General features: G+C 39.0%; 2 protein-coding genes across 2 annotated transcripts; both read left to right on the top strand.

The window, feature by feature from the left end:
• Positions 1-743: 743 nt before the first annotated feature.
• CUZD1 (CUB and zona pellucida like domains 1) lies at positions 744-5156 on the top strand (the record flags this gene model as incomplete). The annotated part of the gene is given in 13 exon segments (XM_082841579.1): positions 744-896; positions 4519-4585; positions 4588-4609; positions 4611-4682; positions 4684-4732; positions 4736-4771; positions 4775-4839; positions 4841-4891; positions 4893-4920; positions 4924-4965; positions 4969-5006; positions 5008-5104; positions 5106-5156. Coding segments are annotated over 13 exon segments (771 nt in total).
• A 32658-nt stretch (positions 5157-37814) lies between these two features.
• FRZB (frizzled related protein) lies at positions 37815-70208 on the top strand (the record flags this gene model as incomplete). Its single annotated transcript, XM_082840958.1, has 6 exons — positions 37815-38292; positions 45271-45318; positions 61920-61985; positions 66108-66312; positions 66660-66723; positions 70057-70208. The coding sequence occupies 6 exons, from the start codon at positions 37815-37817 to the stop codon at positions 70171-70173; spliced, it is 978 nt and encodes a 325-aa protein (XP_082697084.1). The 3' UTR covers positions 70174-70208.
• Between the last annotated feature and the right edge of the window lie 1881 nt (positions 70209-72089).

Genomic DNA, 72089 nt, shown 5'->3' with positions numbered 1-72089 from the left:
ACAGTATTAGAGTATTCTGAATGTAACTATATGCCAGATTTAACCAGTGTGGTATATATTTTCATATGTTTCATGATACTAATTATCATCCTTTCATTTCAGCTTGAAGAATTCCTTTCAGCATATCTTGTAAAGTAGGTATAGTGGTGAAGAACACCCTCAGCTTTTGTTTGTTAGGGAAACTGTCTCACCTTCACTTCTGAAGGGCAGTTTTTCTGGGTAAATTATTCTTGATTGGCAGTTTGTTTCTTTTAGTACTTTGGATATATCATTTCATTCTCTCCTGGTCTGTAAGGTCTGTGCTGAGAAATTTGCTCTTAGCATTATGGAGGTTTCTTTGTTATGTATTTCTCTATTGAATTCTTCACTTCACTCTGTATTCTTTAGCTCCAAAATTTGTTTGGTTCATTTTTATGTTTTCTATCTTTCTGTTGAACTTCTCATTTTGTTTTTCTGTTGTGTTCCTAATATTGTTAAATTATTTATCTGTGTTCTTTGTAGTTCTCTGAGCATCTTTAGAATAATTATTTTGAACACTTTGTTGGGCAATTCCTGCATCTCCATTTCTTTGGGGATCATTACTGATGGCTTACTGTATTCCTTCAGGAGAGTCGTGATTCCCTGATTCTTCATGATCCCTTGTAGCCTTGCATAGATGTCTCTACATTTAAATAACTAGTCACCTCTTCTGGGCTTCATGGACTGATCTCAGCAAGGAAAGACTTTCACCTGTGGTTTGGGACATGCTGGAATGTGCTGTGACCCTGGTTCTAGTGGAGGAAGGTACCAAGTGTGGGGACAATGTGGTGGCACTGGGTCCAGGGGCGCATGATGTCTCCTTGGCTCATGCTGCTGAGGTCCACGACATCAACAACTATGTAGTCCTTGGGAGCACTGTGGGGGTCTACAGTGGCTGTAAGGGCTGTTGGGGTCCTCAGTTATGCCCCTAGGTCCAGCAACTAGTGACCAGGCCAGACAATGATGGTGGCTAGAGCCAGTAGTGTACATACACTGGGCTATGGGGCCTGCTACAGGTGCCTGTGTGGTAGCTTGGATCAGCTGAAGACACATACACAGTGGTGGGGGCCAGGGTAGGCAGCAAGGGCTGGGCCAGTTGTGGGCTCACAGGCAGCTGTGGGGGGCCCTGGCTGTTGGTGTGCTCTCCTATGACTGCATCGTCTCCCTCTGTGTGTGCACTGCAGGGGAGGCCAGTAATGGGGGTCAGGCCAGGAGTATGCAGGTGCACAGCTGGAGGCCTTAATTGCAGGTATTGTGGTGCAGTGGTGCAAGACAGTGACAGAAGACAAGGCCTAATCCAAGCCCACAGGCAGTTATGGGGACTTTGGCTGTCAGCATGCTCTTAAGTGGCTGTATTGTCTTCCCCTGGGTGTGCACACTGCAATGGACACTGGTGACAGGTATCAGGCTAGTGGCGTGCAAATGCACACCTGGAGGGGCTATGTCAAGTACACACTAGGAAGTGGATGTCAGCTGTGGGGGTCTAGGCTGGCATCTAGCACTCATGTAGCCACAGAGGCCTGGGCTGGCCACCAGTACAGTTCCTGGGGTCTGGCATGGGTGAAGAAGGAGGTAGCAGGGAAGGATTCAGGTGGCTGGTGTCAGTAAATACAAATACCTGTGGGACAAAAGCTGGTGAAATCCCCAGGGGGTCTCTGGCAACTGTGCTGGTGTTAACATGTTTCTTCAGTGGCAAAATCTTCTGGATTTGTCTGCAGAGCAAGTCACAAGTCACTACAAACCATGATTGTTATTGGTAACTCCTGCTTTTCTTCCTTGTTTCTGTCTCTCTGTGTGTCAGCTTTGCCAGTCTCTGGGTGGGGTGAAACTGTAATGGGACCTTCATATGGTGCCCCAAAGGCTGGGGAAGCTGGTTGCTCACTCCATCCACTCTTCCTTTCCTGGCTAGGGGAGCTCTTTCTAGCTGGGAAGTTCTCTCTTGACCCTGAGCAGTGCTGGCTTGAGGAATGGGATAATGCAGGCAAAATGAAGCTTTCTTCCTTCTCTTCTCATGAGGTTATTCTCAGATTTTTGTTCCACTGTGTTGCTGAAGATTCTTAAGTGGACTCGAGAGCTCTCCAGAGTTGTTCTTATTCATGGAGAGCTGTCTAATTGCTGATCTCTACTGGGGGAGGGAGGGCAGGGTTTTCTCCATCACTGTTTTGGTAATATCACTCCTGCCTCCACTTCAGGGACTTTGTGACAAAGGCTCTGTACTTCCATATGTATATGCTTTTTCCTAGGGAAATAATTCATATTGTTCATCAGATTTTCAAAGAGGCTAGGGAAAAGGTTAAGAATAATTGCACCATATGACATATATAAAATATTTGTTACATGAATGCTTGCATTGGACTGTATTTCTTCTTGAAAGATTTCTTTTAATATGTACCATTTCTTCTTGAACAATATCTCCTTTAGAAACTCCTCAACTAACAAAGGTAAATGAGTAAACATTTTTTAAAAATTCTTTCCTTTCCCAGAGCTCCCTGCTACCCTTTTCTGGAATCTTTCATATTTGAGAGGCAAAGTACTCCTGAACGTCAGAGAAGCTACACAGACAAGTTGTGGCCCGAACACTTGGGAGCCATTTGTTCCTCCAAATATAAAGTTCTGTCTGTGGTGCAGCCAGAAACAACACAGCCATCCATGTCTTCAATTAGCACAGGGCCCGGCTCTCATGGGGACACTGCATCCCATTCTGCCTGGCTCTGTTCCTCAGGCTGCAACGCTGTTTCTTGGGCTGAGGAAGGCACTGGTGAGAGGTGGGGGAGGAGATGGCATAGCCTGAAAACTTGCAGTTGTGATCACCTAACTTTGAATTGATCTAGAATGAAGCCTTTTTTCCCTCCTAAGCTGCAAGTATTTGAAGTTCTCAGTGGCGTCTTTGGGGTGGGAAATTAGCATAACTTCCTTCTCTCACAGTCAGGTCTTCCACCCTCCCAGTGGGGTTTCTCTTTGAAATAAGAGTCATGTGTGTGGAAAGGATTCAGGAGCAAGGCTTGGAGGACCAAGAAGAAAAGCAACCGGCCTATTTCCCATCCAAAGAGTAACCAGATACAGCTGTAACTTTAGACTGAGGTGCTTGGGAAAATGATTTTTATTATTTATTATTTTTTAAGAAGCAAGTGTATATTGCTGAGGAAAGGGCCTAAAATGTGGCTGAGGAAATCTAGCCTTGATGATATAGTCCAATATACTATGTAAAATTTAACAAGCTAGTTGATTTTTTTTCTTAAGGAAAAAACTCTTAAAATTAATTGTTTTAAAAAGACAAAATGGGGCTTCCCTGGTGCAGGGTTGAGAGTCCGCCTAACGATGCAGGGGACACAGGTTCGTGCCCTGGTCCGGGAAGATCCCACGTGCCGCGGAGCGTCTGGGCCCGTGAGCCATGGCCGCTGAGCCTGCGCGTCCGGAGCCTGTGCTCTGCAACGGGAGAGGCCACAACAGTGAGAGGCCCGCGTACCGGCAAAAAAAAAAAAAGACAAAATGATTACATATCAATTTAGAAATACAAACCAGAGATTCTCAAACACCCAGAGGACACGATAGACTTACAGCCCATTCTTATTTCCTTCCATATTAGCTACATTCAAGTTTGAGCAGTTATTGAAGGAAGTTAAAATTCTCTTGTGTTTTGACTACCTGTGGGAGCTATAATAAGATCTCAGCTGAAGCAGGAAACATACAATAAATCCTCCTTTGATGGCTGAATTGAACATAGTTTATGGTATTTGCAATAGTCATGTAACTTTGTGGGGGAAACAAGTAAATTACATTGTAAGTTATGTATTGCTAAATAGCCTCTGCTGAATAATAACCTGTTTTGTATATTTGCCACCTCTTTGTAATAGTAGCTTGTGTCTGCACTGTAGCTAGCACGCAATCAGCTGTGATATTGAAATGAAAAGAGGCATTTGACACTGGGTTCGTGAAAGGTTATATGTAATGGCATTTCCCATGGGCAAATTAGACCAAGGACCTCCCTGGTAGCACAATGGTTAAGAATCTGCCTGCCAGTGCAGGGGACACAGGTTCGAGCCCTGGTCCGGGAAGATCCCACATGCCACAGAGCACCTAAGCCTGCGAGCCACAACTACTGAAGCCCCAGTGCCTAGAGCGCGTGCTCCGCAATAAGAGAAGCCACTGCAATGAGAAGCCCGCACACTGCAACGAAGAGTAGCCCCCGCTTGCCACAGCTAGAGAAAGCCCGCACGCAGCAACGAAGACCCGACCCAACGCGGCCAAAAATTAATTAATTAATTTTAAAAATTAGACCAAAAAAGATACACTACATTTTATTAGTTTGGAAAGAAAAAAGGTGACTTAAAAACTAGGAATTATGTCAAGCACATGGTTTATTGGCTCAATATATTTTTTCAAGGAGGCATTATTTATGAACCTGAATGATACCCACGCCCTTTCTTTTAGCCCATTGAAGAGAAGTTCAACATAGTTATTCTTTAATTACTGTCACCAGAAAACTAACCTTTAAAAAAGAAAGAAAAGGAGAAACAATTGTATTTTTTTGAGTCCAGTTCATTTGGAAAGCCTATGTTGGAGTCACCATATATGTGGGTTTGAACCAAACTTTTTGTTCAGGTAAGTCTGTGCACCTCAGATCCAAATTTGGTGGTGTTCCAGGATACCTGCAGCACCACTCCCATCTGACTTTGCATCTCCAACCTATAACCTCAGCAAGAATGGATGTAATTGAGATGAGACTTGTAAGGTGTATCCCTTACCTCGACACTGAGCAAGATTCCAGTTTAACTCCTTTGAATTCTTGAGGTGTCTGGGCTCCGTGTATGTCGAGTGTAAGGTTCCATAGTGGTAGTAGTAATCAGTCTCGCTGCAACCAGACTGTTTTTCTGAAGGAAAAGAGACATTTCTTCATACAAATAGAAGACTAATTCTGTCATAGGATGCATTCATCTGAAAAGGAATTGACGAGCAAGTGGAAATTCAGAATTTCAGTATCAAACGCATTGAAACCCAGATTCAACCTTTTAACAATCTGCATCTGTTTTCATTCATGGTTCTTGTTCTGAATATTGTGATTGTGGCTACAATTCTAGCAAGGCATGTTTGTGAGTCAGAGAACAGACTACAAAGTCCAGAAACTGCAGGACTATTAACTAAAGGGTTCAGATTTAAGTGAAATGCATTTCTCCTGAGTGTCGAAGAAGTGCTACCTCGTGGCTAGATACATTAGGAATAAATTAAGGAGGGCCCCATAAAAGAGGGGGGAAAACCTACAAACCACATTCAAGAAAATTAAAAAATAAAAAAGAATCTCCTTCCATGAGACCTTTACACTGAACCTTTTAGGATATATTCATTTCTACTCTATGTGCTATTTTCTGGAGTATACCATAGCTTAAATAATAATGCAAAAATGGATTCACTAATGATTCCTATATTTTACGTGTGCAACACCTAGGCCTCTGTCATCATCAGATTGAATCCCAATCTTCTATAGCTGAAAAATAACATTTCCATATTTATTTCTTTAATGCCTTCCTCTTAAGAGCTGGCGTTCTACAGAGAGGATATTATACTAGGACTGCTCGACTCTAAGGTGGTATTTCCTTGTGGAGGTAACCACATTTCCTCCTTTGTTATTAAACTGGGGAGGCAGTCTTAGATGGATAAAACAAGAAGAAATTGGATGCTAAAACAAACAATTTTCCCTGTACTCCCCAGCCATCAGTACTTAGGTTGACAGGTTAGCTACCATTTTGCTTGCCGTGTAAAGGTACAGTGTGGAATTAGGTTCATCTTCACTTCAAAAATCTGAAGATGTTTCCCAGATGAATTTAGAGTACATTAAGCAACCATTAAATGCCCTTGTATCATGTTTCAGATTATGGGAGGCTCACTGCCCTCAAATTTGTGTGAAAAGTCAGTAGCCTCAGGAGGTCCTAGGAGTTCAAAAGCTGTAAGTGCAAGTGTTCTCAACCCAAGGCCTGGGATGGTGGCTGTGACTTGGTTCCCATGTCACCAGGCCCTACAGCACAGATCAGCTCTGCCTGCCACAAAGCCTAAAGGGCATGAGACTACATTGATAGATTTGGGCTCGGAAAGTGTAAACACATAAAAATATGCATTTTTTTTTTCCTTGAGTATGATATAGTCTTTTTTTTTAGATGTTGGGGGTAGGAGTTTATTAATTTATTTTTGCTGTGTTGGGTCTTCCTTTCTGTGCGAGGGCTTTCTCTAGTTGTGGCAAGCGGGGGCCACTCTTCATCGCGGTGCGCGGGCCCTCTCACTATCGCGGCCTCTCGTTGCGGAGCACAGACTCCAGACGCGCAGGCTCAGTAGTTGTGGCTCACGGGCCTAGTTGCTCCGCGGCATGTGGGGTCCTCCCAGACCAGGGCTCGAACCCGTGTCCCCTGCATTAGCAGGCAGATTCTCAACCACTGTGCCACCAGGGAAGCCCTGATATAGTCTTTTAATTGATTTTTTCTTCTAGTGTCATCCACTTAAATAATTTTTCCATGTTATAAAGTAATACTTGTTTATTGAAGGAAACATATATTTACTGAAGAAAATACATGTTTATTCAGGAAAAATACAGACAAGGAAAAAACACAAATGTTAAATCACCCCAAATCCCATCTTTGTTAACATTTTATCTAGATACAGGTATAAAGATATCTATAGAGATTGAGATTGACATACATACACTATTGATACTATGTATAAAAGAGAAAACTAATGAGTTATAAAGGTATATACTTTGAACCTCATGGTAATAAATACCAGTTCTTGTAAATCTTGAAAAAAGAAATCATTCTTTGAAAAACAATCAAAACAAAAAAAGATGTATATCTAGATATATCTATAAATATAGATATGTATACATACATACATATATATATATTCTAGAGCTATATGCATTTCTATATTTATATCTACATCTACCCCGTACATCTATCTATTGATCTATTGATCTACTTATCTATTTCAGCATCTATATCTATATACACTTACTTGAGATCATACAGTACCCACTGTTTGATAACTTTTTAAAACTTAACATATATCATATGTATTTTTCCATGTCATTTTCTTCTACTACAGTATAGTCTACTAAATCATTTTTAATGTTTTAATGCATCGTATTCCATGTACCATACTTTTACCAGTCCCCTATTGTTTATTAAGATACATTTGCAGAAGTAGAATTATGAGCCAAAATTGTAAGGCTTCTGCTATTCAACAACACTGTCTTCCAGATGGTCTGTTCCTGTTTCTACTTCCACCTGCAGGGTTTGAGAGGGCCTGCTTCCCTGCCTCATTACCAAACATTACTTTAAACTCTTATAGGGTATTCTTTATCTGAACAGCTCAAAGTTTCACGCAGACATCCACTTAACAATTTATTCTCTCCTAGGCAGGGGAGTGAAAAGGGTTGTTATACTTGGTTTAGTGAAAAACATTCAATATTTGGCTGAAGTAGGAAACTAAGATTAGGTCAAGCAAAGACCAAGAACAGACTCCTGGTCAGCAGAGTTCCCAGTTATATTTCTTTTTTTTAGCTATATTGCCAGAATTTCATTTAACTATATATTCAAAGAACTGTTATTTTAGTTGAGTGGCACGGTTCGTTTTTTAATAGTAATAAATTTTTTTCAGTTCAGAGTTTCAAAATGAATTCTAATATGTGAGAGTTTAATTCAGGGCAACTTCAGGACAAAATAGGTTTTAAAGAGATCTGTAAAAGGGAGATCAGCTCTGCTTTGTGACCACCTAGAGGGGTGGGATAGGGAGGGTGGGAGGGAGGAGCAGGAGGGAGGGATATGGGGACATACGTACACATATAGCTGATTCACTTTCTTATACAGCAGCAACTAACACAACATTGTAAAGCAATTATACTCCAATAAAAATGTAAAAATAAATAATAAAATGTGTTTAGAGTTCCTAAAGAACAAAAGAGACTTGTAAAAAGAAACTAAAATAAATTCCTGGATTTCAAAATATCCTTTAAATAGAATTGGTGAGTAAAATATAAATTTAAAAAATAGATTAAATTTTCTGACAACACTCATTGACTTAAGAAAATTATACTGGTTGGAAAATACATTTTGCTAAACACAAAATATTTGAAAAAGAAGTTTTTGCAAAGTCTACAATATGTCAGAATATATTCCATCCTAGTTTTTGTTGCATTTTCAAATATTAACCTATGGTATTTAAGAGCATCTTCACAAACTAAGAGGAACTAGCTCTAAGGGGCTGCTATATAAAACGTGTAATACCAATGCTGCATACTTAAGGATAGATGTACTCTAGGAGTTACTGTAAAATGGGATAATCTGCATCGGATTCATGTAGCATATCAACGAAAACACATGAAAATGCAATTTGGGAAGAAAGTACTTAATGATAGAAGTAGACACGGTCTGGGTAGAGGTAGGTGTCCCAAGACTCTACTGCCCCTGTGTAGCATGTGCCATTTTCACATATGCACCTACCTCTTCACTTTGTCTTCTTTCACACTCATCTCTGACTTCCTTCTTTTATTTCCCCTTTTCTATATATTTCAATCTTTTCTTGCTCTTTTATCTTCTCCTTTTATTTTAGGTTATCAAGGTTTCCATAGCCTTGTCCAGTGAAGGAAAAAGAGGGAAACTGCTTCTAATTGTGATTCTTTATATTGACTCCCTTTATCTCCAATGGAACATCCCTGCGTGTTTCTCTAATATAAAACAGGTAAACATATAATGGAATGGAACCTTAGTACCATTTAGCCTGCGGCATCATCCTTCAGCTGTAGGTGGTAAAAAGAGAATACTGTCCTGGAATTGGTGATATTAAATGGATTGGGTCAGGGGTCTGAAAGCCCTGGGTTCAAATCCAAATCTACTACTCACCAGCTCTTTGCTATTGGACTGACCTAAAAACTCACAGTGTCTTAGGATTAAATGAGATAATGTAGCTCCAGCATTTAGCACAAGCTTGGCCTACAGAAAAACATTTTTTAGGAGGTGAGATAAACAATCATTTGGGACTCTCATTAAGTATGTTGGCTCCACTAGGTGTTACTGGGGGTTACTTTGCCGTCTTAAGTGTTGAATACCATTCCACTAACTGCAGAAAATCCAGTGTTTTCCCAACAAATAACTATGAGTTCCTGAGGAGTTTATGGTCATGGTCACCTATGGCTCCCGTCTCCTGCTTCTGCCAAATTATTTGTTAAGGGACTGTCTCACCATGCCATGAATGTGTCCATGTTTTGTGCCACTTTGACCCCGACCTGTCACCCAGTGATTTTATTTTGCATACATACACAAAAAGTACTCACAAAAGATTTATTTGTATGTAGAAAACTTGACTGAAGTTTCAGGTAGAGGAATTTATTTTACAGACATGTTAACTTACAAATTAAATATTGGTTATTCTTGATTTTGAAAGTACCTTGGCCATTTTTTAAAAGTGGGCTCTAGTTTCTATAAAATAATGATAAATAGCAATACCTAAGTCATAGGATTGTTGTGAGGGTTGAATAGTGTAAACCATGAAAAACACTTAGAACAATGCCTGGCATGAGTGGTTAGCCATTCCTTCTACTCTTACTATCATTATCGCTCTTATTGTTATCTGCCCTGCCGCTATGTGGCCTGGCGCTCCTCTCCCTTCTTTATCTCTTCTATTTCTTCTGCCACCCACATTTCTGTTTGTTGTCTTGGAGGCTGCTGACCTTTAGCTCTGGCATTCATTTATGAAAACATTTCCTAAACTGAGATAGTTTCCTTTCTAAGGAGAATTCTGCTGCTAGCTGTTAAGATAAAACGTGTTGGCAGCTTTTTCCCCTACTGCTTATATATTTTAAGCATATAAATTTATTTAGGAAGGTAGGTTCCAGATGTATCTTATACTGAGATCAGATTAATCCCTGTTTCTTTAAACAATTTATACCTACTAACTACCCGGTTTATTTATTGACCCAATAGTGTTTCTCATCTTTGTACAAGGCTGTATAGTCTTTGATGGCAAGATTGTGTCTGACACATTTTGATTTGACCCAGAGACTTTCATGTAGTGGATGTAATAATAACTGATCGAGTCCTTTCTCCACCATCGTGGTATGTGCAGTTGACTCCTTGCCTTGTCATGTCTTCTACAAGACCTTCAGGATCAGGTGATTTCTGGCTAAGAAACAAAAGCAGAGTCATTTCATTCCCCAAAGACTTCAAATGAAAATTCACAATACAGTCAGGTACAGCTACAAGAGGAGACACTGGTGAGGAACCAGGCTGTGTCTATAAGGAATCGCACATCCGAGGCTCACATTTATACTGTATAAAGGTCACTAGCATTTTACCCTATCAAGCTGAAAAATTGCCACTACTGGTCCAGTTGGACATATTTTATTGGGAAAATTTTTTTTCTCTATGCTTCTGCATTAATAGGTTGGTTCAGCAATAAATATGTGAGACCTTTTTTTTAAAAAGCAATAGCTGATTGAATAGATGGAACAATATTGAGTATATTCAATTCCAAGGAAGAAAAGTTATTTATTTATTTATTTATTTTTTATTTTTGGCTGCACTGGGTCTCCGTTGTGGTGCGTGGGCTTCTCATTGCGGTGGCTTCTCTTGTTGTGGTGCGTGGGCTTCAGTAGTTGTGGCACACGAGCTCAGTAGTTGTGGTTCGCAGGCTCAGTGGTTTTGGCCCACGGGCCCAGTTGCTCCACGGCACGTGGGATCCTCCCAGACCGGGGCACGAACCCGTGTCCCCTGCATCGGCAGGCGGACTCTCAACCACTGTGCCACCAGGGAAGCCCTGGCAGGAGGATTCTTAACCGCGCCACCAGAGAAGCTCAAGAAAAGTATTTTTAAAAAGAGCCAGCGATTTTTTTTCTTTTTTTTTTTTTTTTTTGCTGCGTTGGGTCTTTGTTGCTGCACACGGGCTTTCTCTAGTTGTGGCGAGCGGGGGCTACTCTTCTTTGCAGTGTGCAGGTTTCTTATTGCTGTGGCTTCTCTTGCTGTGGGGCATGGACTGTAGGTGCTTGGGCTTCAGTAGTTGTGGCATGCAGGCTCAGTAGTTGTGGCTCGCGGGCTCTAGAGCGTAGGCTCTGTAGTTACACACGGGCTTCGTTGCTCCGCGGCACTTGCGATCTTCCCAGACCAGGGCTCGAACCCGTGTTCCGTGCGGATTCTTAACAACTGTGCCACCAGGGAAGCCCCCAGCAATTTTTTTTAAGGTAGCTTGGAGAGTTTTAATTGAATCCTTCTCTCACAGAAGGAGCGGAAGAGGTGAAGATGATTATGCAGAGAGACCACCAGTCTGCCCCAGCTGAGCCCACCCGCAGAGGGCATTCTGTGAATGCCTCACTGCGGCTCAGCTCCCAGCAGTATAGGTGCTAAAGAGACCTGTGTGGGAACAAGTGGTCTACAAGGTTTGCAGTGTGTGTGCACATGTCTGGTTGTGTGAGTCTGTATGGATGGGTGTATCTGTATGCAGGGGGCAGCAGCAGGCGGCCAGAGGGGTGTTGAGGAGGCGGGGTGGCGGTGCTGCTCTTTTCATCCTTGTGTCCAGCTGAGCCATTTTTGGACAGCTTTGGATGCCTTTGGCATTTTAAAAATCTTGTAAGTACCCTACCAACCTCGGACCTAACACAGCTTAGGACATTTTATATGAAAGAGGACATTTACATAATTCTTAGAACTCAAAGATTAATCTTTATCTTCTGCAAAACCCAGGGATTTGACACCTATTCTGCTTTTCCTGATGTTGCCCGAGATATTGCTGTATTTCACCTTCCTTGAAAGGAAGGAGGAAAATGAATGATATTTATTAACTTAATAAACTGTAATCTCTTATTGTTTATTGAAGACCAACATCTCTAGGATGCAAGGGCAGCCCCACCCGCTGCCACCTACACCCTACCTGGGCAGAGCTCATCAGCTCAGTTATTTACACTAGAGCTGAAAAAGTCTGTTCCAGTTAGAACTGGCTGGAAAAAAAGTAGAATGAGGGGCGAGTTATTAGTGTGGTGTTTAGTAAGGTAGAGTAAAAAACAGCACTGATGAGGAGGAAAGTCAAGGAGAAAACATGGAAAGAAGGGAAGAAGGGAGGAAAGGAGACAAGGAGGAAAACAAGGAAGAAGGAAGGGAAAGAGGTATGTTGTGGAGGGATTCTAGGGCCTGCTATGAATTTACTCAGTTTTCACTGTGGAGAGAGTAGGTCTGGGAATGGAAGGGGATCAGATATCTGCTTACTTTCTTTTTTTTTTTTTTGGTTGAGGTATAATTGACATATAACGTTATATTAGTTTCAGGTGTACAACATAATAATTTGATATTTGTATATATTACAAAATGGTCACCACAGTGTCTAGTTAACATCTGTCACCATAGTCAAGATTTTTTTTCTTGTGATGAGAACTTTGTTTTATCAGCTTTCAAATATGCAACACAGTATCATTAACTATAGTACCATGCGGTACACTACAGCCCCATGATTTACTCATTTTGTAACTGAAAGTTTGTGCCTTTTGCCAGACACTTTCTAATTATGGCATTGCTTCACTGGATTCTGAGGGCCACGGAGCCAGCTGTTATGTCTGATCTGTTCATCACTGTAAACTCAGGACCTAGAACAGTGCCTAGAATTGAGCAGATACTTCATAAATATTTGTCAAATGAACAAACTCATTATTTTCCTAAAGACAGATCACTTTCTCTTTGTTTCCCATATTTAAAATAAACAGTTATTTTCATCCAGCATGCTAACTTGTGACTAAAAGGTCCACAGCAAGGGCTGAGCTGACCTAAGTTTTCAGGAATCCCAAACCAGGGAGGGTAGCTGGGACCAGCCTGGGCTCCACCTAGAGGGGACACAGATCACAGACCCATTTACCCTTTCCAGTCCAGGAGAAAGAAACAGCAGAAAGTCTTAGAGTGAGAATTTCCAATTTAGTTGTTCCCTTTGTAGAAATCATGAAGGTGGCCTCCTTAGCCACAAAGGGTACCATTGGGTGAGCTGACTCATCCAAAGCCAGAAATCGCCTCATTGACAAGCATTGGAACTGTTATTACATGGAAAAAACCTGTTGTTAGTTCCCTAAGCTTCTATAGAGATAATAAGCTCTTACACAGATAAGGATGAGCAATTATTAATTACCTATTTCCTTTGATGAGAAAATACAAGTAATGAGTTCAGAATGGGGAAGGTGGGGGAAATGTCCAGGTTATATGTAGGAAGAGCAGGTACCGTTAAAAGAGAGATGCTTGGATAGGTAATGTGCCCACCTGACAAAGGGGTGGGGAATTTTTAGGATGGGGAGAGATGCTTTTACAGATAATACTAATACTAATACTACTAATAATAGTAACAACAGCTAACACTGATCAGGCCAGGCACTGTTCTAATTGTTTACACATATTATCTCATTTAATCCTCACAGCAACCTCATGAGGTCCAGTACTGTTATCATTCCACTTGACAGAGGTGGAACTGAGGCTGAGAAGGGTTGAGACACTTGCTCAAGATTACACAGAGAGTTGGTGGCCTCCTCTAATGATGGATGGGGGAAATAGCCAATTTGGTAATCTCCAACCCCAGAAAAATTAAAATGAAGGGCTAAAATCTTAGGGGCTTCTGCTTCTATTCCAGAAGTAAGTTGGCAAGCATAAACCTGGGAGCACGACTCTTGGCAGTTGCCAACTTTGTAACTTCTTATGTTGGCTGTCTTTGTCATTCCTCTCATTCCCTGTCAAAATTCATTTTACAATTTTAAGTGAAATGAACTGGAGTGCTTATACCTGGGAACAGTAAGGAAAATTGAGCATGGGACCAAGAGACAGGTCAGGGATGGTGGCTGGGTCCCTGGAGTCTGTTGGAAAAAGGAAACCACAGGCACAGGCACGTAAAGAGTCCTTGGAGATGAGCAGATAATTCCAGGATATGCAGACTATGTAAATCTTGGAAGCCGACTCAGACATCATTGAGAGAGGTTGTGGAATATTCTTTTCTGAAGGTGTTTAGATTTGGGGCTTGTTTTCGAGATCTGTTTTTATATTATCACTAAAAAGGAGACATGGTCTCCTGTGTCCTGGCCACAGCATCTGAAATGTTCTCTGTCCCCCACCCATGCCAACAAATCAGACCTAGGAGGCTGCTTCCCCTAGACTCACTTCTGAAGCATTGTTAAGAGTGCTTGCAGAACTGTGGAAACAAATCATTTTTTTATTAAAACTTTTATTTGAAAAATGATGGGAATACAACATAAACACCACTTATCCCGTCTTTTTTTATCATCATGGCATAAAGTAAGTGGCTAAATTCCTCCTCCCTCTGCTTACACACACATTTAATTCTGCTCTCCAGGGGAAAGTATACCTTGCTTATCCTTTCCAACTTGTTTCTTCAGAGACATGGATGTTTTTTGTAGACATTATCTTATTTTACCCTAAAATGCCTTTTGATGTCGAATGAGAAGGAACTATTATGCCCATTTTACAGATCAGGATACTGAGGGTCAGAGAAGTTCAGTGACTTACACAAGGTCAAAATATTAGTGTGAGATGGAACTAGGACTCAAACCAATTGTGCCTTGCTAGTCTTCATATTAGGTGAGGTTGTCATAATGAATAACTTCTCAGTGTTGCTGTTCCTTCCTATAACCATCAGTAAAGACTATTCTTCACAGTCACTCATTCATTAATTCATGCAACAATTTTTTTTTTTTTTTTTTTTTTTTTGCGGTACGCGGGCCTCTCACTGTTGTGGCCTCTCCCGTTGCGGAGCACAGGCTCCGGATGCATAGGCCCAGCGGCCATGGCTCACGGGCCCAGCCGCTCCGCGGCATGTGGGATCCTCCCGGACCGGGGCACGAACCTGTGTCCCCTGCATTGGCAGGCGGACTCTCAACCACTGTGCCACCAGGGAAGCCTCAAACTGTTCTTTTTGATGCAGTCATTCACAGGGCTGAGATTGCCCATATGCTCACCCTGAAAGTTAATGGCCTACAGAAAAACCTAGTGCTAACCTGATTTAGTTTTATAATTTTATTCCAATAACAAGGGATGTTTTCCACTGAGTGGGAAAGATGCATAAGGCATTTATTTGGTGGGATAGGTGGTTTCAAGACTTTTCTAGTCAGAGCAATTTTGTTCCATGATTAAAAACATCAGATTTTCTTCTGAAAGCCTTCTTTTGGAAAGACCACGTTGAACTTCAGAATGTATTTTAAGTGCTGTATTTGCTCTAATAAAAAAAGATAAACACTGTGACCATTTCATAAATTTCAATGTTCACTTTATGTCTTTGCCACCCAACAAAGACAAAAGGGAATAAATGAGCTCCAGAACTTTTGGCATAGTTCATCTAAAATGTTTTTTGTTTGCTTTCTTAAAACTCAGGGCCATAACTCCTATATTGTCCATTTAGGAGTGGGTAAATGGAGCGACCCTGACTTTGGCAAAAGCTCATTCTTTTCTTTTTTTTAAATTGAGATTTCTGGAACATTTTCAAAACGTTACACTAAGGAAACTTTAAATGGTAGCAATAAGGTTTTGTTTAAGCTTGGCCATTTGACAATTTCTGTTTGTCTGAAACAGACTGCCTAACATGCATCTACCATCAAATACACAAAGTAAGTTAAATTTGTAGTTCAATACACCGTCTTGAAACAAAATGGCAGTCTAGGAGAATTTTCAAGTCAATGTAACATTTTATGGGTTTCTAGAAAATGTTTAATGTAAATGAGTTATTATAGAGGCTTCAATTTTAGACTGGCATATTAATCAAACTGTAATGGAAAGTCTAACTAAAGTTTTTCTAATTAGTTCACTTTAAATCAAATAGATTTAAAATATGTTGCTGGTTTGAAGAGCTGTATAAATTACACATTGAAAATTCTATTATTTAAAATAGAATAGAATGCCTTTCCAAAGAGTTGTATTTTGTTCATGTTTAATCCAATTTCAAGGCCTCCTGTCTTGCTGCAGAGATCAAGGCTCTGGGCAGCTCTTAGCTATAGTTGATGGCATTATTCACTGTCTTATCTTTTCTAGAGGCCACAGTAATGAGACACTGAATCTAATTCTAACCTTATGGTGCTTCACTTGTCAAATCAGAGCTATCTCATCAGAGCTGGAAAGAGGGAAAGAGATGGTATTGATAAATGGCTGATGAAATTGGCCGGGAAGTTTCCTACCCTCTATCTGCTAGTGCAACTGATTCCCAACCCTGGGTGGTTTCTCTGCGTGTCTCAATGACCTGCTTTTTCCCCTTCCTCCTTCTCCCCTAAATTATCATTATCATTGAAACAATTAACATATACTTTGGAGTTAATGGAACAATTTAAGCTATATAAATTTAATTGAGAGCTGGTTTATCATTGAAAAATAGGTTCAAAAAGCCCTAACACCACCACCAAACAACCAGATAAGTCAAAATTCAGTTATATTCAACCTAGCTCTTTGTTCTTAATTAGTCAAATTTCTTTATTAATATGTAAGTTTAATCTAAGGGCTTAAGAAGTAGACATAAGATTGATCTAAAAATAAATAGAGAACATAAGAATTAAGTATACAAATATAAGTATACAAATATAAGTATGTGTATGTACAATGAGAGAAAGAAAGGGAAGGGGAGGGAGAGAGAGAGAGAAGAGAGAAGAATCTTGTGTTTGGTGAGAAAGTGGGGTTTGAAGGTTGCAAGGTGGAGGAGTTATGTATCCGCTGGAATATTTGCAAATGTAAACAATTTCAGACCATGTCTGGTCTCAGGTACAGCGATCCATTTTGAGATTATTAGTTTCATTTTCATCTCTGCTTCTCTTGTGTTTTCCCCTTCATTAGTTTGAAAGTTATATGCCCTATTGCTATTTTTGTAGTGGTTACTTAGCACTACTTACCACTCCCTTTGGAATTACATGCTATTGTTATCTAGTAAATAAGTATCTATGGGTGGACATTCTTTAAAAAAAAGAAAGAAATTGGGGGAGATTAGTTAAGGATTCAACAGATGTGCATTTTTTATAAACTAATTAATAGTGAAACTGTATAGGAACTGTTACCTCTCAGGCATAAATATTTTGTAACCATTATGTCTTGAGTTGAGTCTTAGTTCACGGACCCATGTGAATATGCTTGGAATTCATTACTTTTATCAGTGGGGAGTTGCAAATAAAAGGAGCAGGGGAGTCTTGGTGACAGTAAATGATAAACTTGGTGGGATATATGTTGAATTACAAGCAGATTTACACAGAAGCTCAGCAGTTTTCATGGATCTTACCCCAGAATCTTATAATATTTTATGGCTTTAGCCACAGTACAGATCAGATTCCCGAACACTACTCTTATCGTAAAAAGATGTAACACAGTTTTGGCCTTATAAAAACATACAGTATGTCAAAAGCACCTTTAGTCCTGGGTATTCTCAAAGGGGCAGGGAAAGGGTTATTCAGCACAACATCTGTTCCATCTTATATTTCTGTAGCACTTAATCTCCAGGGCATTTTTGTTTATAGATAGGCAAAGAACAGGCAATATGAGAGGAAAATTGGTTGGGGGTCGTGGCACACATGAGAAAAATTAAAATGGTGAGAGTTGAAGTCCTGGTAAATATTACTTTATACTTATCATCTGCGACCTATTTGTTCTTTGTAATTGTTTTTATAAAAATAAACAATATTATTAGTAAGAGTAGTACTTTGGCATCAAATCATCTTTTTGAAATTGTATCCTTTGTGGTGATGTAGTGCTGAGGCACTGCACAGAGGTCTCATTACTATCCCTATTATAAGGGAACTAGACCCCAGGGACATAGTCATCCCCGAGGCCAATGGGATGAAATTAGACTCCTGGTAAACCTTGAAGGGTTTAGTAAACAAAGACCTTTCTTACCAATCCAAATTAGGATTCCAGTTAGAAAAAAAGTTATAGCAGACCAACTGATGGATACGATTACTAACAAAGTTGATTGGAGAAAGTGGCTTTAGATATATGGCTAACAGGACTTGCTAACTTTTGACCCCAGGACTGAGAATTAAGTACCCAGTCATAGGAGTGCTGGGCCATCGTAGGCCTTCCTTGCAGTGGCTGCACTACCTCTAGAAGTGACCACAGTGGGCACCAAAGAGGGCTTGAAGATCTCCAAGAGATCTCCAAAAGAGAGGGAAAAGCCCAGTAGCTTTCTGCGCTTGAGTTCACAGGCCAGAAAAGTGGCTCTTCCAGTCAGATTCCTCCCATGTATTTAGTCCTGGGGAGGAGTGGACATCTCCTCCTCCCTGTGGAATTATCTTCTTGTTTCCCCACTAGCATTAAGTTCATCCCTAGCATCCTTCCAACCTGTTTTTCCTGCACCTCTTTTCGTTTCCTTTGTTCTCTCCTTTGTTCTCCTTCCCTGCCTGGGGTGGGGGAGGGGGACTTCCTGGGCAGCCATCAAACGTTTTTTGTCCTAATAATTTATTTCAATCATATATCATGGCCTTAGGGATATATACTATTTATACCTATTTAGAAATGCAACAATGGAAACATATACTTTGTATATTTTGAGATCTATATATGAAATGATGCAAATATTAATTCTCTATAGTCAGGAAAGAAAATGTAAATTTTTACTGAGGTTGAAAACATGGAATGTGTGAATACCTTACATTTGTTAAAATATAGAATAAGTTCATTCATAGGAGAACCTACAAATTTGTGTTTCCCTGGAGGCAGCAATAGCTAGATAGAAACAATGGACTGGCTGTCTATTTGGATACTTTTTTCTTTTCTAAACGTGATTGAATTCTTTTCTAGTAAAGTAGTTTCTTGATTGCCTTAGTCAAAGTCTTACTATGAATCAAGTGTTACAACTTTATGGTTTTCTATTTGGTTGTTCTTAAATACTTTAGGGAAAATCTTAGCGTGTTGTTGGCTTGACCACATTCTTCAGAGAAAAGTGAACTCTGAAACAAAATGCATAGCAGATGTAAAGCACTGCAAAGTTTCCCAACTAACCTTCACCATAAATGATATTTTTAACACTAGGCAGCACCCACTGAGTGGCTGATGTGGTGCAGTGTGACAGGGTTCCTTGAGGGCTGCACCACTCTGGCTATTGTGGTCTTACAGATACTTCTAGTTAAAATTTTTTTATGCCTAGGAAAGGAAATGCAATCTTCTGCAAAAAGCATGTCCATGGGTGATGTGGGGAAGAAGCAAAAATAAAAGGAAAATATGGACCTATAATTTGGTGAAATGAAACATGTCACCTGCATGAAAAAGAATCATTTCAGATGTATACACTTAGGCTCTCATTATATGATAAGTGACTAAATAAATATGTACTGAGCTGAAAATATGTTAGGGAAATGTAAGCGGTTTTTCAAGAGCAGTTTAGAGGTACTATCAAAAATGCCAACTTAACCATTTTCCACCTGCCAATTCTTTCAAAGCCTCCCCTCCCAGGGCCTCCTCCTTCCACTTTAAGTTTGGGGCCTATCTGAAGAAAACAGTGATGTTTGTGACCGTGCTTGTAGGGTGGTATCATCTAAACCCTTGGAAGAAAAAGGTGTTCTCTCTTTCTACACTAATTTAGTTTTTAAGGGACCAATTTCAGGAATTTATCAACCTCAATGGAGAACATCCTTCAGATCTAGTGTAAATCTTCTTTGCTGTAACATAATGTTGTAACTTAGTCTTTTCTCAGTTAAGATATAGGACCAACCATTATACAGTTCTTTCCATCTTGTAGAGAAAACTTATAACAATGTAAGTTTTATGATGGCTCAGACTTTGTTTGTCATGTCATCTCCACAACCTAAAACTGGCACTTAGAAGGTAGCAGTATGTATTCAATGAATGAATGGATGAATGATCTTTTCCAGGATAACAATATTCTTTTAAACTCTCTTCAGAGATTATATTCCACCACCTCAACTCCGCCAAAGAGAAGTTTCATTGTTTCCTCTGTATCCTCTTCACTTTGGTCCTATTAGACACAATATTCTAGACCTTTATAGCTATGTTGTCATTGTGTTAATCACCATCACTATAATCAAAAACATTAATATTTGTTTATAAAACAGTATAAATGGACTCCAATGGGCACTCTACTAAAAGGTCCTCTTAAAGACTTCCTTGTTTTCATTCCAATCTTACAAATTTAAATGGTTTTTGTTTCAAAATTGGGAAGAAAGGAAATCTAAGAAAAGGGATGCTATTTCTCACTCTTGCAAAATATTTAAAGAATTCAAATTGTTTTTGTTTGGCAATTACTAGTAAGAAGTCAAAATCTGAATGTCTATCAAGAGAGGAGATGAAGGATTTATAAAAAGTCTATGCTTAAAAGTATCTGAATGGCCTGATCTGATCTTCATGGGTGTTGTTTTCATAACTTTGTCAGGTTTTTATCTTTATCGGCAAAGGAAAAGAATGGCTGATTTTCTGTTCCTGTCTCTCTTTCCACTTCGGATGGAATAATTCAGTGATGTCACTCTATATAACATCATTCCCTAATTCTCTTTCTGGGACTCCTTCCCATGCAATGTGTTACCTCTGACATAACGTGTAACTAGGGGGGAAGGCGTGGTTTTCCCAGATGATTTATGTGCAAAGTCCTATCAAATTTTGAACCACATTAGGTCAATCAAGGAATTGGAGAGACTCATTTCTTTTTCCTTTTAATAATATACTTCAATAATAATCCTTTAATAATGATCAGACTGGCAGGTAATAAACAGAATCAAAACAAATATTATTTTTTATAAATTATAATCATTTCTGAATAGTCTTGGAATTTATTTCTTATGAAAAAATAAATAAAAACAAGGTTTTATTTGGAGATACAAGACAAAAACTCTGCTAGAATTATTCCAGAGACTGTCATGTATCATAATGTCATTGTAATTAACAGGTTTGACCAGATGTTTTTCCTTTGGGTTCAAGAAATTATTTACTCTTGAGGAGGAACCAAGATGGCAGAGTAGAAGGACATGCTCTCACTCCCTCTTGCGAGAACACCAGAATCACAACTAGCTGCTGGACAATCATTGACAGGAAGACACTGGAACTCACCAAAAAGATACCTCACATCCAAAGACAAAGGAGAAGCCACAATGAGACGGTAGGAGGGGTGCAATCACAGTAAAATCAAATTCCATAACTGGTGGGTGGGTGACTCACAGACTGGAGAACACTTATACCACAGAAGTCCACCCACTGGAGTGAAGGTTCTGAGCCCCAAGTCAAGGGGTCCGGCAACAGGAGGAGGAATTCCTAGAGAATCAGACTTTGAAGGTACTAGGATTTCATTGCAGGACTTCACAGGACTGGGAGAAACAGAGACTCCACACTTGGAGGGCACACACAAAGTAGTGTGTGCATCAGGACCCAGGGGAAGGAGCAGTGACCCCAGGGGAGACTGAACCAGACCTACCTGCTAGTGTTGGAGGGTCTCCTGCAGAGGCGGGGGGTGGCTCTGTTTCACCTTGGGGACAAGGACACTGGCAGCAGAAGTTCTGGGAAGTACTCCTTGGCGTGAGCCCTCCCAAAGTCTGTCATTAGCCCCACCAAAGAGCCCAAGTAAGCTACACTGTTGGGTTGCCTCAGGCCAGACAACCAACAGGGAGGGAACCCACCCCACCCATCAACAGTCAAGTGGATTAAAGTTTAACTGAGCTCTGCCCACCAGAGCAACAGTCAGCTCTACCCACCACCAGCCCCTCCCTTCAAGCCTCTTAGATAGCCTCATCCAGCAGAGGGCAGACAGCAGAAGCAAGAAGAACTACAATCCTGCAGCAAGTGGAACAAAAACCACATTCACAGAAAGATAGACAAGATGAAAAGGCAGAGGGCTATATACCAGTTGAAGGAACAAGATAAAACCCCAGAAAAACAACTAAATGAAGTGGAGATAGGCAACCTTCCAGAAAAAGAATTCACAATAATGATAGTGAAATAAAGACCTAGAAGAATTAAAGAACAAACAGAGATAAACAATACAATAACTGAAATGAAAACTACACTAGAAGAAATCAATAGCAGAATAACTGAGGCAGAAGAACGGATAAGTGACCTGGAAGACAGAATGGTGGAATTCACTGCTGTGGAACAGACTAAAGGAAAAAGAATGGAAAGAAATAAGGACAGCCAAAGAGACCTCTGGGACAACATTGAATGCAAAAACATTCACATTATAGGGGTCCCAGAAGGAGAAGAGAGAGAGAAAGAACCAGAGAAAATATTTGAAGAGATTATAGTCGAAAACTTCCCTAACATGAGAAAGGATATAGCCACTCAAGTCCAGGAAGTGCAGCGAGTCCCATACAGGATAAACCCAAGGAGAAACACGCCGAAACACATAGTAATCCAACTGGCAAAAATTAAAGACAAGGAAAAATTATTGAAAGCGGCAAGGGGAAAACAACAAATAACATAAAAGGGAACTCCCATAAGGTTAACAGCTGAGTTCTCAGCAGAAACTCTACAAGCCAGAAGGGAGTGTCATGATATACTTAAAGTGATGAAAGGGAAGAACCTACAACCAAAATTACTCTACCTGGCAAGGATCTCATTCAGATTCGATGGAGAAATCAAAAGCTTTACAGACAAGCAAAAGCTAAGAGAATTCAGCACCACCAAACCAGCTCTACAACAAACGCTAAAGGAACTTCTCTAAGTGAGAAACACAAGAGAAGAAAAGGACTTACAAAAACAAACCCAAAACAATTAAGAAAATGGTCATAGGAACATACATATTGATAATTACCTTAAACATGAATGGATTAAATGCTCCAACCAAAAGACACAGGCTTGCTGAATGGATACAAAAACAAGACCCATATATATGCTGTCTACAAGAGACCCAGTTCAGACCTAGGGACACATACAGACTGAAAGTGAGGGTATGGAAAAAGGTATTCCATGCAAACGGAAATCAAAAGAAAGCTGGAGTAGCTATACTCATATCAGATAAAATAGACTTTAACATAAAGAATGTTACAAGAGACAAGGAAGGACACTATGTAATGATCAAGGGATCAATCCAAGAAGAAGGTATAACAATTATAAATATATATGCACCCAACATAGGAACACCTCAGTACATAAGGCAATGGCTAACAGCTCTAAAACAGGAAATCAACAGTAACACAATAATACTGGGGGACTTTAACACTTCACTTACACCAATGGACAGATCATCCAAAATGAAAATAAATAAAGAAACAGAAGCTTTAAATGACACAATAGACCAGATAAATTTAATTGATATTTATAGGACATTCCATCCAAAACCAGCAGATTACACTTTCTTCTCAACTGTGCATGGAACATTCTCCAGGATAGATCACATCTTGGGTCACAAATCAAGCCTCAGTATATTTAAGAAAATTGAAATCATATCAAGAATCTTTTCTGACCACAATGCTATGAGATTAGAAATGAATTACTGGGAAAAAAAGTAAAAAACACAAACACATGGAGGCTAAACAATACATTACTAAATAACCAAGAGATCACTGAAGAAATCAAAGAGGAAATCAAAAAATACGTAGAGACAAATGACAATGAAAACACGACAATCCAAAACCTATGGGATGCAGCAGAAGCAGTTCTAAGAGGGAAGTTTATAGCTATAAAAGCCTACCTCAAGAAACAAGAAAAATCACAAATAAACAATCTAACCTTACACCTAAAGGAAGTAGAGAAAGAAGAACAAACAAAACCCGAAGTTAGCAGAAGGAAAGAAATCATGAAGATCAGAGCAGAAATAAATGAAATAGAAACAAAGAAAACAATAGCAAAGATCAATAAAACTAAAAGCTGGTTCTTTGAGAAGATAAACAAAATTGATAAACCATTAGCCAGACTCATCAAGAAAAAGAGGGAGAGGACTCAAATCAATAAAATTAGAAATGAAAAAAAGTTACAACAGACACCGCAGAAATACAATGCATACTGAGAGACTATTGCAAACAACTCTATGCCAATAAAATGGACAACCTGGAAGAAATGGACAAATTCTTAGAAAGGTATAACCTTCCAAGACTGAACCAGGAAGAAACAGAAAATATGAACAGATCAATCACAAGTAATGAAATTGAAACTGTGATTAAAAATCTTCCAACAAACAAAAGTCCAGGACCAGATGGCTTCACAGGTGAATTCAATCAAACATTTAGAGAAGAGCTAACACTCATCCTTCTCAAACTCTTCCAAGAAATTGTAGCAGAAGGAAGACTCCCAAACTCATTCTATGAGGCCAACATGACCCTGATACCAAAACCAGAGAAAGATACTACAAAAAAAGAAAATTACAGACCAATATCACTGATGAATATAGATGCAAAAATCCTCAACAAAATACTAGCAAACAGAATCCAACAACACATTAAAAGGATCATGCACCATGATCAAATGGGATTTATCCCAGAGATGCAAGGATTCTTCAATATATGCAAATCAATCAATGTGATACACCATATTAACAAATTTAAGTATAAAAACCATATGATCATCTCAATAGACGCAGAAAAAGCTTTTGACAAAATTCAACACCCATTTACGATAAAAACTCTCCAGAAAATGAGCATAGAGGGAACCTACCTCAACATAATCAAGGCCACATGTGACAAACCCACAGCAAACATCATTCTCAATGGTGAAAAACTGAAAGCATTTCCTCTAAGATCAGGAACGAGACAAGGATGTCCACTCTCACCACTATTATTCAACATAGTTTTGGAAGTCCTAGCCACAGCAATCAGAGAAGAAAAAGAAATAAAATGAATACAAATTGGAAAAGAAGAAGTAACACTGTCACTGTTTGCAGATGACATGATACTATACATAGAGAATCCTAAAAATGCCACCAGAAAACTACTAGAGCTAATCAATGACTTGGGTAAAGTTGCAGGATACAAAATTAATGCACAGAAATCTCTTGCATTCCTATACACTAATGATGAAAAATCTGAAAGAGATATTATGGAAACACTCCCATTTACCATTGCAACAAAAGGAATAAAATGCCTAGGAATAAACCTATCTAGGGAGACAAAAGACCTGTATGCAGAAAACTATAAGACACTGATGAAAGAAATTAAAGATTATACCAACAACAACAAAAAAATAAAATGAAGAAGATTATACCAACAGATGGAGAGATATACCATGCTCTTGGATTGAAAGAATCAATACTGTGAAAATGACTATACTACCCAAAGCAATCTACAGATTCAGTACAATCCCTATCAAATTACCAAAGGCATTTTTTATCGAACTAGAACAAATCATCTTAAAATTTGTATGGAGACACAAAAGACCCCGAATAGCCAAAGCAGTCTTGAGGGGAAAAAATAGAGCTGGCGGAATCAGACTCCCTGACTTCAGACTATACTACAAAGCTACAGTAATCAAGACAATATGGTACTGGCACAAAAACAGAAACATAGATCAATGGAACAAGATAGAAAGCCCAGAGGTAAACCCACACACCTATGGTCAACTAATCTATGACAAAGGAGGCAAGGATATACAGTGGAGAAAAGACAGTCTCTTCAATAAGTGGTACTGGGAAAACTGGACAGGTACATGTAAAAACATGAAATCAGAACACTCCCTAACACCATACACAAAAATAAACTCAAAATGGATTCGAGACCTAAATGTAAGACCAGACACTATCAAACTCTTAGAGGAAAACATAGGGAGAACTCTCTTTGACATAAATCACAGCAAGATCTTTTTTGATCCACCTCCTAGAGTAATGGAAATAAAAACAAAAATAAACAAATGGGACCTAACGAAACTTCAAAGCTTTTGCACAGCAAAGGAAACCATAAACAAGATGAAAAGACAACCCTCAGAATGGGAGAAAATATTTGCAAACGAATCAATGGACAAAGGATTAATCTCCAAAATATATAAACAGCTCATGCAGCTCAATATTAAAGAAACAAACAACCCAATCCAAAAATGGACAGAAGACCTAAATAGACATTTCTCCAAAGAAGACATACAGATGGCCAAGAAGCACATGAAAAGCTGCTCAACATCACTACTTATTAGAGAAATGTAAATCAAAACTACAATGAGTTATCACCTCATTCCAGATAGAATGGGCATCATCGGAAAATCTACAAACAGGGGTGTGGAGAAATCTACAAACAGAGGGTGTGGAGAAAAGGGAACCCTCTTGCACTGTTGGTGGGAATGGAAATTGATACAGCCACTATGGAGAACAGTATGGAGGTTCCTTAAAAAACTAAAAATAGAACTACCATATGCCCCAGCAATCCCACTCCTGGGCATATACCCAGAGAAAACCATAATTCAAAAAGACACATGCACCCCAATGTTCATTGCAGCACTATGTACAATAGCCAGGTCATGGAAGCAACCTAAATGCCCATTGACAGACGAATGGATAAAGAAGATATGGTACATATATACAATGGAATATTACTCAGCCATAAAAAGGAACGAAATTGGGTCATTTGTTGAGACATGGATGGATCTAGAGACTGTCATACAGAGTGAAGTAAGTCAGAAAGAGAAATACAAATATCATATTTAATGCATGTATGTTGAACCTAGAAAAATGGTACAGATGAACCGGTTTGCAGGGCAGAAGTTGAGACACAGATGTAGAGAACAAATGTATGGACACCAAGTGGGAAAAACCGTGGTGGGGTGGGGATGGTGGTGTGCTGAATTGGGCGATTGAGATTGACATGTACACACTGATGTGTATAAAATTGATGACTAATAAGAACCTGCAGTATAAGAAAACAAACAAGCAAAAAAAAACCCAACTAAGACTAAACTTTCTTTGGGTTATTTGTATGGAAATATGTTAACATAAATGTTTCAGACATTACATGAAATTTCTAAAAATCTTATATGTTCTGATATAATGTTATAAGTCATAATTCTAGTTATTACTTTAAAATGTATATCTCAGAAATAAATAAATTTCCTTGTCAATTGCATTATTATGAACTTTCATCAAATCTTTAACCGTGATCATTTTTAAGTCTTTTGTCATTTACAGACAGTTCTGGGTGTACTCTGATGCTTTTGCAAAAATGTCCCTATAAAAGGGTTTCATCTTCAAGGAATTCATGGAAAAGACTCTGACAAGTACAGGTTTCTGATAACTGACTATACTGCTGAGCTGAATGAATAAGTATTTTCAGAACTCTAATGGAAAACTGATGAATTCATAAAAGTGCTAACAAAAGATAAAATGAAAAAAAATTAATTACATGGGACTGAGTGAACTGATGAGGATGATTATAATTTTTGTGACTGTTTGAATAAAAATAAATTATTTACTCTTGTGTTCAGTTAATAATATTGTATCGATCAGTCATACATTCAGGGTAGGATTTGGAAATTATAATCTTCCTGTCTTTCTTTATCATTTCTGAGAGATTCCTCAAAGGAGACAGGTTTTACAAGACAAATTTCCTAAGATAAAACCAATCTTGGTGTTAAGATCTTCACTAATTATCATCAGAATGAATCAAGATATCAAGAGAATCAATGGAATAGAATTGAGAGTCCAGAATAAACCTTTACATTTATGTTTAACTGATATTTGACAAGAATGCCAAGACAATTAAATGGGGCAAGAATAATCTTTTCAATAAATAGTGCTGAGACAACTAGATAGCCACATGCAAAAGAATGAAGTTGGACCTCTTCCTTACACCATGCATAAAAACTAACTCAAAATAGACCATAGACCAAAATACAAGAGCTAAAAGTTCTTAGAAGAAAACAGGAGTAAATCTTTGTGACCTTGGGTTACTCCAATCCTTCTTAGATTTGATGCTAAAAGCACAAAAGACAAAAGAAATATTGAACTTCAACATTATAAACTTTTCTGCTTCAAAGAACACAATTAAGAAAATAAGAAGACAAACCATAGAAGGAGAAAAGGTATTTGCAAATTATATATCTGATAAGGAACTTGTACCTAGACTGTATTAAAAACTCTTACAAATCAAAACAACATAAAACAAAGCAAACAAACCAAACCAACAATGACAAACAACCCAATTAAAAAGTGCAAAGGATCCAAAGAGAGATTTCTCCACAGAAGATATACAAATACACAGCCAATAAGCACTTGAAGATATGCTCAACATCATTGGTCATTAAGAAAATACACATCAAAACCACAATGAGATGCCACTTCACAGCCACTAGGATGGCTGTAATAAAAAAGACAGATGATATTAAGTGTTGGGAAGGATGTAGAGAAACTGGAAACCCTTATATGTTGCTGGTAAGAATGCAAGATGGTGCAGCCACTTTGAACACAGTTTGGCAGTTCCCCAAAGGTTAAACATAGAGTTACCATGTGATCCAGCAAGTGCACTCCTAGGTATGTAGCCAAGAGAAATGAAAACATATGTTCACATAAAAACTTGTACAGAAACGTCATAGCAGCATTATTTATAATAGCCAAAGAATGGAAACTTCTGAAATGTTCATCAACTGGTAAATGGATAAGCAAAATGTGGTATGTCCATAAAACGGAATATTATTCAGCAACAAAAAGTGAAGTACTGACGTATACTACAACATAGATGAACCCAAAAACATTATGAAAGGTGAAAAAAGCCAGTCACAATGACCATATATTGTATGATTGCATTTATATGAAAAGGCATATGTAGTCCAGAATAGGCAAACTATAGAGACAGAAGATAAATTAGTGGTTGTCTAGGGCTAGAAGGCTTGGGGGAAATGGGGAGTGACTGCTAATTGGAATGGGTTTCTTTTTGGGGATGATGAAAATGTTCTAAAATCTGTTGTGATGGTGGTTGCTCAACTCTGAATAATCTAAGACCCACTGGATTGTATACTTTAGAAGAACGAAGTTTATATAATTTATGCAAATTATATCTCATTACAGATGTTATAAAAAAAATCTGGGGGATTGGCATGATACTTAGTAGGTAAGGTACTTATATTAAAGCACACCCCACTGTCCTAATGAGCACTGTGCCATTAGGCACAGTGTAAGTTTTCATGTGGAAGCAATGCAGGGCCAAGAGGAAGAGCACGGGTCTTACAGCTGGACTGTCTGGATTCGAATCCTGACATGACCTCTTATTAAGTTGTGGGGTCTTGGGAAATTATTTATTTACTCTGTGGCTCAGCTTCCTCATTCCTAAGTGAGAATAATGTTACCATGTTATGAAGTCGTTGTGATGACTGAATGAATTAGATGTTTTTATGGTGCCTGGCACATAGTAAATCATAGTAAATGCTATATAAATATTTATTATTATTATATATAGTCCACAAAATTCAAAACATAACTTTTTGGTGCTGACTGGATTCCAACTCTTTCTGCTTCCAACTTAGTGAGTAAACGTACGAAAAAAGGAGCCAAAGTTGGAATAAGGAAAAATGGATTTCTAAGGGACAGATTTCAGACAGATAATAACAACAACAACAACAAAAACCCAGGAAAAGGAAAACAACATTGGCATTTGCCTCCTCATGTTGTTACATTCTAAGAAATAATACCTTGTTTCTATGAAATATGATTAAATATATCTCAAGAAAGAGGCAAAATATCTGCATTTTCCTTTTGAGATCTTCAATTAGGAAATTCTCTAACTACTAAGTCAACTACTGAGTTACTAAAGTTGTTAGCATTGGGTGGTTCCCACGATTCTAGCCTGAGCTGCACTATAATGATCCAGTTATTTATGATGGAAGAATGGAGAGAAAGATTGAAAGAGCATTAGTCAAAGGTGGAGTTATTAACAGGTGATGGGAAGAGTAAGATAGCTGAGGGCCAACCTGAGGGTCAAGGGCCTCAATTAGAAAGGATCATGGAGGAAAATGGCACAGGGTAATTAATGGTCTTGGATTAGCAAGAAGTTCAACAGGTCAGGATTCTCACACGGGGCAAATTAGTTGATTAGTGATATAAGGGTAATAAGCCTAGTCCCAGGAAAGGTCCTGTTAGCACCAGGAGGATCCATGTTAAGATTTAGGATCTTTACACTGGGTAATTTATTTTGAAGTCTCTCACTTTTTTTTTTTAATTGTTTACAGTAATCATATTGCTGGTTGTGCTGTTATTTTTATTCTAAGAGCGTTGTATGTATGCTGTGGGATAAAGCAGATGAGTATTTATTTATTCATTTATTTGGCTGTGCTGTGTGGCATGCAGGATCCTAGTTCCCCAACCAGGGACTGAGCCCATGTCCCCTGCACTGAGAGCACAGAATCTTAACCACAGGACCGCCAGGGAGGTCCCTGAAGTCTCTCACTTTGAATGTAGAAATCTTTCAATACCTACTTCTGATATTCTGATGAGCATTATTACTCTTCAAAACTGAAAAAAAATTTTAAAAATTCATTGGCTTTAGTAATTGATATAGTTGCCAAGTTGGCAGATTCATGTTCTCATTATTTATATAACCATGGAAGAGACCGAATCGTCTTCCAGGTTAAATATGATATGTGTAACTCACATTTAACAAATCACAGATGACAGAAGACTAGCTGGGTTATCTGACCATGAAATGAACCCGCGCCCTTGGCAGTGAAAGCAAGGAGTCCTAACCACTGGACTGCCAGGGAATTCCCGGGTTATTGCTTCTTATTGATTTTTTTTTGCAGGATTTCTAATCTTGTGGGGATCATTTTAATGCCATTTTCTAATGTGGCCTTGATGGTCACCGTCAGTTGCTCAGTTGTTTACATCATAACTCAGGTCGGGATGACCTGTGTGTTACTTGACTTCTCCTCTGCCACCATAAGAGGGGGAACTGAGGAGTAAATCAAGACTTCCCACATATGATAAGATGAAAGATGCAGCAAAACATGGAGGTCTATTCTAGGGTAAGATGATAGAAAGTGTATTCTAGAAATCATCTGCAGTTAAGTCTTGTCAAAGGGAGATTAGAAAGAAATCCAGGATCATCTAGGTTTCAATTGACATTATACACAGGAAGTGCCACAGGGCGAGGTTTCCTTGGATGTGTCCCATACCTTCTCTTCTGGATTCCCAAATCCTTTTAAGCTGTTTGGAAGGTTTGCAAGATTTTAAGGGATTGTGTAAACTGAATACCATTATGTTTAATTATCATATAAACTTTATATAGACATTGGTGTTTCCAAATGGATGAAAAACACACACCTTCAACAGAGAAGGATGGTGTAAATAGAAAGAATATTGAACCGGGAAACTTTAACTACCATTAACTGACTTCATGACTTTACATAAGTGATTTTTTTTTTTTTTTTTTTTTTGCGGTACGTGGGCTTCTCACTGTTGTGGCCTCTCCCATTGCAGAGCACAGGCTCCGGACGCGCAGGCCCAGCGGCCATGGCTCACGGGCCCAGCCGCTCCGCGACATCTTCCCAGACCGGGGCACGAACCCGCGTCCCCTGCCTCAGCAGGCAGACTCTCAACCACTGCGCCACCAGGGAAGCCCTACATAAGTGATTTTAACTCTGAGTTTTCTCTTCAAATTAAGATATGGAAGGCTGAGAGGTGAGAGAGGGGGAACAGGTGGGTGGGCTATATTGCTGAGGTTCATGTCTTTACTAAGATACTATGGTTCTTTCTGGAACTTCTTTGAAGCTGGATCTATTGTTCTTTTGTTACAATGGGGTTGGAGTGGTGCTGTTTTCCTTTAGAAAAGTACATTAGGGTCAGAGAGCCAGCTGATTTTATTGTCAGGCCTCACTGGGGCTCTGAGGACGACATTTGAATAACTAACAGAGGCATCTAGTCCTCTCTTCTTTCCTACCCCTTTTAGCTGTTAGGCTGCTCTACTGAAATTTTGTTTCAAGTAAGAGAAGATAACCAGGAGATAAAATCATGAAATCTTTATAGCATGTAAAGAGTTTACTAAAGGTAAATCAGAGCTTAATATCTACTTCAAAACGGTGATACTCCAAATGTCCCTGGACAGCAGTATCAGCGTCACTTGGGAACTCATTAGAAATGCAAATTCTCACGCCCTACCCCAGACCCACTACAGTAGAAACTCTGGATGAGGCCCAGTAATCTTTGTTTTCAGAAGCCCTGCAGGGGATTCTGCTGCACATTACCATTTGAGAGTCACTGCCCTAATGCTGATGTAGCTAACAGGTGGGAAGCTTTTGTTGGATTGCTTGGCGACTGGAAACGTGAGATCTTCCTAAAGAGGAATTACTAGGTCTGCAGAATAGCTTGGGTAGAGGCCATGAAGCAGGAAGGAGGCCAAAGCTTTGCATTCTATTCCTGGGTAGCAGAGCCAGAGGCTGACCGCCAGTGTAGTCGTGTTCAGAGACCCAGAATCACAGAGAGCCCTGTTTCTCCCATTTCCCAGCTCCTTTCTGCCCAGGAAGAAGTATGATTGTTGTAATTGTGAAAAGAGCATGGATTCAAGTCCCACTTCTGACAGGCCCTTAGCCAGCTGTGAGAGCTTTGGGAAATGACTTCATTTCTCTGAACCTCAGTTTCTTCATCTTTCCATCTTTTTTTTTCTTTTTTTTTTTTGCGGTACGCGGGCCTCTCACTGTTGTGGCCTCTCCCGTTGCGGAGCACAGGCTCCGGACGGGCAGGCTCAGCGGCCATGGCTCACAGGCCCAACCGCTCCGTGGCATGTGGGATCTTCCCAGAACCGGGGCACAAACCCGTGTCCCATGCATCGGCAGGCGGACTCTCAACCACTGCGCCACCAGGGAAGCCCAGTTTCTTCATCTTTGTAACCAATACCTCTGGCAAAGCGTGGTGTGGTTTATGTGCCTCACACATAGTAGGTTTTCAATAAACACTAGTCCCCCTGCTCCCCGGGTACTTAGGGCTGATGCTCACTTGTTGCAGAATGAGATTGGCTGCAGTCGCTCTGACTGGTCAGTGTCTGAGCCGCCCTAGTTGTTAGTTACTTCACACGTCAGCCCTGCACATTTCCTTATAGGACAGAGGTGGACTGTCTTACAAACCACAGCTGGGGTAAGTTTAAAGTGTATTTAACAGATGAAAATTATGTTAATGTTTAAATTATTGACAAAACAAGACATTGCAAAAATTTTTTTAATTGTTCAAACTTAAATTTTGGAAATATGGCTATTTCACAGTGATAACCTCTAGCAAGATCTTTTTTTGATGTCTCCACAGGAACCCTTATCAGGAACTTAAATGGAATGGTACTTACCATGGTGCCATGAGGCATTATAAGAAGACTGATTGGCCATGACTGGGTCTGGGTGTAGTTCCTAAGCAGCTGTTGAGCCCAGAATTGACCCACAGTCCCAACTAGGTGAGTTCTAAAAGATCACTGTAGCTATGCCCATCAAAATATCATTTAAAAGCTCCAATTCTCCAGCCCCTTCTGTGTGGCCTACAGATTATCTACTTTGAAATTTCTTCACCAGATAGGGAGAAATGTCTAAAGCAATCATCTGTCTTTCATGTAGCCCAGGTGCAGTTTTACAAGAAGATCAGTGTTCTGTCAGTTAAACGCTGGTTAAATAAAGTGGTGTAGAATAGAACATAAGAGAAACAAATTACCAATGACCTATTTCCTCTGGGGCACCCGGTTTCAGCCTTCCCTTCATTTTCTCTAGTGTGGGCCTGTTTGAAGGCACTCAGGTTTTTTTTGTTTTGTTTTGTTTTTTTTGTGGTACACGGGCCTCTCACTGTTGTGGCCTCTCCCGTTGCGGAGCACAGGCTCCAGACGCGCAGGCTCAGCGTCCATGGCTCACGGGCCCAGCTGCTCCGCGGCATGTGGGATCTTCCCGGACTGGGGCACGAACCCGCGTCCCCTGCATTGGCAGGCGGACTCTCAACCACTGTGCCACCAGGGAAGCCCAGGCACTCAGTTTTGAGGGTACAGCTCATCTACTAGTGGAAACAATGCCATATCTCATTTGTGTTTCCTTCATGATTGTATAGCCTACTTTTCAAACTTGGCTATCATAATTTACTGTTTGTATTTTACTTCTCTTTAATATATGTATATTTTAATATTTAAAATATTGCATTCCAAGTTCCATCAGCCAACATTTCTCAAATGACTATTTCAAAAGAAATAGAAGATGAAGTCTCTTATTTAAAAAAGAAAAATCATACATGCTATTTAGGAAGGCACAGCCCACCCAGATGAAATAATGAAGAATTTTTTTTGAAGCAGTAAATTGGCAAGTGCTAAAGAATAATTTGCAAAAATGGATGATGTTCAAGGGGAACTAACTAGAAAAATGATCAGAACCAGGCAGCGTACTCAAAAAGGCTTTTGGTAGCCAATAGGCACATGAAAAGATGCTCAACATCGCTAGCTATTAGAGAAACACAAATCAAAACTACAATGAGGGGCTTCCCTCCAGAGCCTGTGCCCCGGAGCCTGTGCTCCGCAAAGGGAGAGGCCACAACAGTGAGAGGCCCGTGTACCGCAAAAAAAAAAAACTACAATGAGGTACCACCTCACACAGGTCAGAATGGCCATTATTAAAAAGTCTACAAATAACAAATGCTGGAGAGGGTGTGGAGAAAAGGGAACCCTCCTACACTGTTGGTGGGAATGTAAACTGGTGCAGCCACTAGGAAAACAGTATGGAAGTTACTTAAAAAACTAAAAATAGAGTTACCATATGATCCAGCAATCCCACTCCTGGTCATATATATATATATATATATGGAAAAAAACCTATAATTTGAAAAGATACACAAACCCCTATGTTTACAACAGCACTATTTACAATAGCCAAGACATGGAAGCAACCTAAATGTTCATCAACAGATGAATGAATAAAGAAGACGTGGTACATATATACAATGGAATACTACTCAGCCATAAAAAATAATGAAATAATGCCATTTGCAGCAACATGGATAGACCTAGGTATTATCATACTAAGTGAAGTAAGTCAGAAAGAGAAAGACAAATACTGTATGATATCACTTATATGTGGAATCTAAAATATGACCCAAATGAACTTATTTACAAAACAGAAACAGACTCACAAACATAGTGAACAGACTTGTGGTTGCCAAGGGTAGGGGGCTTGTGGGAGGGATGGATTGGGAGTTTGGGATTAGCAGATGGAAACTATTATATATAGCATGGATAACTAACAAGGTCCTACTGTATAGCACTGGGAACTATATTCAATATCCTATAATAAATCATAATGGAAAAGAATATGAAAAATAATATATATATATATGATGGTATCACTTTGCTGTATACCAGAAACTAACACAACATTGTAAATCAACTATAGTTCAATAAAGAAATAAATTTAAAAAAAACCAAAACCCAAAAAGGCTTCTGAAATTTATTTTAGGTTTTGATAAAGAGAAATTTGGATTAGAGAAAAGTTGTGAGGATACATGTTAGACAAAGGGGGTATTTGACTTATGTGCAGGGGAAGGCAAACACACTTTATTTCAGATAATTGTAGAACCATTAAAACAACTGGCTCATTTTTTTTCCCTCATGCTGTTAAGACTTAAGAGGAACAGAAAAATATATTTATCAAACAATCTATTATATCTACTCCTCACTTCTTCCTTCTAGTTTATTGAAAATTCCACCTACATTTTCTTTACAGAGCCCCCCCAAAGACTCTATTATTAACTGTTTTTATATTTTTTTTCCCTAAATTTTACTTACTAAATCATTTTTCATCTAATTCATTTATATAATTTTTGGCTTTCTTTTGTTAAATGACACTAAATAATTGTAGGCCAGGCAAAGTTGGTATACTCACTTAAATGACTCCCTACCTGCCATCTGTTGTTTTTTCTTTTCTCCTAAGTGGAACAGACTTCCTTCTGAAATAATTTACTGCAGTCCCAAATGGCTGTTTATGGTCATTTTAGAGATAAAATTCCATAAACTCAGGTTAGCACTGACATTTTATAAGTACTGTCAAGTCAATGCTGGGGAATGGAAACCATCTCACTTGGTGCTCTAAAGTGGAAGCATCTTTTGTCTGCTTATTATTGACTGTGATAAATGGCTGGATTAAAGCAGCGAAATGTTTCACTGATGCAGAGCAAAGGTGACTTCCTGTTTTGTTTTAGGGTTTGTTTCCTTCTCTTCTCAATGAAGGCTGTGTTTTCTGACATTCTGCAATCCTTTTGCTCAGTAATTTCCCATTTAAAGGGCAGAGTAGGAGTGTCTCTGTAGGTCATTCATTTACAATTTGCCCTGAAAAGGGAGGAAGGGGGAGAGGGAGGAAAAGAGGTGGCTCATTAGTGGAAGGAGCAGAGCAGGAGGGGATCTGTTTTCCATTTTCTTTTCTAGATTGAGCTCATTTGGATGAAAAGGGTTTTATTGTTGTCATTATCATCATTATCATTACCAGTGTAGTGTAATTTTCCTACACATCTCTCAAGTGTTAGGTGAAATTATTGGTGAGAAGAGTTAATAAATGCCATTTTATTTTAGTGAGTAAAATTGGAAAAAAAAATGCCCAGGTACTTTAAAGTAATTTTCAATTCGAAGCTTAAAAAGCAAAACTCAAAAGTTTTAATTCTGCAGGGCAAAGGAAAAACAAAATATCAACAACAACAAAAAACCCACCCATATCTTGCTTCTGGTGGCCTATTTGTAATTATATAGCGTTTCTTCTCCTTGTATGAAAGGCGATTTCCCTCCACCTAGTTACTCAAAATGCAGACCTCTGTAGTCAGGAGCTCTGGGTTGATAAGGCTCCAACACCGCTGCAGGGGTCCCTGTTTCCTGCGACTTGGACATTGAGTGACGTTGCTTAAGTCTTCCCCCCTCAGGTCTGACTTTCTGCAGAGCCGGTGATCACAGAGGTGAGGCTATAGTTTGCTTAAAGGAAATATCTCCAGGGAGCGTGGGTCTCGGGTGGGTTCCCAAGTGGGGAACTGGGGGCACTCCTTCGTGGGGATTTGGGGTGGGCTCTTCAGTGAGAGGCCGGGGGTTCTCCTTTGGAGCCAGGGGTGGGGGGCTGACGGGGTGCTCCCCCGTGTGTGGGTGGGGAAGAGGTGGTCGTCTCAAGTCTGCTCTGTCTTGGGTTCTCGCATCCTCACTGCTTCTCCAGGCTTCCCTTTCCTCCGCCTCCAACCCACAGACCTCTCTCCGGACCCCCCACTCCCTTCCCGGGAAGGGGAGCGAGCGCTGGAGGGCTGGGACTGCACCGGGGCGGAGCTGCCTGTCGGGTCAGTAGGTAGGAAAGTGAAGAGCAGAGGGTCGGAGCCACAGACCTCCCGTCGAGGCTCCTCCTGCTGGTGCCCTCCTGCCTGCGGCTGGCTGGCCGCAGCTTACACCAAAAATTGGACCTTCTGCTCAGCCTACAAGACTTGCAAACTCTTCCTGCACCGCCCTCCCGCATTAGGAGTCTTTGCCCTCTGGTTCCCCCCTTCTCCAACCCCCCTCCGGTCCTCCTCCTCACGTGGGAGAATTTCATGCTTCTTTTAGCACCTTTTTGTAATCCAGGGGAGGTGACACCCCAGAGCTCCAACTACCTCAGCTGAATTCTACTTTTGTTTTTATTTCTCCCTCGCTTCCTCTTGTTTTCCTCTCATCTGATTCATCTGCGAAGTCCGATGCTTCTGCCAGAGGGAGCGAGGAATAAATAGATGCTGCGGCCCCAGAAGGCTTAGACGTCGGGAAAGAGCAGCCAGAGCTGCAGGAGCGGCAGGGGCGGCGGCGGCTGGAGCTCGGCGAAGCTCGTGGTACCCCATTGGGGGAATTTGATCCAAGGAAGCTGTGAGATTGCCGGGGGAGGAGAAGCTCCCAGATCATTGTGTCCACTTCCAGGGGGGAGGAGGAGACGGCGGAGCGGGCCTCTTGGCGTCCTCGGCACTGCTGCACCCTGCCCCGTCCCGCCGGGATCATGGTCTGCGGCAGCCCGGGAGGGATGCTGCTGCTGCGGGCCGGGCTGCTCGCCCTGGCTGCGCTCTGCCTGCTCCGCGTGCCCGGAGCGCGGGCGGCAGCCTGTGAGCCCGTCCGCATCCCCCTGTGTAAGTCCCTGCCCTGGAACATGACCAAGATGCCCAACCACCTGCACCACAGCACCCAGGCCAACGCCATCCTGGCCATCGAGCAGTTCGAAGGTCTGCTGGGCACCCACTGCAGCCCGGATCTGCTCTTCTTCCTCTGCGCCATGTACGCGCCCATCTGCACCATTGACTTCCAGCACGAGCCCATCAAGCCCTGCAAGTCTGTGTGCGAGCGGGCCCGGCAGGGCTGTGAGCCCATCCTCATCAAATACCGCCACTCGTGGCCGGAAAGCCTGGCCTGTGAGGAGCTGCCGGTTTATGACCGCGGCGTGTGCATCTCTCCCGAGGCCATCGTCACTGCAGACGGAGCCGGTGAGTCCTGACACTGCATAACCTGCGGCGTCCCCCCTCCCCCCGGCCCAAGCGCGTCCTCCAGCCGCTTACTTCTTGGAGTCCTTGTTACTCGCCTTTACTCTCTGATTTCTGTCTTTTCTCTTTGGATCACCTCTCTTAATGTCTCTCTTAATTACTGCTCTGTCGAGCACCATGTCTTTTTTTCTCTCACCTCATCACCCTTCCAACGGATGCACTCTATTTCAATAGGCGATCTGTATTTCTAAAACACTCAGTTTCCTCCACTCCCATTACACTTCTACTCAACACTGCCCCTTCGCTTCTTCTTTACGTGTCCAAGTAACCACATCTCCTATAGTGATGCTTTTTTCTTACTTTCTTAATTTGTTTAGAATCACTTAACTTTCTTGCCTGATTCTCTTGCATTCTCAGTCATCAGTTTTCTATATTCCTCGTGTCTAGCTACTTGTCAAGATTGTATGGTGAAAACAGAGAACTGAAGAACTGTTTTCTTCTAATCGTTAAAAATGCCAAGATAATTCCAATAACCTTACTCCAACCCACAGATGTTAGTGGTATGTGTTTGCTCAACATCCAGTTTGAGCAATTACCTTCACCTTAAATTTCCCCCTCCTTTCAATGAGATAAATTGTCCTTCCATTCCAGACTGAAATAGCTGGGAAACATTGCCATCCACTGCTAATTAGCTCCTGAGACTTCCTGCAGCCACAGAGCTGGCGGAGTGAAATTGCTGGGCTCCTTTCACATTCCCACATGCCTTCAAGTCATTTTGTAAATGACATATGGATGAAAGGAGTTATATTTAAGGCGTGTTATCATCATACACTCATGTAATGTTATTTTTAATCTGACCCCTTATCCCACTCTTAAGCTCTGCAAATAATTTGTCTTTGATACTTTATTTTATGCCCTTTCTCTGTGTGCATCAACCACCGGTTCATTTCAGTCTTTCCCTACTGTAAAACTTTATTACAGTTCTACAGTAAATGGAATCGATCACAAGTTGTTTTCTCACTAGTGTTTGGTCTAATTAGGGAAGTCATAACTCTTAAGACCCCAGCTAAATCTAGTTCATTATAGTCTGTTTAATTCTAACTCAAAATCATTCCTACCAATTACCCCAAATGCGAAAATTTCACCCTTCATATACTTTAAATATAAACCCAATCTTTTATGATTGGTCCTCTTTCACACCCTCCCCAGATCAACTCTGCCCTTAGATGTGATGTCTTTATACCTCCTTCTCTGTTCATTTCTGGGGCATCAACTTTTTCTTCTGCCTCTCAACTTGCTCAGCCTAAGCTCATGTCCTTAGTCCGTTTCTAGGTAAAATAGTTCTTCGTGGTCCGGGAATTGATTTGGAAAAATTGCATTCTGTGAACATTGACCCACTTAACATACAGTGAGTGGGGAGGGGAAAAGTACTTGTACAAAACCAAACTGAACAGAAAGATTTCAAGAGCTTTTTGATGGTCACCTCACCTTTGACTACCCTTATAGTCGTCTTGATTTTAATGACGAACCAACAACTGGTTGTTTAAAATAATCAAAAAGAAATGTATTTCTTATTAATCTTTGGTCTAAAAGAGCACTCTTGAGCTTTTGTACTCATTAACGTTACAGGCTGTGCAGACACTGGGAGAGCTCAGTTGCTGCCCTGGTCTGCCAGACGCTTAGATTAGTTAAATGCTGGTGCTCTTCTCAGGCCAAGGGCTAGGAATGAGGTGGCAGTGGTTCACACTGAAATGCATTCCTCCTCTTGCTCTGAAACCTCTCTTAGAGATACACCTCAAATGAGAGAGGTTTGGCAAGGTTAATGGCTCTCAAAAGCCATGGTCAATATGAATGGAAAGCAGTTTCCTTAAGTGTCCCTTAAGTTACCTATCATCAGACCAAATGTAGAACAATTGCCTCATTGAAGCCCTCAAATAGGACATGCATGGAAACAATTTGTCAGTCCATGGAACCTGATTGCTAAGCTGCTTTCAAATGCCATAATGTGCTTTGCTGACAGCATCCTTGCTAGAAAAAGAAGTAGGGGTAGGTGGCAGTTGGAACTGTATTTTAGTGATGTTCTCCCTTCCCTTTCCCATTACCATAACCCTCAGTGTGAATCAGAGACTGTGGCAGGAGGGAGCTGAAGGGGAGGTGGGGAAGGGGAATGGAATGGTGGATTCCAAGGCCAGCTTGCTGAAAATTACACTCCCTATCCTGGGTCAAACTGTCAGGCACCTGGAATTACTTAGGAACTACCACATGTGGCCAGTTTAATTTACAATGCAATATACTCCTTGGTTCAGTGGGATATGGTAGTTCACAAAGCAGGGTTTGTTTTTTTTTCCTTCCTCTAGGTATAAACAGAGTTCCTATGTCTTATGCCTAGAATCTAGCAGAATATAAAAATGAGGTCTCCCTGAATAAAATGGAACCACCTTTTACTTTCCTTCAATGTCAAGAGGATTTTCAAATCATACCATTCACTCAGATCTGTTCCCTTGTAGTACATTATGACTCCACCAACAAGTTTAAGGACACTTTACAAAGCAAAATCTTATTGAAATGAAATATTGCTTCAAACTACTTTTTGTTTTGAAATATTAGGGGCAAACATAATTTTATAAAGAAAAGATCGTATCTTCCTGATTATTACTAAGAAATTCACATGAAGTTTATTCTTTTTCCACATTTTATATTTACTAGAGAGTTGAGACTGCATGTACACCTGCTTTATCTGAGAATTCGGTTCAATTTAGTCATTCAGCCAGTTAATTAAGACATTAGTCAAATCTTTAATATTGTATAGTGAGTAAAGGGTATGTGCTTGGAATGGGGCAGACTAGGTAGGTATTGAATCTTGACTCTGGCCTCATACCAACTGTTACTATAGGGAAATGATATAACCTCTCCAATTCAAAGTTTTCTAATCTGTAACATGGGGACGTACTGCCTACATCCCATGGACATCTGGTACATAGTAGGTCTTCAACAAATTGCTGCTGTTGCTATTGCTATTTTACCATGATTATCATTGTTATTCAGATTGATTTTTTGTTTGTTTTTTTGGACAAACATGGTCTGTTGGTAAATGCAGATACGGCCTAGATCTTTATCAGTTCAACTCTGGGAAACAAGCTTCACACTGAGAACTAACTGGGAAAGCAGATCTTATTTCTCCTGAATATAAACTTAGTATTTCATTGTACCCAAATGGACCTGGACCTCAGGCTCAAGAACAAATCCCTTTGGGAGCAATAGGTATAAAGAATGAGTCTGATGGATGTCTGTTAGTTACAAATAGTTTATCTCAGAAATGTAGACGTTGAGTGTTTAAGAAAATTTATGGTATGATAGTTAACTGGTGTTTATACAGCCTCCTGGTTTGCCATGCCAAGGGCTTTATAATCGCTCCTCAGTCATTGCTGCTTTTTGTTGTCACCCCAGCTCTTGCCCAGCACATTTCTCCCAGCCCTCTCTCGCCTGGCAGAGCTGTGCCAACTTTCACATGCATGCACTGCTGTTTAATCATTTCTCCACTTTCTGGGGAACAGGCAGCCTTTTCTTTAGCCCTGTTCTACAAATATTTGAGGGGCCAAATACCAAGAAGGGAGAATTATTTAGTGTGATATGAGGAGGAAAATGGAATGGAAAGGAGAAATGGACATTTTAGATTAAGACTAGAGAGAAAACATGATTCTAAAGCTTCTTCATAATGTAAAATATCGAAAGGCACTCTGGATGGGGTAGAGAAGAGAATTTTAGAATGCGATGATATTAAATTCTATTTATAGCTAACACAATTATCAGTGGTAATGGAATCTCATGTAGTTTCCAAATTGTATTTCAATAATTCACTTTTATCTCGTTCCCACAAAATTCTAAATAGTTGTTTGCTATAAATAGAAAAAAATGACTAAGTTATATTTGTCCTTTCTCCTCCTACTAGGTGTATCAAAAGAGGAGACCAAGAACCACCATACAGAGTTTTAAATGATTAAGAATTGGCTATATATCCTCAGTTTAAAGAACACCAGTTTTAAAGTTATGGTCCCTTAGTTGGAATCCCAGATTTGCCATTAATGTTGTACCTTGAGCAAGTCATTTGATTTTAACATTGAGATTGTGAAGAACAAAAAAATATTCATGTGAAGTGAATGATAAATGGTAAATCAACATTAATGTGATTGGGAAGAGGACGTGTCATTCTCAGAACAGGAATCATTAGCGGCCACGGAATAAGAACTAACAACACCTAGTATGTTCCAGGTGCTGTTCTAAGTGGGCAGTGCATATTAATTTATTTAATTCTCGTAATAACTGCACGGTAGGTATAATACTATTACTCTTATCTGCACAAAGGGAAGCTGAAGCATCTAGAGAAGTTAAGTGCACCAAGTCCATAAAGCTATTAATAGAAAGAAGATTCAAACCAGGACCTATTTTAAGCTATATTTCCTCTCTTATGAAGAAATAGGTGATACTAACTGTACAGAGAATCTATGTCTTTCAACCATCAGATTTCAGTTAAAGGAACAAGTTTTCTTCATTGCATTTCAAAAGCCCATTTATATATGGCCTAAGAGAATAGAAGACAGTCCTGGACAATGGATTCCAAGAGATAAGAGACAAGTACTTCTCTGCACTTCTGAGACAGCAGAAGACATACATTCCAGACTCTCCTGTCTAACCCTGAGCCCCTCAGTCTCTGCAGGCCCCAGAGTGAACTCATCATCTCCTTACCTTCATATGACTATTCTCTTCTAGTATTTCCTATATTGTTAAGAGGCACCGCCACACCCATACTCCAGGCCTGGGAGTCAGCTTTGCTTCCACCCTTTTCTTTATCCCCCACATTCAATAGGTATCAAGTGCTATTAGATCCACTCTGAATCCAGTTCCCTCCCCTTCTTCCCTAATGGTACTTTCTTTGTTTTGGCCTCACCATTTCTTCCATGCATTATGGAGCTAGAATGATAATTGGCTTGCTGACCTCCAGTATGATGCCTCCCTATTCCAACAGGGTGATCTTTCTGAAGTACAAATCTGTTGTTTAAAATCCTTTGATATCTGCCTCTAGTCTTCATGATTTCATGCCTTCTTACCTCTCTAGTTTCCTTTCTCTCTGCTTACACCACTCTATTAGCCCCACTGGAAGACTTGCATGTCCTTTGATGAGTCCTGTGGTTTCTCACCCCAGACCTTTGCATGTGCTATTCTCTATTTGGAAAACCCTCCTTTCCTTCTCCAGCTCTTTTTTAGAACTCTTCTCCTGGAAACCTATATGACCCCTACCTGAAATCCTTGGGGCATTAAAACCTACTACTAATACCCACTATTTTAATTTAGGATAATTTTGTTAGAATCCCTAAGTTTAACTTTCTGAAAACATTGTTTTGGATTATTTACAATCAGAAAACTTTGGTTTTCTCTCTTATAATTCTAACAACTGATGTCTAAGCACTTTAAAAAGTGTAGAAGCATTTTCCTATGAATAAGAGTAAAAGAAGAAAACCAAGCTCCCAGGTTCAGCTGCTTCAAAGGGGTTTTCTTTTTCCAAGAGAAGAATTTTATCTTTCAGTTTTATTTCAACCTTTTGACATTAAGCAATTATTTTAAATGTGGATCAATATACTTTTTTAATTTACGGAGAGATCATCTTTGTATAAATCATATGCATATTATCACATGAATGTTAGACTTATTCAAGAATAGAATTCATAATATCTGACCTGAGTGGAACCAAACATTTTAGAATCAAGTCTTTGTTGCCTAATTATCTATATATATATTTTTTTTATTATCTATATTTTTATTTGGTGACTGCCATCTTTCCTAGGATATAGCTTTTTTTCTTATTTTTTATTAATTTTTTTTGCCACACTGCAGGCTTGCGGATCTCAGTTCCCCAACCAGGGATTGAACCCTAGCCACAGCAGTGAAAGCCCAGAATCCTAACCGCTAGGCCACCAGGAAACTCCCTAGGATATACCTTTTAAAATACCAGCTAATGATTACTAAGCCTGGGAAAGTAATTCATTAGTTGTAATTTTGGGTGTTATTGTTCTAAAATGATATTACCCCTCCTTGTTTAATTTATTCATGATATGACCTGTGAAGAAAAAGAACAGAGGAAGAACATTATTTTCTATTAGGATAAACAGAGGCATTAAACTCATTTAACATAAAGTGTTAATACAAATGTAAAATGCTCATGTAAGTGTACTGAGTTGAAGTGTCAGTAAGAACATATAATTAGGTACAGCATAGTGCTTTGCTGGGGCACTCAGTGTTATTCATTAGAGGCTGATTTCTAAACTAGAACAAAGAAGAACTTTACATAATTACCATTTTCATTACCATTTATCATTTTATCATTTTCTGGGATTTGGGGATCATGAAAAGAGTTGATGGCACATTCCAATTATTACTGTGTCTATTAATTGCGCTGGCTTGAGTAGTCCTCTGGATGGTAGGCTTCCTTTATGCAAATGAACTGTTTAGTGTGCAGTTAACCCAGAGCACAAGAATGCTTTCTGCATGCTTTCCTTAAGCACTAAGAATTAAAATGTATGCCAGTGAAGTGTGATACATCTGTTTATTGAAGAGGTGTATTTAGTTCTTTTAGCCATCAAGAAATGTGTTGGGTGAATACCTAATATATTCATGGGCTTTAAAGCTACAGGAAGTTTTTGTGAATCTCAGAAACTTTGTTTATTAAATACTGAAATAGTATGCACAGTTGATGAAGATTCAAAAGAGTATATCAACTGTCAATCACATGAAAGAATACATTGTGTCCTTATTTGACCTACAAATGATAGAGTGTCAACCTCACAACACTAACAAGAATCAATTTCCTTGAGACACCTGGGTTCTTACCCAAATCAGCTTGTGACTGAATTAGATTTTAATATGGGAATTCTTGAAATAATAATGAACATGTTATGATTCTTACTTTATTCTATCACCTCCTTTCAGATTTTCCTATGGATTCTAGTAATGGAAACTGTAGAGGGGCAAGCAGTGGTGAGTATATCACTATCTTCCTGGTTTTCTTTTGTGGTCAGATTAGTCTTGATGTTACCTAGATATTCAAATCTTATTTGGAGAAGTTTGTGTCTTATATTTGCAAAGTAAACAAATAAAAATATTTATTTGTATTAATTTTATTTTTTAAATTAACATGGTAAAATTTGATCTTTTGTTTTGGTGTATAGGTCTATGAATTTTGATGCATGTTTAGATTTGTGTAACTACCACAACAATCAGTATACGTAACAGTTCCATAACCTCAAAACAAACAAGAAAACCCCAGTTCCCTTGAGCTTCTCCCACCCTTAACCACTGGCAATCACTGATCTGTTCTTAATTGCCATACTTTTGTCTTTTTGAGATTGCCATATGTGGGATGATAGAGTATGTAACCTTTGGACATTGGCTTCTTTCACACACAAAATGCCTTTGAGCTTCATCTAAGTTTTTTTTTTTAATTTTTATTTTAATTTATTTATTTTTGGCTGCATTGGGTCTTTGTTGCTGCGCATGGGCTTTCTCTAGTTGCGGCAAGTGGGGCTACTCTTCATTGCGGTGCGCGGGCTTCTCATAGCGGTGGCTTCTCTTGTTGTGGAGCACGGGCTCTAGGCACATAGCCTTCAGTAGTTGTAGCACGTGGGATCAGTAGTTGTGGGTCGCGGGCTCTAGAGCACAGGCTCAGTAGTTGTGGCTTGAGGGCTTAGTTGCTCTGCGACATGTGGGATCTTCCCAGACCAGGGATCGAACCCGTGTCCCCTGCATTGGCAGGCAGATTCTTAACCACTGTGCCACCAGGGAAGCCCTCATCTAAGTTTTTGCATGTATCAATAGTCCATTCCATTTTGCTGCTGAATATTTTATTACTTGGATGTATTACCATTTGTTTATCCATTTATGTCTTGAAGGATATTTAGGGTGTTTCCACTTTTTGGCTATCATCGACCGAGCTGTTATAAACATTTGTGTGTAGGTTTTTGTGTAAACGTAAGTTTTCATTTCTCTAGGGTAAATATCTAGGAATATGATTACCAGGCTAAATGATAAAGATATGTCTAACTTCATAAAAAACTGCCAAACTGTTTCCAAAATGACTGTTCAATTTTGCACTAGCAATACTTAAGAGTTCTAGGTGCTCTGCATCTATGAATGGCTTTAGTTGCATCCTGCAAATTTTGGTAGGTTTTATTTTGATTTTTCTTCAGTTCAGAATGTTTTATAATTTCCCTTGAGATTACCTTTGTGATTCATGCCTTACTTAGGATTATGTTGTTAAATTTGGTGCTGTTTGGAGGTTTTTCTTTTCTTTTTATGCTATTAATTTTTTATTCTAATTCCATTATGGTCAAAGAATATAATTTGTATGATTTTAATCTTTTAAATTTGTTAAGATTTATTACATGACCCAGGATATGATCTATCCTGGTGAATGTTTCATGTGCACTTTGGAAATATATATTCTGGTGTTATTGGGTGGAATGTTCTTTAAATGTCAATTAGATTCATTGATTGATAATTTTTTTTAGTTCTTTTATATTCTTGCTGGTTTTCTATCTACTACATCTATCAATCACTGTGAGAGAAATGTTTACGTCTCCAAATATTGTGGATTTTTCTGTTTCTTTTTTCAGTTCTGTCAGTTTTGTTCCATGAAGTCAAAGGTGATATTATTTGGTGTGTACACATTTAATATTTTTATGTCGTATTGGTGAATTGACCCTTTTCATGATGCAATGTTCCTCTTTATCTCTGGTAATTTTCTTTTTTCTAAAGTCTATTTTGTTTTATGTTAATATAGCTACTCCAGTTTTCTTTTGATTAGTGTTTGCAAGGTGTATCTTTTTCTATCCTTTTACTTTTAACTTACCTACATCATTATGTTTTAAATTTCTTCTAGACATCATATAGTTGGTTTTTTTGTTGGTGTTGGTTTTCTATCCAGTCTGTCAACCTTTGTCTTTTCATTAGTATATTTAGATCATTTACATCTGCTGTAATTATTAATATCTTTGTATTCAGAGCCACTATTTTATTTGTTTTATGTTTGTTCCCTCTCTTTTTCATTCCTGTTTCCAATTTCCTAGCTTTCTCTTGGGTTATTTGAATGTATCTCTCTCTCATTCTCTCTCTCTCTCTCTCTCTCTCTCTCATGTGCACATGTGTACACACACACACAGACACACCCATGTATGTGTCTGTCTGATATATATATATATATATATATATATATATATATATATCTTTCCATGAGACAATGTAGTATTCTCTCTTTGAACCATTCATGTTTCTTTCAAACATTAAATATGTTTTAAACAGCTCAAGAGGAGAAAAATAGCCTACTTATTTATACAGATGTTTATAATTTCTGTTGTTCTTCCTTCTTCCCTGATGTTCTAGTATCATTTCCCTTGTGTCTGAAGAACTTCCTTTATACTTCTTTTAGAGCAGTTCTGGTGGCAGCAGATTCTATCAGTTTTCCTTCATCTAAAAATGTCTTCATCTCATATTCATTCCTGAAGGATATTTTCATTGGATATAGAATTCTGGGTTGGCAGTTCATTCAGTCCTTAAGAAATGTTAGTTCATTTACTTCTGTCCTCAGTGTTTCTCATGGGAAATTGGTTGTCATTCAGATCGTTGTTCTCCTGTAAGTAATGCATCAGATTTCTCTGGTTGCTTTCAATAATGTTTTCTTTGTCTTTACTTTTTAGTGGTTTGATTACAGTATGTCTGGACATTGATTTCTTTGGGTTTATCCTGTTTAGGGTTAATTGAGCTTCTTGTATCTATAAGTTTATACCTTTTCTCAAATTTGGGAAGCTTTCAGCAATTATTTCTTCAAAAAATATTTTATACCACATTCTCTTCTACTTGTGAGTTGATGATGATATGAATTTTAGACCTTTTGATATTTCCCACAGGTCCCAGAGGCTCTGTTCATTCCCTCCCAGCCTTCCTCTGTTCTTTACATTGGATAGTTTCTATCAGCCTGTCTTCAAGTTTACTGACTCCTTAGTCCTCTCCATTCTGCTGTTGAGCCCATCCAGTGAACTTTTAAATTTCCGTTATTGTAATTTTCAAAATTAAGATTTCCTCTTGGTTCTTTATTATATCCTGAATTTCATTGTTGAGACTTTCTATCTTTCCCTTCATTTCAAGGGTGTTCACCATTACTTTTTGGGGAATTTTTATAAAACTGCCTTAAAATCATGGGTGGATAATTTCAACATTTGTGTCATCTGATTGTCTTTTCCCATACAGATTGAGATTTTCCTGGTTCTTCATGGGCAGAGTAATTTTTTATTAGATTCTGGACATTTTGAATATTATGTTCTAAGACTTTGGGTCCTTAAAATCATATGGGGAATGGTGATATTTTTGTTCTCGCAGCAGTCTACCTAACTGGGTTAGGCTGCAAATTCTGACTAGTCTTCTGTGGGTTGTGATTTCAATATCAGTTCCACTTCCAAAGGCATTTGCAGTGCCTTTCAGATCTATCCCATGTGTACACTACTCAGTGGCCAGTGTGAGATCAGGGCTGTGATTTATACCATAGTCGAGTTTTCAAAGTCTATAGTGTACTGTTTAGTGTCAGAGTCACAGATACCCAGGGGTGAGCCCAGCAGTTCATAAGTATTTTTATGGGATCATTTCCCAAGCTCCTCCTTCTCTGTGATTGCCTTAGTACTCTTCTGTTCCCTGGGGACTCCCCCTTTTTGTCCTTTGGCCAGAAAGCTGGAGCTTTATTTATCCCACTCTGCGATATACTTCCTGTGACTTCTTCTGTATCAGGGGCCAAGTGGTGGAGGACAAAGCAATGGGGGTTTGTCCCAGTCTCTTGACACCACATGTCATCCAATCAGAAAGGAAGGTTCCCCTCCATCGGCATTTTAGGCTTCCAAGGACCTCCCTTGCAGCAGCTGTTGCTGCCACCACTGTCCCATGATTGCTTCAGAGATGGGGATAGAAGAGAATGGAGTGTTAGGAGACCATTTCTGACTTCCTGAGTCAGAACCAGGGGGCTTTTCCTGGAGGACTCTGCATGATACCTACTTCCTGGCTGTGTTGAAACCAGGCTGGGAGGTACCAGAGGTGGAAAGAATGATGAACCCACTGTCAGTCTGATGGTACTGAGCTTCTCCTCAAACTTCCTGCTACTGTTTACTTTTCAGAGTCCTTAAGTAGCAACATCTTGCGTTCTGTTTGATAACTGTGTTCAGTGGGAGAGACATGATGGAGTCTACTTACTCCATCTTTCCATAAAATAAACCTTTAAGTGACGTATGGCATACGTGCAGAAAAGGCACAAATCATAAGCATGCAGCCCAGTGCCTTTTCACAAAATAAACACTCGTATGTAACCACTGCACAGATCAAGATGTATACCATTACCAGCACTCCAGAAACACTTCCTTGTGCCTCCTCCAAACCACTACTTCCACCTTTTTTCCCAGAGGTAACCACTAGCAGAAATTCTAACAGCATAGATTAATTTTGCCTGATTTTCAACTTTTATGAATGGAAACCTAATATATATATAGTGTGTGTGCATGTGTGCGTGCGTGTGTGGGGCTTCCTTTGTTCTTCATTATGCTGTGTATAGCAGAACTTCTAAATTTTCATTGCTATATAGTTTTCTATCATGTGAGTATACCACACCTCATTTATTCATTCTAATGTTCCTGGACGTTTGCACTGTTTCTAGTTTTGTTTTGTGTTTTTACTATGACTAATGCTGCATTTGTTTCTGCAGGAACAACTACAGTTAGTTACTGTATACTTCTTTTTTACTTTCTGGAAATAGTAATGTGCACTGGTTTGGGTCTGTATGTACTGCCTTGTAAGGTGTTTTATAGGTGGAAGTGGAATCTTTAGTAAGTTGTAAATAAATTTGAAACATCAATTTTCATTAGATTGGAAGAGTTTTCACTGTTGATTTCCACTGAATCTTATCAGAGTGACAAGTATTTGACATGAGGCAGTGTGCACCAAACAAACATTTATCTCTTAAAAAACACAAGTGAATTAAAATGATTTATTTAGAATTATGTTGTTACCTTTTTAATGTAATTGAGTGTTCTTATAGTGTCATAAAATTAGCTGGAAATCACTGGTGTCCAGTAGTGGTGCTATTTTAAGGATCACTCCTGCTATTCACGTTTGCTGAAAACAAACAGAAAACCTCATTAGTATATAGTACAATTAGTGAGTCAAAATTTCAGGCCAAGCGCATGCATGTGCTATCAATTTGTCTAGAACTTATGGTTAGAATAATATAGCACTTCAGTGTGTGAAAGAGAGAAGACATTAATGACACTATACATTCATACAGAAAGATAGTTCAATGTGTAAAACTACCTAGAATGAATACAGTGTTCCAGGGTTCAGTGTTTACTGTTTCTCTTTTATAAATGTTTTCCTGTCCCCTGGTATAATGGGAGTGATGAAAACAAATTAACAGGGAGGCAAAACCAAGCTCATTTGCTTGTGAAGAAACACACTGACATAGTCACATGTTCCAAAAGAAAAGAAAATTTGTTCACACTCAAAATTTTGTGCTTCGGAGTAATGTAACAGCTGAGGTTGATTATGATAAAGCAGGAAATGAGGAAGACACAAAAACATTGCAACCTTCATAACCCCCTCTTTCAAAAGTGTCAAGCTGTTTCTGTCTGGAATCTGGAAATGAAATTCTTTCTCTCCAGTTAATTTATCCTTTGCCTCAAAGGCTAACAGTCTTCTTTTTTGGGAGATAGTGACTGTCTGAGCAGCTTCCAGTTTGTGAGTGTGTTTTGCTGTTGTAAATCCACTATCAAAATAAGGTGTACATTCTCTCTAGTTTCCATAACATGGAATATGGAGAAAAACAATTTTAGTTCTATTCTGCTGAGTCACTTCGTCTGTCAAATCAACACAGAAAATTAAGGCAGGTATTCAAATGGTGCAATGAAAAGATATGTTGTTTATTAAAACAATTCTGAAAAAGAATCCCGCCCCCCCGCCCCAGTTTTCTACTTGGTGATGGTGACCAATTTATGAGCTTTTGTATTTGAAAAACACAAATTTCCCCAAAGAGGTGATATAGTTAGTAAATTCTGACACTAATTAACTGTGTAAGCATGACCAAATTACTTAACCTGTTATTCTGGGTCTGTTTTTTTAATATAAAATCAGATCATATTGACTGCTGAATTCTGATATATTTTCTTTAAAAAAAAATTTTTTTTAAGATTTTTTTTTTGATGTGGACCATTTTTAAAGTCTTTATTGAGTTTGTTACAATATTGCTTCTGTTTTACGTTTTGGTTTTCTGGCCAGGAGGTACATAGGATCCCAGCTCCCCGACCAGGGATCGAACCTGCACAGCCTGCATTGGAAGGCGAAGTCTTAACCACTGGACCGCCAGGGAAGTCCCATATCTGATATATTTTCAAATTAGGGAAACATGAGTTTCCCTAATTTGAAAATTAGGGAACATGAGTAATATCTGCTGATGTTAAGTTGGGTACTCTTCCAGTTTTCACTAACACCTTCCTGACCCTTTTTCCAAGGTGCTTCTGAGAAATTCCTCTGAGCAGCTGAGTAACGTGATTCTTGATTGCCTGCACCTGCCAGGCCTGCTGTGGCAACGCCCCCCCACCCCTTTTATTGGGATGACCAATGCCTAGCTTGGGTAGTATAGACCCATTCTCTCTCTTTCCTTCTCCAAATTTATTTCCTCCCCTTTGGCTTCCTACTAATTTTGGGAAGGAGTCCAGTTTTTTTTTTCCTTTGGTGCAAATGTATACTGACTATAGAGGCTGACTTCACTTGTGGCAACTTCTACCCTTTATTTGAAAATAAAATTAGGATAGATAAAAATCGTATTTTGTAATTATATAGTAGCTTACAAATATATGCTTTTTTCACTGTTTTCCAGTATTGGACACTTTTCTTTTTTGGCTGTGTTGGGTCTTTGTTGCTGCAAGTAGGCTTTCTCTAGTTGCACTGGGGCTACTCTTCATTGTGGTGCACAGGCTTCTCATTGCGGTGGCTTCTCTTGTTGCGGAACACGGGCTCTAGGTAACAAGAGCTTCAGTAGTTGCAGTACGTGGGCTCAGTAGTTGTGGCACACGGGCCCTAGAGGGTGTGGGCTTCAGCAGTTGCAGCGCGTGGGCTCAGTAGTTGCCATGCATAGGATCTAGGGCACGCAGGCTTCAGTAACTGTGGCTCATGGGCTCTAGAGCGCAGGCTCAGTAGTTGTGGCGTATGGGCTTAGTTGCTCCATGGCATGTGGGATCTTCCCGGACCAGGGATCGAACCCGTGTCCCATGCATTGGCAGGCAGATTCTCAACCACTGCACCACCAAGGAAGTCCCTGGACACTTTTGATTAATACTTATTCCTAAGTATTCTTCTCCCTGAGCTATTACCCAAATTGTCCTAGTTCTTTTCCTCCTGTCCGCCAGCCATGGGCATTCCCCAAGTTTCTGTGCTTGACCTCTGCTTCTTACAATGAGTTCTTCCTGTTGGAAGTCATTCAGCCACATAGGCCTAATTATCACTCTTGTGACAGTTCTGATCACTCTCGCAGGTAGAGTTCCTCCACATTTCTCCTCCAGTAAACACTTCCACCTGGGCAGCCTATTTGTACTTCAAATACTACATTATTTAATAATTTTCTTTTCATTAAAAATTTACTCCTTGCAACTTTTGTTTTAGTAGGTGGCACCATTGTTTTCCCAGATCCCCAGTACTGAAACTTCATAGTCCATCTACCAATAAACTTATTAGTCCATCCACCCACCTTTCATCAAAAAGTTAATGACCACCCCTTGTACCAGGCATACTTGATGCCAAGAACAGGGAGGGAGTGAAGGAGTGAACAGTTGACTGCACTATCCTTTTCTCCCACCTCTTTTCTGTGTGGTTGACATTGAGTGGATGCATGGTGTTCTGAAAGACCCACTTTGCTTTTCTCTTAATTGACCTTTTTATTTTTTTAGCCATACTGAGTGGCTTGAGGGGTTCTTATTTCCCCGACTAGGGATTGAACCAGGGCCCTCGGCAGTGTCCTAACCACTGGACTGCCAGGGAATTCCCTCTTAATTGACCTCTTTTATATATCACAAAACTAACACTTCAGATCTCACAGGAGAAAACAGGCATATCACATTGGTTCTCTACATTTTGTATATCCTGAATGACTTGTGGATCCAGAAACCTTCTGAAAGACAGTTTATTTTAAAATTTCCAGTGACATAAATCCTAAAGGAATAAAACTAAATTTCCTTTTCATATTAATATAGTGTTAGTTCCCTCAATCTTAAGCAAGTCCCTTTTACAAAGTGCAAATTACTATGAATTGAGATCTTTATTACAATGTTCGAGGTTTGTTTTTTGAGCTAAATTAAGCAAATGTTAGTTTTGCTTTTTAAAGCCTGATTATATTACCTGAGTTCACCAATCAACTTCATTGCCTTTTCCACATACTGCTCTAATCCAAAATAGAATCTAATATGATATTTTTGCCCAATGTATATGTTTAGGAAATAAATATTATTTTAAACATGTAATGAACAGCTGCTAAGTCATGACACTTTAATGTATGGAAAAATGAAAGGAATTCATATAAGTATGAATTTTTATGTCAATGGTACTTACAGTAAAATGCACAATTCTTAAGTCTACGGCACATTGACTTTTGACAAATGTATATACCCATGTAGCTATCACCCAGATCCAGATAAAGAACATATCCATCACCCCTGAGAATTCCCTTGTGCCGAGTCAATCACCTACCCCACCATGAGGTGAGCATAGGTCTGACTTTTATTACCATAAATTAATGTTTGTTCTTCAGCTTCATGGAAGTGGAATCATACAGTACATACTCTTTTGTGACTGGCTGCTTTTCTTTTTGTATAATGCTTTTGAGATTTACCCATTTAGTTCTGTGTATCATTTTATTGTGAAATAGTATGCCTGTGTGTGAGCATAATACCAATATAATTTCTAAATTCTATTCTTTTTATACAGTTCCTCCCAAACTAAATGTAATCATCTAAATTAAGTTTCTATCTCTAGGAGAAAATTTAGCAAATTTTTATCCTCAAACTTATAGATCATCTTTTTGTTAGAAAATTATCTCTTCTGTTTCATAAACTGCTCTTGAATTTGCATAAGTATCTTCCTTCCAATCTTTTTGGTTTGCTTATATATTACTACTACTACTAGCTAACATCCAATGAGTGATTAAGTACCAGGCTCTGTGCCAAATTCTTTATGTGAATTACTCTTTAAATTCTTACAATAACCCTCTGAGGTAGCCAGCATTAGTGTAGAAATGGGTTTTGTAACTTGCCCAAGGCCACATAAGTAGGAAGGGACAGAGATGGGATTTAAACTCATGTGCCCTTAATTTTGCCATGCTCTTTAGCACTGATGTTTATTAGAATGGCCACATACATGATCATTTTGGCTCGCTAAGTTTGATCCTTCAAATTTTGGATGTGTACATAATAGTTCAAATGGACTTCCTACATCAGGAAAGAAATTAGCTTGGTGTACCTGAATCAAAATAGCAGAGTCAGGCACTACTGAAAAAATTCTGATCGCTTTGCTTACTTTTGGTAGGCACTGCAGTTCTGTAGGTGACAAGGAGCCTTGGGAAAATATTGCTTATCTTAATCATTAAATGGTCTTTACAAATGAGGGATTAAGATTCCCAGTGAATCTTGAACAAAAATAAGTCTGACATTTATGGTCTGTGGTGTGCTAGGTACTGTGAAAGGTATTTTATGTGTATTATCTCATTTAATTCTCTCAGTTATTCTGCAAGATACCACCTTTTAGATATTAAAAGTTACAAAAATAGTAAGAGATGGAGCCTACATTCAAACCCAGCTGTGTCTCACAATAAAAGTCCATCCTTTTATAACCATGGTGTTTCCTGGACTCTGCCTCAGTGGTATAGCTCTTCTTAGTGGTACAGATCAACATGGTTCCTGATTCTGTAAGAGATGCATTGTTGTTCTTTTTAAAATTTTTCCTTCATTATTGAGATCAGGACATTAGGGTTCTGTTTTTTTGTTTGTTTTAGTTTTTTTTTTTTCTTACTGCACCAGGAATAATAATATCCTCTAGATTTTCAATACAGTGTCCATTTCATGACTTGTAATTTTGGGAAGAGGGAAGGTGGTCCTAGGGGTGGAACCTAGGGATGTTTCACCATCTCTTTTTTTCTAGAAGGGTAGAGAAACTGACTCCCAGAAGGCCAAATGATACATTGTCCACCCTGCACTAAGCTCTATCTGTACATGTTCCATCACGGCACCCAGCCCTGTTGCCATTTTGATGACTTTGATGATAAAGTAGATCATCCGTCTAGTGCATTGACTCCTTCACTTCACTAACCTGTTTGTTCTACCCCAGCCATCCACTTCCATGGGCATATTCTGTACCTTGCCATCTAGCAGTGATGCCAGCTCTGTAATCTTACTTTCAAGTATCCACTTCTTTGCCTACCATCTCTTTTCATTCCAGCAGATTTGCTTTAGTATCATCACTGCTAAAATGTTACTCCACTGGGACTACCTATTCATCATATACTGCTTACTATTATTGTTCAACCCTAACCTCCTTGTCTACCTGAGATTTCATAGTCTATTGTAATAATCATTCCCTTGAAAATACCCTCAATTCCCTTGCCTATCTTTTCTTCTGCCTTAGTCACCTGGCAAATTCTCAACTCCTGATGCTGGAGAAGATTACTTGGCTAGGGTGACTGGTTTTACTTTAAGTTCAAGACAAAAGTCAAATACATGATTAACATTGCTTAGCAACCCTACCTTGTTTCTCTGGAAAGTTTGCCTTTCCACTCAATAAAATAACTGGGTTTTTTGTTTGTTTTTTTGTGGTACGCGGGTCTCTCACTGCTGTGGCCTCTCCCGTTGCGGAGCGCAGGCTCCGGACGCTCAGGCTCAGCAGCCTTGAGCTCAGGGGCCCAGCCGCTCCGCGGTATGTGGGATCCTCCCGCACCGGGGCATGAACCCGTGTCCCCTGCATCGGCAGGCGGACTCTCAACCACTGCACCACCCGGGAAGCCCAAAATAACTCTTTTATACTTTCTCTTCTCTCCTTACTCTTCCATACCCTGCTTCTCTTAGCCTCTCCTTCCCTGCAGCTGATGACTTCATCCTTCTGTGAGTAAGTAAACGCCAACAGAGGGAACTCTCATCATCCCAGCAACAGATTTAGAAGCTGTCAACATCAGTACCCCTCTCTGCTTTTTCTTCTTGTGCAGTGGATAGAGTGTCCCTCTGGCTTTCACCCATGTTTTCCTTGTCAACTAAAAATTTTTTTTGGCCCCCCGGCATGCGCAATCTTAGTTCCCCAAGATCAAACCCACGCCCCCTGCAGTGGAAGCGCGGAGTCTTAACCACTGGGCTGCCAGGGAAGTCCCCTTGCCAACTGAATTTAATGGACCCCTTTCTCTCTTAAGTCATCTGAGCTTTGAGGGTGCTCTCCTCAAAGAGAGCTCTCCTTTTCTCTTGAAACACCATCTTCTTTCAGCTTTTTGACTCTATACTCTCCTGTATTTCTTCCCCATCTTTGGATGTGCCTTCTCAGTCTCCTTTATGGTCTTCTTCTTCACTATCTTATGTATAAAGATGTAGTTCCTGCCTAGATAGCTACAGCTGATCTTTCAGGTTTCAAGCTTTAATGTCATTTCCTCAGAGGACTTTGAGGACCAGACTAGTTTAGGTCATCAAATTGTATGTTCTCACTGCACATTGTGCTTTTCTTTCATAGGATGTATTACATATGAAAATAAATTATTTCGTGTGTAATTATTTGTTCAATGTCTGTATCCTATTCTGAATTGTCTGTATTGCTCATCAGGTGTCCTACATGCCTGGCACAGAGTTTGGCATGTAATAGACACCCAATAAATATTTGTAGAATGAATGAATTAATATGTAAGTGACTCAAAGGCTTCAACAAATGTTAATTCTCTTTTCCTTTTCCATCTTATATTTAGAGAAGCATAGCTATCCCAGGGTTGTAGAGTCAGAAAACGCTATTTCTATAGAAGAAAGACAATTTTATGGTGTGATGGACATTGACATATGTTTAAAATTACTCAAGCCTGGTTCATGGACACCATTTATAGGCAATTGAAAATATAGATCTGGATCTCAGTAAAGAAGTCATAGTTAAGGATCATAACATTTTATTTTTTACATCTGTTTTAAAAATTGTTGTGGTCTGCTCCTATGTGTCTTAAAATGGAGCGAAGGTGGACAAATGGGCTTTCAGGGTCAAATATAAAACATATAGTTCATTTGGTACAAATTAAAATTATTTAAACTCTGATCTGATTAGAGTCCATCTTGAAAGAGTTATAATAGAAATTGTAATGCAAATAGAATTGTATTTTCTTTTTGAAAATAAATCTTGAGCACAGATCTAAGGCCTTTTCCTTAAAAAAAGCAGAAAAGTACTCACTAACAGATGGTAGTATTCCAAAGTCATGGTACATGAAAGGTTATAGGGGTTTTGGAATCTGCCAAAGTTAATTATAGTCTTACAGCTCTGGAGAAGACCCAACAGAAGTCAATTTCAAACAAAGGTCAGGGTTAGTTAGAAAGTCATATCACACTTAAGCTTGAACTCAAACAAGGTTGCCTTAAATAGTTAAGGTCCGGTGAGTATCAAATTTCATAATTGTCAGGTACTTATAATTTTTAGACTTGTAAAATCATGGAACCCTTTAAAAAAGACTATTGTCTTTATGTATTTTCAATAAATGAGCTGATTCTTTTTTTATGTGTAAAAAAATGAATAAAGAAGGATGTGATGACTTCCCACTCAGAACTGTTTCTCAGAAGCCCCAGTGTGAGACAGGGAAGCTGTTCCTGGCTCAGGCACTGCGGTGCACCATAGGGCAGCTCCCCTGAATTGCAGACCAGGTTCTGTGCAGCACTGGGCATGTTAATTTCACAAACTCCTATGTGTTCTAGGGTGGTAAACTCATGTTCATACTAGGATAATAAACAGTTTTCAGTTTCATTAGCAGAGGAGTAGGAGATCTTGGATTCTAGAAGAGTAGCTGAGAGAATCTAACTAGAGAATATGAGGGAAAGCTGCCCAAGACAGTTTCCTGGTTGTGCTCCACAGATGCTTGTGAGATATAGGATTGCATGTTGTCCTGTGATTCAGGTTATATTTAATTCTAGACTTCGAGGTGAATGAATTGCTAATATTAAAACTTTCCCCACGCTAGAAGAACTCCTTGTCACTTCTTTACTGTGTCACAGCCAACTCCTTTAAATTTTGCCGTATTTTTTCCTTAGATAAGAGCACCAAGGCAGTTCCTTTACATGTTTTTCTTCTTAACAGTGGGATGCAAGCAAATCAATATCTAGTGGTCTTTTGTGCAAAGCTCAGTAAAATAATAGACCTGTGCCATTGGCAAGCTGGAGGAGGGACACTAGTGGCAAAATTATTGGTGAATTAAAGTAGGTATGATGATAATGCTACTGGCCCAATAAAAAGTCTGAGAAATCAACTATTGGTAGTAAAATAAAAAGAAGCTGTTGCAGTCTGATTTAGGGTGGCTGGTACAAAAAAATGTAGTAAATAATGCATGCAGTGTATTCCTCTATGATTTTTTTTTTTTTTTGGCCATTTCCCAGTTCTTGGGCTTTTGGAGACATATATGTAGATGTGGGTAGAAATACTTTAGAAAAGGGATAATCTTCCAGATATGTTGATCTAAGATGCACTTTTCATGAAAACCTTCAGATATGAATGTTTGAGTTGAGTTAGCATAAGTAAGTGAAAGTTCTTCTGTATTTGAGCCTTGTAGATATAAAATTCCACTCCTCCTTATTACTCTGTTATTTTTTGAGCTACTAGTTACTTCAACCAGACAGATATTTGCTGATAGCAAGAGCTAAGGTTTGGAGCATAGGTAAGTTTTCAAACATATAGTATGGCATTGCCACCTCTGAGGCCAGCAGGAGAAACAAGTGCATTGAGGAGGAACAAAATTTAGTCCCAAGAAAATAATTACTTAGGTCATTAGCTATTAGGAAAGAGACTAGCTAATACATGTAGTTGTACATATGAGTTTCAAGCTTTTTTTTTTTTTTTTTTCTGTACTCAGGCCTGTCACTGCTGTGGCCTCTCCCGTTGCGGAGCACAGGCTCCGGACGCGCAGGCTCAGTGGCCATGGCTCACGGGCCCAGCCGCTCCGCGGCATGTGGGATCTTCCCAGACCAGGGCACGAACCCATGTCCCCTGCATCAGCAGGTGGACTCTCAACCACTGTGCCACCAGGGAAGCCCTGTAGTTGTACATATGGTTGTGGAAACACCTACTTGAAATCTTCCTAAATTGTTTTATGATATAATTTTTTTGAAAAATCTCTGCCTGGAAAGTGTTTTAGAATCCATTTTTTATGCTTCAAGCAAAGCCATATGGTAACAACAACATATTGGATGCAATCCAGTAACAGCTGGTGTATTTTTGCCAAGAAATTTTTATTAGAACATGTGCAATTTTCTGAAGAATTACAAATATGTAGATAATTTATCTACATTCATTATTTTTAATGAATAAATATCTATTCATTAATAAATAAATATCTATTTTTAAAGAGATAGAAAAGCATAAGTGAATTGGGAGATTGGGATTGACATATATACACTAATATGTATAAAATAGATAACTAATAAGAACCTGCTGTATAGCACAGGGAACTCCACTTCACTGTATAGTAGAAAGTAACAACATTGTAAAACAACTATACCCCAATAAAAAAAAATTTTTAATTAAAAAAATATAAAGAGGTAGAAAAGCATAAATCCATATCTATATATGGGTGAGGATAATTTGTAAGTCAAAGACCATAACATATATTTCTTCAGAAATAATGTCAATCTCAAGAATACCTCTCTTTTAAAAATGTGTAATATTTTGGTACAAAATAAAACAATAGAACTAGATAACTTTCTATTCTGTTTTAAATGGGAATACAAATGTTTTGCTAATAAGAAAGTTATTTTTTGAAGAGTCTTCTTCAAAATAGCAACCAGCACTGATGTTACATATGGTTTATTGAGCTGAGATTGTTCTTCCACAAAAACAGTGTTAAAAATTATCTGCAGAACAAGAGAATTGCTGTGTGTAGCCCTGAGGACATCCTCACTTCTCTCCTGGGTGAGAACAACAGTGCTGCTGCTTCTGCTTTGGAGACCAGCACCTGTCCCCAGTAGAGACGCTTATTTCTAGAATTGAAAATCGGGTAGTGAGGTGTTACATCCCTTGGGACTACTACTTCAAAGCATGTTATCTGTGAGTTCAACTGGAAATAACATTTATTTTGATTAGAAAACACAATGTCAAATGCTCAAGGAAAGCTTCTGCCTTTTATTAGTCTCCATGCTAACATAAAACACTTTTTAAACAAAAATTTTTTGTTGGCTTCTTTTCTGTGGTTCATGTGTTCATTTTTCCTTTTTCTGTGTGAAAATAGAAGAAACAGATACCATTTCATCTTCAATGAAGCTTTCTCAGGGGTACTATTTTAAAGAAATCTTTACATAAACTAAAATGCTTTCTAAGGTAATTGTGTATTATTTCCTATTTTTATATTGACTTTAATGACTAAGAATTTACTATGATGTATATACATTATGATGTATGATGTATATATATTGTATATTTCTTAGCTAAGTAATCTATAAACAATATAGTAATCCACTCTCCAAGATGTTAAATGATTTATCCAATACATGAAACATTTTGAGATAATTACGTTTATTACATACACCTGTATTATGTCACATAGAATATGTGTTCTGGTCACCACTCACCAGATATTTAAAAAGCACAGAACTTCTCATTTTGAAATATGTATCTAGTAATTTCCGCCAATAAACATAAAAATACCATTGAGTTTAATAGCAGTTATTCTGCCTGTAGAAGGTAGTCATGATAATCACTATGGTGTACACCTGAAACAAGTATAATATTGTAACTCATTTATACTTCAGTTAAAAATTTAAAAAGTAAAAATTAAATAAAAAAGAAGGAACTCATGCCTCTTCAATAAGTTCACTGGGTTATAACAATACCTGCTTATCTCACTGAGTTGCTTTTAGATCCGGAAACTAATATTTGGAGGGGTGCTGTGTAACCTGTAAAATGTCCATGAATGCAGGTGATCTTGCACAGGGGTAAACCAGTTACCTGAGCATAAGCATAAATTGCCTCTCAGTTGGCATTGATTCTTCTGCCACAAGCACTAAGCATGTCTCTTTCAGGACTCTGGAGTCATGCTCTCCTCCTGCATGGTGATGAAGTGTTTCCTCAGGATCTGGGTGGTTTGTTGGAGAATGGGAACTTATGAGCATTTGACACTGAATAAGAGGCTATGTATCTAGAATAAACATGAATGTAGTTCCAGGAGAAAGAGACCAGACACGTAGAATTACTAAGAGCCTCCTTGCTACTGAACTTGGATCTAATATTACCAAAAAATGTGCATAAACGAAAGAAAGCTGATGTTGAAGTTTTGCTTATAATAGATAAAATGTTATATTTTTTAGAACGCTGCAAATGTAAACCTATCAGAGCTACACAGAAGACCTATTTCCGAAACAATTACAACTATGGTAAGGATAACTTCATGACTGATTTATAAACTGCTGAGTTAAGAAAGGATGTGTATGTGTGTGTAAATAAGAATGAGGCTTAAAAACAAACAAGGACAACTTTTTTTAAAATTGATTTATTTAATTGATTTTTTTTTTTTGGTTGCATTGGGTCTTCATTGCTGTGTGTGGGCTTTCTCTGCTTGCCCCGAGTGGGGGCTCCGTGGGGTGCGCAGGCTTCTCGTTGCCGTGGCTTCTCTTGTCGTGGAGCACAAGCTCTAGGCGCACGGGCTTCAGTAGTTGTGGCACACGGGCTCAGTAGTTGTGGCTCACGGGCTCTAGAGCGCAGGCTCAGTAATTGTGGTGCACCGGCTTAGTTGCTCCGCGGCATGTGGAATCTTCCCGGACTAGGGCTCAAACCCGTGTGCCCTGCATTGGCAGGTGGGTTCTTAACCACTGCACCACCAGGGTAGCCCCAACGCTCCCTGTTCCAAACAACTAAATGGTCTCATAAGGGGACCATTCTCAACAAATGCTTGATTTTTTTGAAGCATATCAGGCAGCATTGCTGGCATCTTAGAACCATGCAGTTAAGTACACAGAGATACATTTCAAAACAGATGGGAGGGACTCTTCCCTTTCTGACGGGCCAGGGAGGATCTGGAGCTGCAATGGGTCATCAGTTGTGATTTACGGGGGTGAACAGTAAGTGGGGTAAACAGAGGAGCACTTCAATGTGTTATGAGTGGTTAAAAGAATCAAACTGGGTTTCTTCAGTCTAACTCATGGAAAACATTGACAGAGTTGGAAAGTAACACAAAAGTTGTTAGTATTCAATTAAGGAAATGTTTTGTTATCTAGACTGACCTAGACATGTGGTATTCTGATAAACAAAATATTAATTGAAGAGCTACCAATCTAAATGTACCTGACAAATTTAACTGGAGGAGGAAAAAGCCTGCTGCCTCTGTGCCAAGTACTGTGTTAGGCTGTTTCTATACACTATCTTATGTGATTTTCTCAACTGCGCCATGAGACGTTCTATTATCCTTATTTTATCAATGATTATTGAACCTAAGTTGTCTTTCCTTTGATTATTCAGAATTACTTTTGGGTACTGGGATGCTTCAGAGTCACAAATATCAATTACCGCTATATTTCAAAGGGTCAATTAATAGAGTTTTCCAGTTGATAAAATAAGAAACAAATCAGTATTTGCTGTATTCCATAGGCATTTTATTATGATTTTCCCCCTGTGGCATTTATGAGATTAATAAAGTTCATGTTACTGTCTCTGTCGATGCTGAGTAAATGAATAAACATGGCAATCAAATAGATTTTTTAATGCACCTACATTATTAAAATGAGGGCTTTATTATTGAGTTTACATGCCCTACTTTAGAGAATATAGGACATACATGGCACACTTATCCTGCTTTTATAATTTTGGGAATTGGATGGAGAGAAATGGGTAAATCTCTGTAAGAGTAATCTTTGATATCTTTGAGAATACTGTGTATTGAAAGGTATCAAGTAAAAGATTCAGTGTAGTTAAATCTCTTTAAAATAAATATACCTAGTTTCTCAAGTTTTTCTTCAACGGAATCAATTTTTATTTTTTGTTTGCTAACATCTTTAGAGGAATCTATAGTTTCTCTTAGCCAATGGTAGACACACTTTCCAAGGTTGAAATGTTTACCCGGCTGCTCATCTGAGGACCCTCTCCTCTACAAAGTGATATGAGATATCACAAGAAAAAGGAAGTCTTAATTTTTAGGAGATTAGCTTTGTAAGACTGAAAAATGCTATATGAACTTTTAAGTACAGTTATATTAAAAACAAAAGCATGATAGAAATTTTATATTGGGGAATTTTAGTTGAATTTATATTTATTTTACTTATTAATTTTTACTATACCCAACCTTCTTAGTGCGGCAGTGGTTAGTGCTGCTATTTTTGTTAAAAGATAAAATACTACTGGGTACAAGTCAGGGGAAGAGAAAATCAGCAACGAGGTAGCTGAGTGAAAATTACAACCGAAAATGGGATACAGAGCACAGTTAATGGAAAAAAGATAATTTCTTTCTCATAGCCAAACAATAACTAGATTGCCCATAGTTTAAGGATTTTCACTTGTCTGAGGCTTACTCAGAGATTCTCTGGGGAAGGCAGGCACTGAAATGATTAAATAGAAGGAAAAACCCTGCAAAGAAAATACATTTTAAATTCCAAAATATGTTGATTTTTGTCTTTCTTAAATATCTACATGTGTCTACTGAGAAAACAAAGTGGGGGTGGGAGCATTTGATAATTCAGATAAAACCTCTGCTTCATTCAGATTAATTCAGTTTAAAGCTCTTGAGCTTTAACAAAATTGCTTGAATAATAAAGTAAGTCTTGTAGAGAGATATTTATTTTGGAGTGGGTACATGTGCTAAAAATTTCTAATGAAAATAGTAGACACACCGGGTAAATAAATCATTAGTTTGAGAAGGTTTGCACAGTTCACTAATCTGTGATAGTTGATGAATGCTGTGAAGCACATTCACATAAGCCAGGACGCACAAAAATGTCTGCTAGCTGGGGTTGTGAATCTATCATCTGATTCTCCCAAATGACATTTCAAAAAGGGCAATCTTATCTTTTGTTAAAATAAGAGTAGAACACTAATAAAAAGGGACTCCTTCACTCACAAATCACACCAAGCAGGGACAGCTGGGCAGTTACATTTTGCTTAGTATAAGCTCTCAAACTTGAGACAACTAGTTCTCTGAAGATTGAAATACCTGTGAAGCAAAAATGAGGTTTTGTCCTAAAGTTTTTAGAATTAGTAGCTTAATTTTTATTGTATGTGTCTTGTACTGGTGGAATGTTATTGAATAAGTTTCTGTATGGAATTGGGGCATTGATGGGAGGCAATGGCTTTTTAGCTGGCTTTATATTTTCACAGATTACTTTTTTCTTTGTAGTTCAAAACCCCTAAAATATGTGGGAAGGGACTCAGATGAAGGTAGTTTACAGATATATGCCTAAGAGGCTTTCAAAAAGTACATTCATTTGGATATGTTGTGTTTTCCTGTGTATAATATCCATGGATATTGAACTAGAGCAATGAGGCTGCCTGGTCAAAAGCCACTGGCTTCTTACTAATTGACATTTTTGCTTCTTCTTAGGCTTTTTCAAACTCCCCCTTTAGGAAAAAAAAAGTAAAAAGCTCATTTACCAGAAGTAGGAATCTAAAGAATTTGGCTCTGCCAAAGGAGGGAAATACAGAAAAGAAGGAGATTCTTTCTAGATTCTGAGTCAAATACTTTGACTTTGCAACTGAATTAGTTTTAAGTCAGTTTGTCTTTATATTGAGAAGTCAAGCCGAGTCTTATAAGTTGGATGCTAGAATATCCCTTGAAAGAGGTAAATTAATGCAATTGACATATTAGACCACATTCCATAGCACATGAGTGGCGACAGTTTTTATTCAAAAAAAAAATGCAGTATACCTAAAGGAGGGTATGAAAGATAATCTATACTGAAACAAAGGAAGAAAGGAGCAGATGTCTGAACAGTGAGCTAAGATGAGGAAGGTGGAAAGATCGAAGAACAAGCTTGGGGACACCGTAGAACAGAACAACTTTATGACGCTAAAGAAAACCCCAACTCTTTAGAAAATCTGTTAATAGACCCTATAGAAGAATGCTGACAAAGCAACAAAGAATATTTAAGTACTAGGTCTTTACCTATAGTGAAATTAATATAGTTTAAATTCTTCTTGGCACTGTTGAAACTGCACATATACATATACACACATCCAAAATGAAATTTTGAAGGAAAATTACATCCAGATTCAATCTTTGATTATCTAAATGGTTTCTCACCATGAAATACATGCACACATGTATGCTTATATACACACAAATATAAACTTACATGCAAAGGGGATCAGGGCTGAACATTAAGGGGGCAGGTGTGTTGCGTAGTGTGTCACTCACTACTGTCTAAGGTGAAAATATGTGGTTGACTTTTCCTCTCTATTCGTTGAGCATTAAGTGGATATGAATTGATTAGAAAGAAGCCTATGTGTCTTTTTTGAATGGGGTGCCTATTGTGTATCATATTACCACATCAGCTTTATTGTCTTTTATCCAGTCATTCGGGCTAAAGTTAAAGAAGTGAAGATCAAGTGCCATGATGTGACTGCAGTAGTGGAGGTGAAGGAGATTTTAAAGGCTTCTCTGGTAAACATTCCAAGGGACACTGTTAACCTTTACACCAGCTCTGGTTGCCTGTGTCCTCCACTTAACGTCAATGAAGAGTATCTCATCATGGGCTATGAAGATGAGGAACGCTCCAGGTAATTCACTCCTTAAGGATTCAGAATAATGACTCCTTGGTTCTTACTTTGGGATCTGTCTACCCTCTGAGGGATTAAAGATCAGTTTTAGTTGGATCCTTCAATTTCATGTATTGGATACAAAAGTATATGTGGGAAATTTGTGGGTGTGCATTTTTCTGGGGAGAGGGATCATAGCTTCATTTGTTCTTAGAGGGGTCCATGACTCCCAATTAGTTAGAATTATTGTTCTAAAACTTGGCTGTCCTCGTCTAGTATAAACAGTAAGTCTTTCTGACAATGATCCCTTGTACTTTTCAGTAATATATTTTAATGTTTCAAAAATGGTTGCTTCTTTAAAAATATAGATTACTGTTGGTGGAAGGTTCTATTGCTGAGAAATGGAAGGATCGACTTGGTAAAAAAGTTAAGGTAAGCCTAAATTTTATGTTCAAAATGATAAACAGAAAATAAAAGTAGAAAGACAGTCATTTAAACAAAATAGCTACCCTCAACTTCATGAGAAATATTAAAACCTGATACATATATATTTAATATTCCAAGAACTGAGTTTGTCTGTAATATCTGTTTTGTTTAAGGAGCAAATTCTCTGTGTGTGTATCAGAGATCTAACTACAGCTGTCTAACTTCCCACCATGGGAAGTCTAGCTGTAGTTAGGCCAGCCCTCCTCTGGTGGCTCCTCATTATCATTAAGGCTCCAGGCTCCCTCTAGCTTACGGATTGGTCATTTTCAAAGATACTGCTTCCATATTCAAGGTTAGCTGGACGTCACAGGATGGCTGCCCTACCTCCACATCACACCTACATTTCAGGGAGAAAGAAAAGGGAGGTAAAAATAGATTCCAAGCATCCTACCTAGCAATTTTACTTAGGACTGGGTCTCCTGTCCATCCCTAGCTGCAAGAGAAGCTGGAAAATGTAGTTTTTTTAGCTGAATATGTTGGTTCCTTGAACAATTGCAGTTCTGTGAGTCAGAGAAGGGGAGAATAAAGCTTGGGTACAAAACTGCCAATATTGTCCCAATGCATAGGCACCAGTTCCTATGTACAAGGTGCAGCCACATTCATCTGTATATAAGAGATCTGACCAAATTAGGTCCTTAGAGCAGAAACATAGCTTTATTGTTTTCTTTTTTTTTTTTTTTTTTTTTTTTGCGGTACGCGGGCCTCTCACTGTTGTGGCCTCTCCCGTTGTGGAGCACAGGCTCCGGACGCGCAGGCTCAGCGGCCATGGCTCACGGGCCCAGCCGCTCTGCGGCGTGTGGGATCTTCCTGGACCGGGGCACGAACCTGCATCCCCTGCATGGGCAGGCGGACTCTCAACCACTGCGCCACCAGGGAAGCCCCATAGCTTTATTTTTAAGCCAATGACTCTTAGATTCTGTAAGTGATGCATTTTTTAAAAAATCACAGTAAATCACCTTATTATAGAAGGTTCCGTTTCCTCTTACTAAGCAAATCTGTTTCAACAAAAGGAATGTGGGTAGTATGCACAGAAGGGCAAAGAATCAAAAACGGTGTGTGTGTGTGTGTGTGTGTGTGTGTGTGTGTGTGTGTGTGTGTGTGTGTGTGTGTAGTGGGCAAAAAGGGGGGGAGGGGAGAGTGGGAATTGTACCAAACATAATATATCCTCTTCCCTCTGAGTCTGAAGGCTTGGGAAACATTTACAAGTGTAAGTTAAACACCCCCAGGCAGTTTATCTTATACACCTGGTACTTGACACAGCAAATACATTTCAGTTTAAGTGACCTACGAGAAACGAAATGTAGAGGGCATTATTTTGCAGGGAGAAAATACCCTCCAGAAAGCTATCCCCCCCCCCGCCCCCCCTCCACTCCAGTATTTTGTCAAAAGTGAGATGTATTTCAAGTTCAGACTCATGAGAATTCTCTATTTGTATCTCTTTTCAATTTGTTTGCTGTCTGTTAAAAAGTAGCTCTTCTTCAGTGTATTGGAATTTCTTACTGTCCTTTTAATTCCGTTTTCTGCTTGCTAATGCAGAACAGGAATTTGTCCTAAATTCCTGTACCAGTTGGAAGAGCTTTCAACATCATTGCTGCAAAGCATATAACACGGCTTGCTGCTTCTCTTTTGGTACCAAAACAATTATCATCGTGTAAAGACCCAGGACACATGGCGTGTTTGTCCTTTTTCTTAGTAAGGCAAAGATATTTTCCATTGCTTTCTACAGGGAACTCACAATTATTATTGTGAACTCATTTATATTTTCAGTCTGGATTTAAACATGCTGAAGGGAAGAAATAACTTGAACAATTTTTAATTCATACACAGAACTCAGGGTTAAAGACCATGAATGGGAAACCTCTTTTGGCTAGAATTACTGAGATCCTTACTGTAGTTTTCCAGTCCGTTCTGAAGATGTAAAAAAGAGTTTTATGGAGGATACTGTTTTTTTTTAAAATAAGAGTTGTCCTTTTCAGCTGATTTTCTTTTGCGCTCAGGGATAGATCAAGAATTAAATAAAGACTTTTTTATGGTTTTGCAATGCAAATTTTTTTTTTAAACCTAAGTCTCTGTAATAGCAGGTTGTTCAAATCAAGATATTTGGCCTGCCTTGGGGAGCTGAAATTCAGACTTTTTTTTTTTTAATATGAAAATCCAATAAGATTGTGGAGTTAAGTGTGCTAAAATGAAGAATTACTTTTAGTAATTTCAGTAATTGAAAATAGAGAATTTGTTATCTACTAAGAATTTTATACATTTTTCATCTGTGAATCTTCAGAACACTAAGCAGATGCTAGAATTAATTCTAATATGTAAATGATAAGGTCTAGTAAGTCCAAGAATCTTCGAATGGTAACTGATGGAGTTAGAATTTGAACTAGGGCCATCTGACATTAGCTCCTTGCTACTCAAAGTGTGGTCCCTCGACCAGCAACACTGGCATCACCTGGGAGCCTGTTAGGTATGAAAATCTTAGGCCCCATCCCAGACCCACTGAATGAGGATCTGCAATTTTAACAAGATCTCCAAGTTATTTCTATATTCATTGAAGTTTAAGAAGTACTGCTATAGCCCTTATTCTTATTTACTACCTGTAATACCATAATATAACTTCCTTTTAAATTATTATATTCAATAATGTAAACATTATTGAAATTGTTAATATGAAATATTAATAAGCTTGATTGTAGTTATTAGAAACATTGGTGATGTCTGCTTTGTAAAACGTAGAATGAGGGCAGAACTTTGTTCTGTTTTGTTGCACTTGGTAGATATTATTTAGGAAATATTTTTAAGGGACTCTACCCCCTCTCCCCATTTTCATTTTTTCACCGCTCAAATCACACAGGTTTAAAAGGCTGTGTTTTTACAAGTCATAAGAGAGGAAAATAAAAAGTAGCCCTTTCTTCAAATTCTCTATGTGAATCTTCCATTTGTTGGTCACCCATGAAGTACTAGACTTGTGTATGTTACCTCAGGAAATACCCACAGATATCAGTGTATATTTGTGTCACCGTTTATTGGATATTTTAAGTTAAAGATTTGATATGGAAGCATTACTGATACAAGTGGCCAATTTTGTGCTTTTTCAAATAAAAGAATTATGTTTACATAGCATCCATCTCATTGTTACCCTGGGATATAGATTTTTATACTTTTGGAAAAGTAATAAAATGCTTTTGAGATCTGATTTTGCAGTCTTACTCAGTTGTTAGAATAATAGAAGTGATGACCCTGGTAATATGTGCTTGTGACCGTTTTCTGTTTTAAATTTCACAGCGCTGGGATATGAAGCTCCGTCATCTTGGACTGAATAAAAGTGATTCTAGCCATAGTGATTCCACTCAGAGTCAGAAGTCTGGTAGGAACTCTAACTCCCGGCAAGCACGCAACTAAATCCTGAAATGCAGAAAATCCTCAGTGGACTTCCTATTAAGACTTGCGTTGCTGGACTAGCAAAGGAAAATTGCACTATTGCACGTCATATTCTATTTTTTAACCACAAAAATCAGGTGGTAACTGATATTACTTCTATTTTTTCTTTTATTTTCTGCTTTTCTCCTACCCTCCATCCCTACCCCCCTTTTTTGTGGTCTGGGTGCAGATCCTTAAATATATTATATGTATTCTATTTCACTAATCATGGGAAAACTGTCCTTTGCAATAATAATAAATTAAACATGTTGATACCAGGGCCTCTTTGCTGGAGTAAATGTTAATTTACTGTTCTGCACCCAGATTGGGAATGCAATATTGGATGCAAAGAGAGATTTCTGGTATACACAGAAAGCTAGATAGGCTGTAAGGCATACTTTGCTGATCTAATTACAGCCTCATTTTTGCATGCCTTTTGGGCATTCTCCTCACGCTTAGAAAGTTCTAAATGTTTATAAAGGTAAAATGGCAGTTTGAAATCAAATGCCACACAGGCAAAGTGATCAAGCACCAGGAAGCATTTATGAGGAAATGACACGCAAGACGAATTATTTGCAAGATTGGCAGGAAGCAAAATAAACAGTGTTAGGAGCTGGGGAAAGAGCATTTTGCCTGATCGAGAAGCACAACTGAAACCAGTAGCTGTTGGGGTGTTAACAGCAGTGTTTCTCTTTTGGCAGCACATTCGATTTGTTTGTGAATATATTAATCAGCATTAGGGAAGTGAATTATAACCAGACATCAGCTGTTATCAGCATGGCTCTGTTTAATCTGCTTCCTTTTAGATAACCCCACTGGTGTAAGTCTTTTTCTTCTTCTTCTTTTAAAATAAATCTCACTTGCTGCATTTGACCAGGAAAAGAAAGTGTGTACGCATATGCACCAGGGTGTTATTTTTTTAAAGATATGGGGCTCTCTAAAATGCTGTAGTTGCAGGATGGTAAAATGTGCAAGATTCTGGGTGTGCGTGTGTCTGTGTGTGTTAGCGTGGGGTGTGTGTCCGTACACTCACACCCAAGCTGAACTGAATTACAGGCCTGTGCAGTGGCCTGCACTTTATCATTTGGATTTGTGCTGTTTAATGCTCAGTAAAATATGCTTAATAAAAGGAATGATGGTGGTCAGGAGAGAGGTGATTCTGACTTTTGAAACAAACGCTCATTCTCATTACCCAAGCTGCAATGGGGTCCCCCAGGTACCATGGGGAACAAATGATGCTCTCACTTCTTCCTCCAGCAGGGGTTCTTTAGAGCCTGTGCCCACCACTTGACAGTCTCATTCTCTTAAATTTACATATTTGATATTAGTATTAATAGAACGAAATTTCTAAGCTGTGGTATGCTGAAAAGAAAACACTTATGAAGCAAATGGTGCTGTTTCCTTCTACAAGGACAAACATGCAAGAATGAAATTCATTCCTGAACAAAAGTTTCCTAAAATGGTAAATAACAATTGATCTAAATTCCCTCTTTTGGAAGTAAGAGAACATCCCTGCCTCCTGACTGACCCCCAAACCCCAACAATTTCCACAATCTCAGAAGAAGGAGTTCTCACCTTTGCCTACATCAGGACCACATAGTCTTTGAGCTGCCATATGGTTGCTTTCAGGTATTTTCACCATCTGCCCTTTGGGCTTTACTGTCAGATGGCTAAGACAGGGTCATTTCTTTCCAGGTGCTGCTGTTGTAGCCCACAAAGGGGAGTTTGGGTGTCACAGGGTAGTAGTGAAGTCCCACAGTGGATGAACTTCACCTCAGTATCTCTCGTCCTGACCTCAACCTGAGCTTCAAGGACTGAGGACTGGAAACTAGCACTTCGGCCTCTTCCTGTTTCTCTCATGCCTTTTTCATGTTAATGAGGAAAGAAGGGCAAGAACC

Source organism: Leucopleurus acutus (assembly GCF_964270905.1).
Source record: "Leucopleurus acutus genome assembly, chromosome: 6".
In the NCBI taxonomy this organism is placed as follows: domain Eukaryota; kingdom Metazoa; phylum Chordata; class Mammalia; order Artiodactyla; family Delphinidae; genus Leucopleurus; species Leucopleurus acutus.
This window is presented reverse-complemented; position numbering and strand designations above follow the sequence as displayed.